The 50,692-nt window shown below is 37.2% G+C and overlaps 1 protein-coding gene across 3 annotated transcripts; it reads right to left on the bottom strand.

Annotated features, from left to right (window-relative positions):
- Positions 1-6,737: 6,737 nt before the first annotated feature.
- On the bottom strand, positions 6,738-42,259 carry LOC149835707 (stress regulated protein). Of its 3 annotated transcripts, XM_090008695.1 has the most exons (7): positions 41,753-42,259; positions 41,344-41,562; positions 41,138-41,224; positions 40,130-40,276; positions 23,074-23,100; positions 7,152-7,247; positions 6,738-7,073 (listed from the first exon to the last, which is right to left on the bottom strand). In XM_090008695.1, the coding sequence occupies exons 1-7, from the start codon at positions 41,990-41,992 to the stop codon at positions 6,873-6,875; spliced, it is 1,017 nt and encodes a 338-aa protein (XP_089864821.1). In that variant the 5' UTR covers positions 41,993-42,259; the 3' UTR covers positions 6,738-6,872. The 3 variants fall into 3 exon arrangements, with proteins under 3 accessions (XP_089864821.1, XP_089864822.1, XP_089864823.1); XM_090008696.1 differs by lacking the exon at positions 23,074-23,100; XM_090008697.1 differs by lacking the exon at positions 41,138-41,224 and having other exon boundaries at positions 41,753-42,126.
- Positions 42,260-50,692: the final 8,433 nt, after the last annotated feature.

Genomic DNA, 50,692 nt, shown 5'->3' with positions numbered 1-50,692 from the left:
CAGGCGAAAAAAAGACAAATCGTCAAAAAAAAACTCAATTAACCAGATTTGTCATCTTTTCTAATTCACGACCAATCTCGGTATTGTTTTGAAATTTATCAGCTTTGCAAAAGCTCGAAAACCAATTTCACTCCTTGGGAGTTACAATGGTTATATGGTATTTCTAACCGTAACATAATCTTTTATTTGAATCTCTCCTCTCTCCCTCCTCTAATGAGCCGCATAAGCTCCCATTTCTATCCTCTCCTTTTAACGACCGGAGGCTAAACTGCAAAAGGACTGAAAAAACAAGTTTCTGCCCCCATTTGAACTAGAAATAAAGGACATAAAATGAAGAATGGACCAAGAATGAAAGTTAAAATCAAAACCCGTGCAAGGTTGAAAGCAGGGATGGAGGGCAAATTTTGGAGATGGGGGCAGGGTTGTGTCTTTGGTGACACGAGAGGACATATGAACGTCGACATTGACTCTCACGATAAATATTTTAATATTTTCTAATGGTTTTAATTTTATTTTAATAAAAATATATGTTTAATATTAAAAATTTGATTAAAAAAATATGGGTCCTCATATCCTACTTTCCAAAAGATTTTCGAAGTTTCAAGTTGAATCCTCGTCATGCGTCTTCGTGTCTTTGTAACATAGCCCATGAGGGGTTGTTTGATGCACCATCCCCCGCCCGAAATCGGATGGTGCATTCGGTTGGGACGGTGTGTGAAACAATAATTGAACAAGGCGGACGTGTGGAACGCACATCCACTGCGTCCAAAGAACAGTATTTTACTGCTCCGCCTCCATGTTATGAAAAGGACAAGGATGGGGGAGCAAAAGGTTAAAAAAAAAATGGGTCATTCACCCCCCGACGTTTCTCCCTCGTTGCCTCTCTCCTTGACCCCGAATATCCCCTCTTGCTCTTGTTGCCTCCTGACCCCGAAACTCCACCTCCGGCAAGTGACAACCACTGTCCCTCCGACGAGCCTCGACCACCGTCCTTTCGGTGAACAAGCAAGCCCTCTTTGATGAGCCTTGACCATCGTCCTTCCAGTGAACAAGCAAGCCCTCTCTGAGCCTCGACCACTGTCCTTCTGGCGAGACGAAGGCCTCTTCGAGCTCTCGTTCTTCCGACATCCTTTCATCCAACACATATCTCTCTGTTGTTGTAGGATTAGATTTTAGGGATTTTAGGGAGGGATATTCGATTTTAGGAATTTTAACCCATGTTTTTTCAAATCTTAAGTGAATGCAAGCAAATCGATCTTTTTTGTTTCAGATATGCTTAGATTTTACGAATATTCAGGTATGAATAGACTTTAGGGATATTCAAGTATCTTTAGATTTTTGGGATTTTAACCCCTGGTTTTGCAAATCTCGAGTGATTCAATTTTTTCATTAGTTAGGCTTCTTTGCATGGTGAGGCGGTCATGACAATTTTCTGTTCATGACACGAACATGGGATTTTTGACAGAAAATCATCTTTGCATTTATACTATTGTTGGATTTTTTAGGTTCTTATATACTATAGGTTTTGGGTAGTTGTATATTACTACGTATGAACATGCTAAGTCTAACTAAACATCATAAAGTTAGCCATGAGAAAGTGACTGTAATTTGCAAAGGCAAATGAGAATTGTTTTATCATCTATGTATGTGAGTCTAAAGAGTTTTTTAGGGTGATTGTTTATATGCGAAAGCTTGTTGGTGGGTCATTGATTTATAGCCAAATGAAGCAGTTGGTACTTAGTATGATATGGGGCATGATATAGAAGTCTAGGAAGAAAAAATATGCATATTAAAAGATGATCTGATATAATGTATAATAGTTAAATGCTTATTATTCTTTGATTTAGTGTTGAACGAGTTTGAATTGAAGTTAGTGTGATATGGAGCCCAAATTTGGATGGTAATGCTCATTGCATGAACCATGATGTTGATGGTTTACAAAGGCCATTTGGAGCTTGTGATATTTTAACTATTCATTCATAAAATATGAATTCTTCTAGCTATGAAACAATGCATCTATGATGTAAATATCCATTGTAGTTTGCGTGCAATATCTCCTTTCTTTGCATGATTAATACACTCGCATGGACATATGCACTCCTAATTTTTGCTTAGAAATCTAAGTTGTTTTTCTCCTTTTGAGTGCATGTATAAACATGTAGTGATTAATGGTGCCATTATCACATTATTGTGTCATCATAATTGTGAATCCAAAATGGCAGATGGTGTACTGAGTGAAGTACAAGAACTACAACCTAGTCAGACTAAAAAAAATGCAATGTATATCTCAGGTGGACTACCTATTTGATTGCATGTTAGAGCAACCTATAATACTTAAAATGAAATGTTTAGGAAGTTTGAAAGACAAGGGCATAAAGATAAGTATATTTGATAACTTTATTACTTGTTACATAAGTTTCATAATTACAATTACATAATTTACAAAAGTATTTTTTTTGTGCTTGATTGATAACATTATATATTTAACTTAGATTGTTGTCTTGAAGAGTCGAGACGATGATGCCTTGTCATAAATATTATATTGTATTTGAGTAGAGAGCTAGAGACATCTATAACTCTTGGGAGATATGTTAACTATAGGTTCTCATATATAGTGAAGTAGTGTACAAATCATTCACCAGCTTTTAAGAAACTAACAGTTGATTGTAGAAGTACATGATAAAGACATTGCGGGTGCAACAATGAGAGATGCACCAAGAAGAGGCTACATGATGTTCGAGGAGATGCATTTTTTTGTCGTGTTACTCTTCTTGGTTTTATGCTTTTTTCTAGTATATTGATGTATTTTTGTGTGAAAGTGATGTACACTTTTTGGGGCTTGAGTAGGTTGTTGACATACTATGATACTCTGACATACTGTTGTTATATTACTTCATTACTAACATTTTGGATTTACGTATACTATGATACTTTTTTGTATACTTGATTTTGAGTATATGAATAGATCTATTTTCAGGTTTATTTTGCATTGAATTATATTCTCTTATATACTTGATTTTGAATATATGATTGTATTCAAAATGTGCAGGTTCATTTCGAATGAATGATTGTATGAGCTGGTTAATTTTTTAATAAATAAAAATTGAGATTATTTAAGCAGGTTCATTTTTTGAATGGATGAAATGAATATATAGATGTGTTGGTTTATTTTAAATGAATGAACAAAATGAATGATTGCATGAGCAAGTTTATTTTAATGGATAAAATGAATGTATGTATAAGCAGGTTCATTTTTCAATGAATAAAATGAATGATTTTATGAGAAGATTAATTTTGAATGAATGCAAACCCCGATTACCTGAGTAGGTTCATTTTTTAGTGGATGAAATGAATATATGAATGTGCAGGTTCATTTCGAATGAATGCATGAAATAAATGATTATACGAGCATGTTCATTTTTTATTGAATGAAATGAATAATTGTATAAGGAGGTTCATTTTTTAATGAACGAAATGAATGATTGTATGAACATATTTATTTTTTAATGGATGAAAACCGAGATTATCTTAGAAGATTCATTTTTTAATGATTGAAATGAATGTATGAATGCATGTGCTCATTTCGAATGAATGAACACAATGAATGATAGGTTATTTTTTAATGGATTGAATGAATGCATGTATAAGCAGATTCATTTTTTAACGAATGAAATGAATGATTGTATGAGCATATTCATTTTTCAATGGATGGAAACCAAGATTATATGAGTATGTTTCTTTTTTAATAGATGAAATGAATGTATGGATGCACATGTTCGTTTTGAATGAATGAACGAAATGAATGATTGTATGAGCACGTTTGTTTTTTAATCGATTCAATGAATGCATGTATAAGCAAGATCGTTTTTTAATGTATTCAAGGCAAAAATCCAATTCTAGACCCATATTCGGAGGCAAAAAATCATATTTTTTGACAAACATTCATAATTGGATCCAATACGATACAGATTATAACATTGGGATAGCAAAAAAATGGTTGTGTATTTTTTTTTATACAAGTTTTATATCATTTTAGTATTTGGATCCAATTCAAGATCCATATGAAAAAAAATCTATGATTTTTTTTTCAAACATTCATAATTGGATTCAATATAATACTAATTATAACATTGGGATAGCAAAAAATGGTTGTGTATTTGCTTTTACACAAGTTTTATATTATTTTAGTAGTTAGATCCAATTTGATATCCATATTTAGGGCAAAAATTCATGATTTTCAACGACCATTTATAATTGAATCTAATATGATACCAATTATAACAATGGGATATCAAAATAATGGTGTTGCACAAGTTTTATATTGTTTTAGTGTTTGGATCCAATACAAGATCCATATCTGAGGTAAAAAAACCATACTAAATATGTTAAAACATGGATATTGGTGTGTAGATCAGGGTGTACGATCCAAAATAAAGTTATCCAGCCCATTATCAATGTGTGTTCAAGTAACACAACCGCATTTGACACTTCAAATAAACGTTGAACTTGGTAGAGATGTTAAAGAATAGCGTGTTCTGTATGTTTTATTCATTCATTCTGTCCAATCTTGGATAAAGCATCAAACAAGCCCTGACATTTTTTTGGACAGAAAGGCTACCGAGCTATCGGCAAAAAAGGTAAGGGAATTATTTTGCCAAAACACACAAGTGGGATGTTTTTGTAAATAGTTAATAAAATAGAAACTATTTGGATAAAAACTTTTGTATTTTCTATCTGGTTCATTAGAGTTTAGACTGTGGAAGCAGTAGAGTTCAGATTTTAAAGTGTTTACTTTTGGTTCCATATCAAAGATGCACAGAGGGGAGTCTTCCCTCCGTGCCTATAAAAACCCGCTAACTCCTCTAGATTCTCTACAGTTGGCTTCACATTAAAAAGATCGGGCTTGGAAGGTGCACGATAAATATGGAAAATAAAGTGTTTTATCACGTTTTGTTAAAAGAAAAACTATGATATAAACATGAAGAAAAATTCTCTCATGATAAATAGGATCACTAGTATGCAAAACATTTACCAATTCCACCATGTTTTAGAGCACTGATCCCATCTTCCATCATTAACACGCCCATCAATAGCATTGATCTATGACCCACATCTATAGAATTGCCAAAAACAAAATGAGTCCCAAGTATGGGAATATGCAAATATGTTCCTTCAGCATTATTATCACACTAATAGGTTAGTTAATTGTTACTATTTACTTACTGTATTAAGATGCAAATCATTGAGAGAAAAAACATTCACAAGACACTTGGATTAGGACACTATTTTTCAGTGTTTTTTCTTTCATTTGATTTCAAAAACTCGTATTTAGTACGTTTTCCTTCAAGTAATTGGCTATGTTCAACTGTCACTGACTCATCACATCAAGCGCTTAGATTTCCTTAGTTTCAATCTAAAGCCTGGTTTATTCATTTAGTTCTTTGGATTGGAGACCAAACAAGCAAAGAAGAATTATAGTTCGTTCTGCTTTCAAAGATAGTGATTGGTTCATTCTGTCCTGAACATGTAAATCAAAATAGCCTTTAGGATCTATGTAAGTTTATTGTTTCTCTTTGACCTATTGCTTGATTTATGTTTGTTATCTCTTTGACCCTTGCTTGATGAATCCAATTGGATTAGATCAATAAGTTTCAAGAGGTCCTTTTTCATATGGATCTTCCTTTCTAATCATTCAAAAGTATGAGAAAAAAAATCAGGTTTATGTTCTTGGTGGTATTTCTCCTAGTTCTCATTAATGATAATGCTTTCAAAGATGAACCGCAAGGGATGGCACACATGCCTTGTGGACAAGGCGATACGTGGAGCAGATCCGGTGATCGGGCTCAGGCCATACAAAACACAAAAAACTGCTGTGCATGTAGTGATTTTCTGTGTTTTGTGTTTTACACAGAAAATCATGCCTCAGTGTTAGGGCAGAGCATACATCATGTCCCCATTTAGAACCACGACCTGTGTGTGCCCCTCCTGCAAGCTGGAGGCTCCCCGGGGGGCGGTGGGGTGCCCTCGGAGTTTTATGCATAAGCACAGCCAGGTCACCTGACACCAACCAGGTTTCTTAAAGAGTAATAAATAAATAAAAAATATTGCTGACAAAGTTACGTGAAAAGATCAGGTGCAATATGATTGCACAAATATCTGTGAATTAAACACCTGCTCACCCTTCATCTTGGGGAAGTGTAGGGTCCAAGACCTGATGGAGGGAGATCGGGTGCTTAATGCACAATTTTTGTGCAATCATATTGCACTCGATCAGGGCTCCAAAGTTACCAGATAGAAAAAGGTGGGTGGGCCCATTAAGTGACCCGGTTCTCCGCCAGGGTTAAAAACATAGACCATTTCAATAAGAAAAAAATCATCACTTGAAAACTTTGTTTCAACCCTTCTGAAAGGCCAAACATATAAACAAGTGTCACGGCCAGGGTTAACAAGAGCCCAGATCGGGTGCAATATGATTGCACAAAATTTTGTGCATTAAAAACTCCATCCCCCTACATCAGGTCTTGGGTCCCACACCTGACAGGCCTTGTCCCCAAGATGGAGGGTGATCAGGTGCTTGACGCACAAATATTTGTGCAATCATCTTTTCATGGGTTACCAACGGGGGGCCCCGCTTGTCTGGTAGGAGCAGCTAGTGCACATCACCTTGTGTTGGGAGGTTGCAAAACCCAATGGCATAGTTGTATAACTGGTAAGGGTCTGACTAACCCCAGCTTGCCTTTCAATAAAAAAAGTGTCATGGCATAGATTGTACTTGAATCATTGCACGTTTTTTACAGACACTGCATGTTTATATGCAACAATTGCCTATAATACATGGGTTTTTTTTCATTCTTTTTGTATGGATACTTAAATTAAATATCATCAACATTGATTACCTGCTCAATAATATCTATACAGGAGCCAATGGATTTACCCATTGACATAGCCTCACCCAATTTGGACCGTGCTCCTTCATGTCGCCGGAGGATCATGGCCGTATTCAACACAGCCCATCTTACCTGAGAATCAGCCTTCTTTTGAGTGAATCCTAGGCTCTTGAACAATCTATCCAACTGCTCTTGAAAAAAAAAAGATGAATAGTTAGTCAGAAGCACTAAACTAATTATGGATATTAAGACTTCCAACACAACCTTGTCAATGTCTGCAAGGCCACCTTCAGCAAGTCCAAACAGAAGGTACTCTGTCACAACACCTGCCAGAGCTATGCACGAAAACCTATTCAAAGTCTGTAGAATGAACGTAAGTATTCCAGGCTCCAAAAATCATGAAACAATCATCTCAATGTAATAATGCATCATTTGATAGTGACCACCATTATGCTCAATAACCAAAGGCTGCACATTGCATCAACTTGTAAGTGAAAATGAAGCAAGTGCAGAGTCCATGACTTAACCTAATAATATAATGACAAACTATGTTGCTTTGATTAAAGAGTTTTAGATGATATAGTGACATTTAGTCCCTTTGGTTGAAGGACTTTACATGACCCTACGGGATCTGTAGGCTGCACAATGCATTATCCGTCACTTAGCCTAATTATATAATGACAAACTATGTCCCACTAATTGAAGGGTTTTAGGTGATATAGAGGCCTAGTATGCCCCTTTGATTGAATGGATTTACATGACCCTAGGGGATCTGTAATCCAACATTTTATTCTTTGATCCCAAACCCAGTACCGCAAAATCTTATTTGATACAAAGCTATCAACAATACCATATGATATCTTAGTACGCAAGTGAAACCAGACATTTAGCTCTTTGTCAGTCACACAACTAGCATACTTCAGCAAATAACACTTTACCTGGTCACGTCATTACTATAAAATGCTATACTCAATGTACAATCTCCTTTATGTTCTCTAAGGAGGAATGCATTCTTGGCATGCAGTTGACGGAGGTCACAAGTATAAGTAACTCATGGCTTCATTAGAACTGAATTCACTGTCATTTCTTGGATATTAAGTATTATTTGTAAGATTTTGTTATCTTTGGATGTTCCAAGGCACAATCACACGTGAGAAAGGAGACAGGCGGAATAGGGCTGAACCTCAATTCGCAATGAAGGAGATCGTGAATAGTCCTAAAACGACAGAAAAAATCCTTGTTTTCAATAGAAGAATAATACATCAAGAGGGTAATAATGGAATGCAAAACACATAAAACAACATATCAGCAATAGAACACACTAGAGTAAATTGAATCTGGATCAATGCCTCAACATTTAAACATATCACGTGTTAATAACCTAATACCCTGCCTCAAGTTGTACATGGGTAACACCATGGACAACTTGGACATCAAAAACCAGAATTTTGCCTTGTCAATCCTTTGATAAATAAATCAGCTAATAGATTGCCAGTATCAACAAATCTCACCTCCAATTCCATATTCTCGATATTTCTTCAGATGAAGTGTTGGCTTATTTATATATGATTGGATTTCCTATGGTTAATTGGATTTAAGGATATTTTGTTTGCAATTGATTGTCATAGAACAATATGGATTTAGTAATCCTTTCATTCAAATCATTTAATACAGGTCCAATCTACATTAATTCTGAGGTTGTTGATGCCATTGATTGATATTCAGCTCTAGTACTCAATCTGGCCATTGCCTTTTGTTTTCTATTGTTCCCCGACACCAAGTTTTTTCTAAATAAAAACATGATAACCAAAAAATAAGCCTCTTCACATTTGCATCACCAGCCCAATCAGCATCTAAAAAAGTCATTACAGTCAATACATCTTTTCCTTGAGATCTCTTTTTGTACCAAACCATCTCCAATTGTACACTTTAGGTATCTCAAGATTCTCTTCATAGCCTCCATATGTCCTACTTTGTATTCATGCATGAATTGAGACACTTGATTGACATCATATAAAATATCAAGTCTGGTAAATATAAGTCATTGCAACATCCCAACTATACTACTATATCGAGTAGGATCATTACATAACTCAAGTGCTAATTTATAGGATTAGGAATAAGCAGTGGCTTGCAATCCTTCATACATGTTTTAACCAACAGATCAACTGTATACTTATATTTAATTAGCATAAGCTGGTCTCCATGTATGTCAACTTCTACCCCTAGAAAATACTTTTAACTTTCCCAAGTTTTTTTTAACCTCTTGTTCAAAAAATTCTTAACTTCAACAATGTGTTCATCCGAGCTTCCTATAATAATTATGTTTGGTCAATAATGCTCACGGAAATAAAACATTCATGCAACGTTTTCATCTCTTTATTCATTACTTCAATCCACCTCTTGTTCTTGGTTGCACTTGTTCCTTGATTGGTGGATATTTTATTTCATTTTGAAGAATTCTTAAACTTCATCTCCTCTATGTAGATTTCTTATATTAAGCATGATTTTTGTTTGCTTATTCAAGGTTAGAAAAATTGTCATGAGACATCGTTGTGCATATGATTGCATTATATTCATTCTAAGATTTCATCTCCTTTATTGGATTTAATTTGAAACTTTATTTTTTTCAAATTGGTTCCTATATATGAACTCACTTATTTGGAAATTAATTTCCGTGAGCATTATTGCCTTTTATGAAATTTGTTTTGTCTATCACAGATTCTTATATGCATCATTTGTTTTTGGCCTTGTTATTGGGACAGAGTTAGCCGTTGAAGTGAGTTATGTGTGTATCTCAAGTCATCTTATCAATTTGTAATTATCAAAGTTTATGAGTGTCATGTTGACACATGTCTTAGTTCTTATTGATAGTTGATTGGCCTCTAGATCCATGAATTGCCTTTATTGAACTAGAGATGTTTGTTGGGGTGAGTTGTGTGCACCTCAATTTGTGTTAATTTAGATTGTCAGGTTGTAGTCTGACTCTAACTAATGATTGTTTGATCTCTGGTTATTTGAGTATAGTGTATCGCTCATTTGTTTATTTGGCCATTGTTATTATGGATGCTTATAATTATAATTATCTGTGATGGTTATCTATTTTTGAAACCATGGTGTTTCAAAAGATTGTTAAAATTGATATCATTATTCTTCTTGGTGACAATAGTTATTTTCTTACAAGCCCTCTTACCTCATATGTTTTCCATGTGAAATTGTCTACGAAGAGACAATACGCATACAAGCATAAATACTTTATAAAAGAAGTGCACGAAAGCACTCTCACAACACTTGAACAAAATACGCAAAAAGCGTATAAATAATAAACATGCAACAATGCATGTATTTCATAAAATGGAAGCAAATGTTTGAGACTCTCAAGCTTGTTTTACAACAAGGGGAAACACCCCTATTTATACAAGAGCAATGGGGTGCAAAGGGGGGCTCCCCAAAGGAGTCGTTGGGGGCCCCCAACGACTCTATTGGGGGGACCCCCAATGCACCTTTTACAAAAAATAAAAATAAAAATTAAAAAGAAAGGATTACAAAAAAATAAGAAAAGAAATACAACATATTCCAAATGGAATATGCGCAAAATGTGAAATGACAGAAATACCCTTTTGGGTAAAAGAGAAAAAGGAAAAAATATATAAATATATATATACTTATATATAGAGAGATATGTATACATATAAAATATGTATATGTATCTCTATGTATATAAGTATATATATTTATACTTACAATAATGTTTTTTAGTATACATTTTAACACCCCCCTCAAACTTACGGTGTGATAACCGCAAGTTTGTCAAGAAGAAAATGAAATTTGGGCGAACAAAGAGCTTTGGTGAAGAAGTCCGCAAGTTGATACTCAGACGTCACGTATGGTAAGTCAATGACCTTCTTCAAGTATTCTTCCCTGACATAATGGCAGTCCATCTCTATATGCTTTGTTCGCTCGTGAAAGGTGTGATTTTTGGCAATATAGATTTCACTTTTATTGTCACAGCATAGCTTTGTTGGCTCTCTGATAAGCACACCCATATCTTCCAAAAGGCGTCGAATCCATACAATTTTCATGGTAGTGGATGCCATGGCTCTGTATTCGGCTTCAGTGGATGACAGAGAGACCTTCTGTTGTTTTTTACATCGCCATGAGATCAAGGACTCACCTAAGAAAACACAAAAGCCAGTGGTGGAGTGACGGTTACTAGGGTCACCTCCCCAATCTGAGTCAGTATAAGCAAGTAATTTCAATTCAGAAGAAGATGATAGAAATACTCCCTTATTCACAGTTCCCTTCAAATATCTGATGATGCGAAGCACAACACTCATATGAACGGTTGTAGGAGCATGCTCAAACTGACTGGCGATGTGTATAGCATGTGACAAATCAGGTCGAGTAATGCTAAGATACATTAAAGAACCTACCAACTGCCTGTAAGGAGTAGGATCGGTTAAAGGAACACCATCGTCAATCTTCATTTTTGCTCCCACAACTTCAGGAGTTTCGCATACTTTGTCATCAGAAATCCCTGATCTGTCAATAATCTCACAAGCAAGTTTAGACTGGGATAAAAAATAACCATGTTGCGAATAGGCAACCTCAATTCCAAGAAAATATATCAGAAAACCCAAGTTTGACATCTCAAATTTTGAAGTCAAGACGGATTTAATACCCTTGACTCCTTGGACATCATCACCTGTAATTAACATGTCATCAACATAGAGTAATAATATTACAATCCCTGCATTAGATTTTCTAGTAAATAAAGCAGTGTCAGTATAACATGATGAGAAACCATTTTCCAGCATTACACTGGTAAATCTGTCATACCAGGCTTTGGGAGCCTGTTTCAAGCCATAGAGGGCCTTTCGAAGACGAAGAACTTTATCTTTAGGAATCTTCATGCCTGGTGGAGCATCCATATACACCTCTTCGTTAAGATCACCATTTAAAAAAGCATTTTTCACATCCATTTGAAAAATGTTCCAATTTTTAATAGATGCAATAGTAATAAGACATCTAACTGTAACCATTCAGGCTACAGGAGCAAAAGTTTTTTCATAATCAATCACATACTCCTGCCCATACCCTTTTGCAACTAAGCGAGCTTTATACCTTTCCAGGGATCCGTCGCTCTTAGTTTTAACCTTGAAAACCCATCGGCAACCTATAGTTTTCTTTCTTATGGGTAGAGTTTGGAAATCCCAAGTTTCAGCCCTTTTAAGAGCATTAAGTTCATTTTGCATGGCTTCTTGCCATTCTATACATTTTTTAGCTTCTTCAAAATTCTTTGGCTCAAAGTAAGAGTGAATGGCACTAAGACAAGCCCTATACCGGGGTGAAAAGGAATCAAAAGAGACAAAATGAGTTGGAGGTCTCCTATTCGTCTCAGATCTTCGGTGATCGAGAGCAGGAACAAGCTCACTATATTGGTCAATGGCACTTCTAAAGGTGTCCTGGTTTCTACGTGAGTAGGTTATGGGGTCACTTGAAATCCGGTTTTCTTGTTCATTGAGAGGGTTATGTTCTTCAACATCACCATCATTTTCCTCATCATGGTTTGATGATACATCATCATCACTAGATATATCATCATTACTAGTCAATAAGTCAAAAAGGAATGAGTAGTCAAAATTTTCTTATTGAGAAACATTTTTCTCAAATCCACTTTCATTTTCTAAAAACGTTACATTTCTAGAAACATATAACTTATCATCTCAAAGATCATAGCAACGAAACCTTTTTTGAGTTTCGGAATACCCAAGAAAGGCGCAGGGGATAGCTTTGGGAGAGAGCTTGTCATTTTTATCTGTAAGTAAAAAGCACTTGCACCCAAAAACTCGTAACCTATTATAATCAGGTTCAAGCTTATATAAGATCTCAAAGGGGGATATTTTCCCTAATATCCTAGATGGTAAACGATTTATCAGATAAACAGAAGCAAGAGCTGCTTCAGCCCAAAAAAATTTAGGAATGTTTTGGGAAATAAGAAGGGTCCTAGTGGTCTCAATGATGAGTTTGTATTTTCTTTCGGCCAACCCATTCTGTTGAGGGGTTTTAGGACGACCTTTGGTGAATAATTCCGTGATCTTCAAGATATACTTTAAATTGGTTGGAGAGATATTCTCCTCCAGAATCACTTCTAAAAATCTTTATATTACTGTTGAATTGATTCTTGATCATTGAATGGAAGGTTTTAAAACATGTAAAAACTTTATGTTTGAACTTAAGAAAATAGATCCATGAATATCTGGAGAAATCATCCACAAAAATAACATAATAAGAAAAGCCTCCTTTTGAAACAACAGGTGCGGGTCCCCAAACATCGGAATGAACAATTTCGAAGGTTTTAAATGAGAACATAGTTCTTTGCTCAAAAGGTAAACTTTGCATTTTTCCGAGAATACAATCATTACAAGAAAAAGAACTTTTACATAGATCCTTCGCAAAATGTAAATAAGATAACTTGGTGATATTAGGATGACCAAGTCTCTTGTGCCACATATTTATATCTTTGTTCCGGGCAACATTACAAAAAGATTTTGGAACTTGGAGAGATTTCATATAGTATAGTTCTCCCTTTCTAAAGTCTTCTCCAATCAATTTCCCGGACCGGTGATCCTGTATTAAACATTTATCACATGAAAATTTAATATCGCAACCATGGTCCGAGAGTTGAGAAACAGAGAAAAGGTTTAAATTTAGTTTAGGTATAAATCTAATTTTTGGAATGAAAAAATTTTGAGTTTCAAAATTACCTATTCCTTTAATTTCAAGAGAGGTTCCATCCGCAGTGGAAACAAAGGATGGAGAAACATTTTTTGAGTAATCGGAAAGTGAAAACATGTTTGGGGACATATGAAAAGATGCACCTGAGTCCAAAATCCAAGAGACTTTACCTGGGATGGAAGAAGTAGACACGGCGGCACCGGATGTAGCTCCCTTGAGAAGAGGTTGAAGGGCTTTCACTATTTGATTTAAAGAGAGTGACCCATTTGATGATGCATCTTTCTTTTGTGGTACACTGGTGGTAGCCATGGCGAGAAGCTTCTTCCATTTGGGACATATGGGCTTGATATGCCCCGGTTCTTTACAAAAATGACAAATAATCTTGCTATAGTCCCTCTTTTCTCTTTGTCCACCATCTCCTCCTTGATTTTGTGATTTGAAATGAGGAGAACGATAGGTCTTTACATTATTTCTGGGTCTTGATACGGCATTGACCTCATTGTTTTCTTCATAATTACAAGAAACCGCAAGAACATTTGGTCCTTGTTTACATAAACTCATACGAGTCTCCTCACCACTTAATTTGGTGAGAACATCTTCAAGAGAGGGAGGAGTAAATGAGGATAGCCGCCATCGATAGGGTTTTAAGTTAACCCGACTCGAGAAGGGGATTTTGAGAAAACCCCTTCTCGAGCGCCGCAACACCTTCCCCCCCTCCACCTTCGTTTTCGGGGAGATTAGGGGAAACCCATCGGGGTTTCCCCATTCATCGCCCCCCCTGAGGCTTTTAAAAGCACTGCAGGGGGGCGGTGGAGGGCACACAACCCTTCGCCCTCAGCACGCCGCCCTCGATCTCCTCGCGACGACCCCCTCCTCCTTCTCTGCGCTCGCCACCGCCGCCGTCGCTGCGCCCCACGCCGACGCCGGCCACCGCCTCCCAGGTACGCCACTTCCCCTCCTCCCTCTTCTCTTCCTCACCCCCCCTCTCCGTCACCTCGCCGGGAGGCCGACAGGCGGCTCACAGCCCCTGCCGCGGCCTCCCACCTTCCCTGTGCCCATCGGGGGGCCCGACAGGTGGCCTATGGGGCCCCTGTCGTCCCCTCTTCCCTCTGGGGGTGCGCCGGAGTGCCGGCAGGGGACCAATGGCCCCTGCGACACCCCCTCACCCCTATGGGTGATAGGGAAACCGACGGGAGGTCGGTTGCCCTCCCTGTCACCCCCGCCCCGATCTCTCTTTTTCTGGCAGGGGTCAGTCCCCCTGCCACCCCTAGATCACCTGTAGGCAGGGGCAATGCCCCTGCCGCTTCATGTTTCCCGGCAGGCAGGAGCTCGCCCTGCTGCCTCTGGGGTTTTGGCGCGTAGGGGTAGTGCCCCTGCCGCCTTCCTATCTCGGCTGGCAGGGGCAATGCCCCTGTCGCCCTTTGTTTTGTTGGGCTGGCAGGGACTCACCCCCCTGCCGCCTCTTGGCTTCTAGGAGGGCAGGGGATAACCCCCCTGCTGCCCCTTGATTCTCTGCACGCAGGGGCTTGTCCCCCTGTCACTCCCCCCCCCCCCCCCCCGTCCCGAGCTCTCTCCCTCTCTCTGTCGGCAGGGGCTGGCCCCTGCCTCCTTGCTGCTGTCGGCAGGGGCTAGCCCTGTCGTCTCGTGGCTGTCGACAGGGGCTGCCTCCCCTGCCGCATCGATGCTGCCGGCAGGGGCTGGTCCCCTATCGTCTCGTGTTGTCGGCAGGGGCTGGCCCCCCTGCCGTTTCGTGGCTGTCGGCAGGGGCTCAGCCCCTGCTGTTTCGTTGCGGTCGGCAGGGGCTCAGCCCCTGCCGCTTCGCTGCTGTCGGCAGGGGTAGGCCCCCTGCCGCCTCGATGTTTTTGACAGTGGCTCATTCCCTGTCGCCCCGTTGTCGTCGGTGCCGCCTTCGCATAATTCTACCCTTGCCCCGTTGCACCATTAATTATATTAACATAATTGAATATTTAACACTCTTGCATATTTACGCAACAAGTCCCGATCGTGCTCCGCTGCTCAACCCTCGTATTATCCTCACGCGTAGGCGTACGCAGCTGCACGACATCCCAAGGTAGGGTAAGTCGCACAAAGGGCAATTGATGAACCTAATTAAGTTAAAATAATTAAGATGTCCATGCTGGATATACTTGGATTTATATTGCTTCTGTATTGCATATTTTCTTGTCTGCATAATTATGAGTTCGGGTACGGTTGTACTCTTCGAGTATTAATTTGCGTATTTGCTTATGTGGTTGAAGGTGGTTTCGTACTTTTTGCAATACTCATGCCCTTAATTGCTTGCATATATACTTGTATGTACGTTCCTATGGGTCGATGTACAATTTCATTCTTCGATCATTATTTTGCATAGTTGCTTATGAGTTGAGGTGTGGTTTCGTATTTCTTGAAATACATATGCCCTTGTTTGTTTGCATACATTTTTGCCTGCATGTTTCATTTGAGTAAGGTACGACTTCGTGTCTCGTATATTACTTATGACCTTATGTGTTTGCCTATCTAACTGGTCAAGGTATGGTTTTGGTACCTCGTGTGTTACTTATGTGCGTTTCGCTCGATGTGCGGCATTGCAAGTCGAGAGTTGCTTGTTGTCAGGTTATAACCTGCATATGCTCATATTTATGGTAAATATGTACTTACATAAACGTAGTCTTGTGCCTATCCTGATATCACTTGTTTTCAAAACACTAGAAGTTGTGTTTGTGCGTTGTAGTTCTTTAAAAGCGAGTTTCCTTCTGTCAACCCAGTGCTCTTCAAATTGCACAGCTTTTGCAAAGTTAAGTTTTAGGTCTTGCAGGATTGCGAAGTCACATTTGGCCCCTCCCAAGTCCACACACTTGGGAGAAATGTTTTATAACCTTGATTCAAGTTGCGGCTCATTTTGAATAACCCCGATCAGGGGCATGAGCATATGAATGAGTGGGGTTCTGTTGAAGGACCCATTTTTTATGTATTAATCTAGTGTCACATGTCGATACTAAGATAAATTTTGGATGTAAGATTGATAGTGTTGTGTCTTGTGTGAATGACTTAATGTGGCATTATGGCTTTTAAGGATGAATCGTGCCAAATGAGCACTCCTATATTTTTTTTGAATTGTTATGAGTTGTGTGTTGGGTATTCCTTTTGAGAAGCCCACAGACCTCCCTGGTTCAGTATAGCGTACTTTTAAACATGCACAACATGTTAAGTACTTTGTTGATCGGACGAGAGATCCGAGATGACCTTGCATCATGAAATATGAAAAATGTTGTTGAAGTGAATTCAAAACTTATCTTGCCAGGCTGTGTTGTATTAATTCTTTTGCAGATAATATCTGTTGGGGTTTCTTTTGTGGAACCATATCCCTTTCATCGTAGTCGTACTTATGACATGTACGATCGTACTTTTTGACAAGTACGTCTTCTTACGTTGCGATGATTGGATAAGTAGGTTGTGGCAACCTCGATGAGTGCAAATAACAAAATGTTGTGATCACCTAAATAAGTGATGTTTTCGCCTTCACCGGCAAGATACTCGAGTTGGTCGAAAGACCAGAGTATGTAGAATGGGTCTTCAGTTAACTACCCCTGATGTACTCATTCGAATCGCTGACTCCTGTCAGGAGAGAGGACAGGAAGGTACAAAACTTCGATGGACAGGCCATTAATGGCAGTTACGAGCAAAAGACTCGGTTTCCCCAGTCATCGGAGTTAGGGGAATGGGACTACCATAATTATCCTAGGTGGTAGCTCTCCATGTTTGGGATGCATCCATTGTTTATGCTGCGTTGGGGATTTCTCTCTTGGTCACCGACCGTCCCCTTAGGTGCGGACTCAGTCAGCTATCCGGGTTATCATAAAATACATATCATAATAAACCCCCGGATCAGTCTAGGATGTTTCTAGAGTCGTGCCTTGTGCGTACCCGCTTGGCCAGTTAATATCGAAACATAATTTAAATCTGATCACACAATGTGTTCAGTTATGCACGTATGAAAGTTAGAGGGTACAACAGGTTCAATACTTATGGAATTGTGTGTGTGGTTGATGAAGCATTGTATTTTGCTAGTTAACTTTCTTGTGCAGTGTTTTGCTTGTAATAGTTAGCTTACTTGTGCTAGTAAAATGCTAGTAAAAATTTTAGCATTATGCTCATGATAGTTTGCTCTATGACTCTGCTGAAATTAAATTGCTATATAATTGTCTGTCTACTTGACATATTAAATTATTCTGCTTAATTATGTTCAATTTTGTTATGTTTGTGCACCTACCAGTTTTAGTGAAACTGACCCATTTTATGAGCAGGTTTTGGATAGGTAATACAGTCTACGATGGCACGATGACGTGATGAGATCAAGATAGGGCTCTTTCCCTGACGTTTCGCTCCTGAGGACATGTTGGTAAATTTGATATAAAGTGTGTTTCAAAATTTCTCTTTTATTAAACCGTGAGTTAATAAAACTGTTTTAGTAAGCTTCTTCTTGGTTTCAACAAATGAATTGTCAATTATTGAAACTCTGTTTCTAAACCATTTGATTTCAATGGTTGTGCGGGATTTGACAAAAGGAAAGTTTACGCTGTAATGTGCTCAAGATCCATTGACTTGTGGTTTTAAAAATATCATTTTCCGCTGAATTATTATTTAAACTCTGATTATTGTATGATTTCAAAGCTTTCTAAACTTTTCTAAAAAGTTAAAAGTCCTGGATTTTTGGGGCGTTACAATAGAAGTGACAATCTTATTTGCTCAAATTCCGGTCTTAACCCATTCAAAAAATTGAAGAATCGATTTTCTTCAAGTTGCTTGTGGCGGAGTTCAATTGCCTCTCCACTCCATTTTGGTTCAATCATGGAAAGCTCATCCCAAATGGAGGAAAGGTCGGCAAAATATTCCCTAATAGACATTTCACCTTGAGTAAGGGAGAGGGCCTTCTTTTAAAGGTAATACTTATGGGATAGATCTCTTGATGTATACATTTTCTCGAGATAATGCCAAGCTTCCGATGTTTTTTTTAACTTGATAATGTTGGCATTAATCTTTGTTTTGACAAATGTGAAGAACCAAGAAATAATCTTGAAGTTCTTCATTTCTCATTCGTCGTGCTTCTTGGAGTATTCTTCAAGAGCTTTGATCATTTCCTCTCCCTCAAGAATCTTGATTTCACTTCCGTCCATCACGGTTATTTTGGGTTCCGGTTCCGGTTCCGGAATTGTGCCTTGCACATAACCCCATAATCCTTTACCTTTTATGTGAGCCTCCATGTTCCCGGCCCAAATATGATAGTTGGACTCATTCAACTTAAAGCCAAGAGCGAAGTGAGACTCTTTTCCACCCATTAAGGAGTAAAAAAAAGGAAAAGAGGGCGTACCAACACAATGCTTCAACTTCTAGCTTGCACAAGATCCTTCTAAAATATTTGAGAAGCAAGATCCACCACTTCAACTTCTAAGGATCCGAAGGCACGGTTTTTGAGGCACTCGAAAAAAAGGAAAATCCCACGATCCATAATCACCAACCGTGCTCTGATACCATGTGAAATTGTCTACGAAGAGACAATACGCATACAAGCATAAATACTTTATAAAAGAAGTGCACGAAAGCACTCTCACAACACTTGAACAAAATACGCAAAAAGCGTATAAATAATAAACACGTAATAATGCATGTATTTCATAAAATGAAAGCAAATGCTTGAGACTCTCAAGCTTGTTTTACAACAAGGGGGAACACCCCTATTTATACAAGAGCAATGGGGTGCAAAGGGGGGCTCCCCAAAGGAGTCGTTGGGGAGCCCCCAACGACTCTATTGGGGGGACCCCAATGCACCTTTTACAAAAAATAAAAATAAAAATTAAAAAGAAAGGATTACAAAAAAAATAAGAAAAGAAATACAGCATATTCCAAATGAAATATGCGCAAAATGTGAAATGACAGAAATACCTTTTTGGGTAAAAGAGAAAAAGGGAAAAATAGATAAATATATATACTTATATATAGAGATACGTATACATATAATATATGTATATGTATCTCTATGTATATAAGTATATATATTTATACTTACAATAATGTTTTTGAGTATACATTTTAACACTCTTATTATGCCTCTTATCTAAGTGTCATTATATGTAGACAAGAGTTGTTTATTCACACTTTTGTGTATTTGTTTAGCCCATTAGTGGCATTGTAATTATGCTCTTGTTCTAGTCATTGATACACTTGTTTTGAGTATTCTTATATGTAGACAAGAGATGTTTATTCACACTTTTGTGTGTTTGTTTAGCTCATTAGTGGCATTATGATTTGCTCTTGTTCTAGTCGTTGATACACTTATTTTGAATGTCATTATATATAGAGAAGAGATGTTTATTCACACTTTTGTGTATTTTTTAGCCCATTGGTGGCATTGTGATTATGCTCTTGTTCTAGTTGCTAATACACTTGTTTTGAGTGTCATTATATGCAGACAAGATATGTGGATTCACACTTTTTGTGTGTGTTTTATCCCTTTAGTGGTATTATGGTTATACTCATGTTCGAGTAGCTGATACACTTGATCTTTTAGCATTCGAGGTCTAGTGAGGTGAGTGCTTGTGGTGATCAAACTAGTGTTAAGATTTGCCAATATCATTCATTGTGATTTTTTAAATCTCTCCGTAAAATTTATAAACTTATTTGTTCTTATATGAGAAATGGTTATTGAAATATTTGCATGCATCTTGCATTAAATATGCTTTAGTTGCATGATCAAGGATATTTTAAAATGTGTTCCATGATCGATTATCTTGTGTGTTTTGAATAAGTTTAATTAATGTTTTCTAAGCATTTGTTAATAAAGGATATATTAGTTTTACCTTATGAGTTGGTGTGTATTTTCGTTATGTGTATTCCCAAGGTCCATAAGTGACCATTATCGCATTGATATCTCATTGTAGCCTTTGTGGCATTTCTTTGAGATATTGTTGGTTTCATTAGTTAGTTTTCTAAGCATGTGTCTTAAAAGATCTTCATTGTTATCTCTTAAAATTGGTTCATAGGTGACCTTTTTTTAGTTGTGTGGTTAATATTGCTTCTAAAATATAATAATTAATTGATTTATGAGTATTTGTCTTTTCTTAAATCTATGTTGAATGATTGAAATCATTTCTTGTATCTTTCGCTATGTAAAAATGTTTTCATAATTTATACTCCTTTGTGAGTTATTTCTTTATGGTATTGATGATGTTGAAAATTCATGTCTTATGCATTAATGTGCCTTTTGTGATAGATATATATGTACATGATTCTTATGAATGATTAAAGTGATTAATGACTATAGTGTTTGAAATTAATGATTTTTTCAAAATTAATTCTTACTTTAAATGATTTTGAAAAATGTTAAATTGACTTATTAAATATTTCCTATATATTTTATGTTTTTGTGCTTGGCCATCCTCTCTTCATAATATATAACTAATGTAGTTATTCTTTGAAATCTTCTTGTGATATATATGTGTATAGTTGGGATGTTTTGTTAGCTTTATTTACAATTTTTTCAAGAATTGATGATATTGAATATCCTTTATGTAATGGAGCATATGATTGAGCACCCCTTAAAGAAGCACCAAATGGAAGAACTTGATGAAGTCTATGAAAACATTTTATATAATAGGGTTCTTTTGTAATTGCAAACTTCCAGTGAGTCCCCATAAATTTGAGGAGGGGTGTTAAGATGGATGCCCTTTTCTTTGTATATATATATATATATATATATATATATATATATATATATATCTTAGTCAACCTAGGTTGACTTCTTCTAGCCATTGGAGGCTAGTGCAACAACTAAAATTCTAGTCATTGGACTAGCTTCAATGGCTAGAAGGGTACTCCCTTCTCCCCTTGTTGTCTCTCTTCTCTCCCCTCTTCTTTCTACAAAGGTGTGGGTGTGTGCAAGTGTATGGGTTGAGAGAATAATGGATAGTTTTTAGGTTTTTGTGTTTGTAATGAAGTTGTTTGTAATTTTACATTTCTTCTTTATATTATTTGAATTTCATTCTAAATAAAATTATTTATTTTATAATTCTTGTGTTCCATTGTTACTTCTATGGTGAGTGTGTATTCAAATACATTGTATTTTTTGGTTCTTGGTATCCATTCCCGAGTGCATCGGGATTCGTTCCTTTTTCATGAATGTTGCTCATGGTTGAACAACCTTTCAGTATGATAATTATCAGTTTACAAAGTTTATCACCCAATATAAAATCAAGAAAAAAATGGTAATAATGATGAATCGAGAAAATTAACAGCAGCAACATTTTCTTCTGATGATACATGCCAACTTAACTCACGGCCATTCATCAAACTAAAACATAAACACTAAAAATACCATATAAATGACCATATAAATTTTCTCCTCCATATTATTGCATGACTGTAAGTATGTGTGCATGGGTTTATGTCATGCTAATCTCTCTTTGGAGTAGCATACCAAAATCATTGTGTCATAGGAAATTCTTCTCTTGCTAGCGAGACCAGAATCGAAAGAGCATTGAACAGGTACTGGCATAAACTCAATGCCAGATTCCCCAACAAAATATTGTTTAGTTTAAAAACTTCACAAACTTACTAATCATATTCCTTTGTTATGTTTTGAGTCTCTTATCCAGGGTTTTCAGCACACAGTTTGCCCAAAACTTGGTCGATATACCATGGAATCTGCCTTATGGCATTACAAACCCAGAATGATGACCATTTGAATCATCATCTACTACTACAAAGGAGGGAGTACTATAATAATGTGCATAGACATGTGTGACCCAAAAACACATGCACACCTGCCATGTGCATGCACAAGCACAGGTGATGCGTACATACACATACCCACATGTGCATAGACACACACACAACAAACTTGTCATCAAGAATGCAATCATGAATTCCATAAATAGGAAACTGAAAAGTTTCAGTTGAAAAATAACAACTGTAATTAGTGGTATTTAATAAACCCACCATAGTTTTTGCACTGTTGAATGTATTTGTTACATCTTTGCTTATACTCAACAGGAAATTACTTCAGCTACCTTAAAAACATACCAAGCTTTATTGTTGTAGTCTGAGTGGTTGAAGCTATTTGTTCACGATGGCTTTGTTGTTCGAGATGAGAAACCCCAGATGGGATTTAAACAATAGATGCAATCGAAATGAGGCAATAGTAATCTTTGTAAGTGTATACTGGTTTTTCTGACATACAAGTTTGATAAAAAAGTTACTGCATAGGGATATCTGTTGACACCATGATAAACGCTTGAGAGGCACTTGAAAAGTGGGAAAACTTTGATGGATATATTTACAAAGACTAAAAGCTTGGAGCTTTTCTCAAAATCACCCAAATAATAACAAAAGTCTACTCCCTTCAAACTAAAGTATAATGGCATCTCAGTTAACCTACATAGAAGGAAAAGCTCACCTTAGCAGACATCTTTCCAGAATTAACCTGCACACAAAATAAAACTGTCAACTAAAGCTGGAATACAGTGTTGTTTGATGGAAACCAAAGCAGTGTCTTGCATCTTTTTAGAAGAAAAAAGAATATTTGGCATTATAAGTTTCCAATTTACCTCCCCAAATGAAAAACAAAAAGATATAATGCATAAGTAAATTATCTATTTGACCATTATCATAATAAGATCATGTGTCATGGTTGTCATGAAATGTCACAGTTACTGAGGCATGAAACCAGAAACTAAAAATAAAAATATTTTATTAATAAAGCTCAGAAATGAGTACAGAATGCATTAATATGATCCATTAAGCAAAGAGAAAAAATAATACAAAAAATGCTTAAGAATAATGGAGAAGAAAAATACAAATCTTTAGATATTCTCACAATACATGCTCACACATCTTATACTCACACACACACACACATATATCATACTCATTACATACTCACACACATACACAAATCACATCATATTCACACACCATGTTCACACACACGCACACACTCACTATCCCATTCTCACATACACATCACTGACCCTGACACCCATCATATACATAAATACTCACACAGATACATCTCTTGCACACACGCACACACACAGAGGACTAGCCTAATGGCTAGTTGGAGAGTCCAATGGCCAGTTGGATCTCCTCCAACAGTCCAACTATCCGTTAGGCATAGTCCTAATGGCTAGTTGGGCTTATTAAAAAAAACCTAACAAAAACAAAATATTTGGTAATAGTGATATGACCAAGAAAAAATATGAAATCAAAATTACCTATTCTAATCTACTCTAAAATACATTAAGATACCATATTCTAGGCCTCATAGGTATACCTTTTGTATACCTTAACTAAAAATATAAATATACAATAGACATATTTCTAAGATACCTTGAATACAAAACACATTTCTGTTCACGCTTTGTTCAAACTACAAGGGTATTATTATCATTTTATACAACAGTAGAAAGGGAAGGACTATTTTTGTTTTCCTTCTCTGACTGGGTAGTTTGATCATTTGTAACCATATTGTTACTGCAATAAAGATTAGTAAAAAAAAGGAGATGTATAGACTGTTACTAAGACCCTAATCATGCAGCCCACACCTTCTTCCCATCTCTTCCCACTCTTCTTTTCTCATTTCTATCTAACCCTAAACCTGAGTTGATTACATAGTACACAGACAGGTTAAACAAGGTGTGCCTATAAATGGTTGGAAGTTGAATCCTCTAAGGGTACCACTCCTGCCCTGGTTGTAGGTGCTTAAAATGGAGGAGTATACTGTTGTCAGTAAGGTTGATTTTTAGCTGTCTTTTGTCTGATAGTCTTGTGAGATTTGAACCAGGCACAAGATGGTTATAATTTTTTTCAAGTATTTTCCAGAAAAGTGCATAGCTACAAGCTAGCTATTGCAAAGTTATTGGAATTATTTGTTTAAGAATACGATTGTCCTTCAAGTTAAGATGCACTCTAGTGTCACATGTTTGCAATACTTTAAGTATTAATGTTGGTATAGAATCCTATCAATAAATGCACACATAATGTGATGCTCCCATCATAAAAAATCATTGCAGTCTCAGAATAGCCTCATTAGTTTTCTCCATTCCTTCAATTATCATGGCATCAGAGCAATTGAATCCTACCGTCATGACCAAGGTCTAAGTGCTTCTTTCTTTGCTGAAATAATTTGTTTAGTCCTTTCTCTTCTATTCTACATCTATATTGCTTTCCTTTCTTTTCTTTATAGCTCTGTTTTTCTTAATCCTTTTCCTTCTATTCTATATCTATATTTCCTTCTTTCCTTTTTCATAACTTTGTTCTTGTTTATCTATTTCTAATCTTCTGTTATATATTGGTCTAATTAGAGTGGATCTGCATTTTGATGATCTCTTCTTCTTGATCATACGGGATTAGTTCTAAACCCTTAATCCTCTTCTTTCTTTCTGGCTAAGTGGTCAAAAGCACTAGTCGGAACCTAGGCACCAGCCTCCTAAAAGACCTAGTTGGAGACTAGGCGGGACCAGTCGGCCTAGTCAATATCAAAAAAAGAAAAAATATAAAAATAAAAATTACAATAAGTTCTTAAAAATAATAGAAAATACATATTCAACACAGTTTATGAATTTAAACAACTTAAACTGGAAAAAAAGAATAATTCATGAACTAATCCAAACAATTAAACATAAAAATGTTTCTAACATTCAAGTCCATCAAAACAAATATTTGTTTGGATGCTTCACCTAGAGACACACAAAGGAATAAAATTACTTAAAACAAGAATATAGAAAACATGAAATAATAAAATAATGCAAAACTTAAATATTCCAAAATAGACAATCAAAACATGATTATAATGTTTTACATATTATAAGAACAAACATCAAATACCAATCTTGGTACTATAATGATATAAAAAGTGCACAAATAGATGCTTCTTATGGGCTTACAAACATACAAGAATGTGAACAAACAAGGGACCACTTATGGGTCAATACAAAACACAAACACAAACACAAAGCCACTTAAGGACAAGAGCAACACATAAGAAACTATAACTCTTATTGACGGAGATGTGCTTGAGACAAGCATAACACAATAAGGGGAGTGAGCCCCTTTATATAGGCATTAGAGGGCTCATAGAGCCATTGGGATGCTCCTAACGGCGCTAATGGTCTATGACCAAAAAGCCCCTAATGCTAAACAAAAAGACAATAAAAAATAAAAGGGAAAATATAAAAAAAGACTAAAGTTCCCCTGATGAGCAGCCTAATTATAAGAACTGAAAAAACCAAAATACTCCTAATGGGTATTACTTATTAGTTATTACAAATATATAAAAATATATATACATATTTATATGTATATACACTTATATATATATACAACTTTAGCACTCCCCCTCAAACTTACGGTAATATCATCAAAAGTTTGTCAAGTAAGAAATGAAACCGAGAAGGAAGCGCGTTCGTGAAGAAGTCGGCCAACTAATTTTGATGCCACATAAGGCAGTGTGATAATCTTCTTTAGATATTTTTCATGAACATAATGGCAATCCATCTCGATGTGCTAGGTTCTTTCATGAAAGGTGTGATTGTCGACTATGTAGATTGTGTTTTTGTTGTCACAACATAACTTTAAAGGTGATTGCACATACACCCCCATGTCTTCTAATTATCTTCTCAACTGTATGATTTCTGATGCCGTAGCATCCATAACGCAGTATTCAACTTTTGTTGATGATAGAGACACTTTTTGCTATGTCTTACACTTCTAGGATACCAACGAATCACCTACAAAAACACAAAACCCAATAGTTTAGCGTCTATCATTGAGATCTCCTCCCTAGTCAAAGTCAAAATATGCAATTAATTCAAGTAAAAAGGAGGAAGATAATAGAAGTCCTTTAAAAACATAATTTTGCAAATATCGAATAATTCTCATAACACTCATGTGCACAGAAGTAGGAAAGTGTTGGAACTAGCTTGTTGTATGCACTACATGAGAAATGTCAAGACAGGTAATTGTTAAATAAGTGAGAGCCCCAATCATTTGTTGGTAGGGAGTGGGGTCATCCAAGGGTGTTTTATCATCGATCTTCATCTTTGCATTAATTACTTCAAGAATGTTCACTCTCTTTTCATCAGTAATTCCAAACTTATTAATAATCTAACTTGTATTGAGTTAGTAAATAACCACATAAAGAATATGCTACCTCAATCCCCAAAAATAATCTAAGAAATCCTAGATCAGTCATTTCAAAATTTTGTTTAAGAACATTTTTAATGTAACTAACTCTCTGTTTGTCTCCTCCAGTATTGATCATGTCATCAATGTAGACAAGTAAAATAACAACACATGTGTCAGATCTCTTAACAAACATAGCAGTAATATTGTGAAAAAGCACGCCTCAAGGCACAAAAGGTGTGCCTCGCCTCAAGGCGAGGGCCTTCGCACCTTGAGGCACGCTAAAATAGAGCACATTTGGTGAGGCGCACGCCTTAAATAATTTGGGTTAAATGGGGATCAAAGCTCCCATTTAACCCAAATTAGGGGACTTTGACCTGTTAGGGCACTCCCCTCGTCTTTCTCTCTCTCTTCATCTCTTCTTCTTTTTCTTCATCCCTCCTTCCTTTTCTTCTTCAGTTCTTCTTCTACTTCTTCCGATCTTTTTTTTTATGATTCTTTTTTTTAAAGGATGATGATTCTTTTTTTTATAATTCTTTTTATGTTGTATTGCCCATAATACGATTCTTTTTTTTTTTGCTCAGAAAATCAATAAAATTCTTTTCAAAAGATGATAGCCATATGTGGAACAATTTGATTAAAAAACTCAGCAATAAATATAATTAGTTTAAGAAAAATATCATAATCGAGTGTGGTCTTATTTTCTTTAGAGGGTTAGTGAAATATAGAAATTAAATTGAAGCTTTCAGTGAATGCCCAATTTCTTATTGGTTATTGTTACTTAGTGAAATGTAGAAATTAAAATTGTTTAGATGTGACTTAATTTTTCATTGAATGTTCATATTTTATTTATTAGATACTTAAATCGATTATTTTTTTTCATTAATGTTACTTTTACATGTTATTCTCCTATGTTTTAGCATTTATTTGAGATTTCTTATTTATTATTGGTTGTTATTTTGATAATAAAGCATTTTTTATTTATTTTATGTTTTTAGATATTTTTTAAGTTTTTAAAAATATATTTTTGAGGCTTAAGCTTTACGCCTTGAGGTTTATGCCTGCTTTACATGTTGGTGGAACATCTAGTTATAACTCAACGCTTTTCACAACATGATCATCTCCAACGGAGGGGTCCCAACGATCGTATTGGGAGCCCCTCCATGGCCTCTCATTTTGTATAAACAGGGGTGTTCCCCCTTGAGTTCTCCTATGCTTTTGTAAAGCCCTTTTTGGGTTCCAATATATTGAAGTTGATATTTTTTATGCTTTTGTGCATGTGTATCTGTGTCGTTGTGCACTTGTGAGAGTTCTCCTTTGTGCCTTTGTGCACACTTCGCATTTCTAGCATTGTGTTTATACTCAAAGATCTTTTTTTATAGAGATTTTCACATGGTATCAGAGCAAGATTGCTTGGAGAAAGAAAATCTTGCGGTTCTTCACAATATCAAGTGCCTCAAAAAGCGTGCCTTCAACTTTCTTGTGTTTGGTGTGAAGACTTCCCTTCATCCAATATTTTAGAAGATTACTACAAGTAAAATTTAAAATCTCGTTGTGGTATGTACTCTTTTCTCTCATCTTATCTCTCTAATGGGTGAAAAAGACTCTCATTTCTCTCTTGGCTTTAAGCTCAATGGCTCCAATTATGACGTGTGGGCCAGAAATATGGAAGCCCATATTAAAGGAAAAGGGCTTCGGGGTAATGTTCAAGGCTCGATTCCGAAACCGAAGCCTAAAATTACTTTGGTTGAAAGAGGAGAAATCAAAATTCTTGAGGAAGATGAAAGAACTAAGGCTCTTGAAGAATATAGCAAAAAACATGAGTGGGAAATGAAGAACCTCAAGATTTTATCGTGGATCTTCTCCTCCGTTGAGACTAGAATCAACGCCAATATTATAAAGTTTAAAAAGACTTTTCAAGCGTGAAAGTACTTTGAGAAGATGTACACTTCTAGAGACTTGTCCCATAAGTATTACCTCCAAAAGAATGCAATAACCTTACTTCAAGGGGAAATGAATATAAGGGAATATTTTGCCAAACTCTCTTCCATTTGAGATGAGTTTGCTATGCTCGAACCCAAGTAGAGTGGAGAAGCCATAGAGCTTCGTCATAAACAACTAGAAGAAGATCAATTTTTCAATTTTTTGAATGGACTAAGGCCCGAGTTTGAGCAAATTAGATCTTCTCTCCTATCCTCCTTCACCTCTCCCTCTCTTGAAGATGTCATTACAAAATTAAGTGGAGAGGAAACTCATATTGGCATTAGCAAGCAAAATCTAAGTGTTCTTGCAATGCCCACAAATCAAGATGAATGTGATGGGGCCAATGCGGTTTTTAGGCCAGAAAACAACTTTAGGACATATAAACCTCCTCATTTTAAAAGCCAAAATCAAGGTGGTCAAGGCAGAAGAAAGGACTATAGCAAAATTGTGTGTCACTTTTGCAAAGAGTCGGGTCATATCAAACCAATTTGTCCTAAGTGGAAGAAATGACTAGCAATGGCCACCACATCTCAACCACAAAAGGAGAAATCTACAAATGGAGCTCTATCGCTAAATCAAATTGTGGAAGCTCTTTTACCTCTTCTTAAGGGAGTTAGTTTCGGCACCGCCGTGTCTGCTCCTTCTCCTCCAGGTAAACCTTCTTAGCTTTTAGATTCTGGTGCTTCATTTCATATGTCTCCAAACATTTTCTCGCTTTCCGAATATTTTAAAAATTCGTCACCATCTTTTGTTTCTATCGTGGATGGCACTTCTCTTTAAATTAAGGGAATTGAAAATTTTAAAACCCAAAACTTTTTTATTCCTAAAATTAGATTTATACCAAAATTGAATTTGAACTTACTTTCCGTCTCTCAACTCTCGAACCTTGGGTGTGACATTCAATTATCATCTAATAAATGTTTAATACAGGATCATCGGTCTGGGAGGTTGATTGGGGAAGGCTCTAAGAAGAGAGATTTATACTATGTGGACTCTCTTCAAATTCCTAAAACCTCCTTTTGTAATGTGGTCCAATATAAAGACATAAATGTTTGGCACAAAAGACTTGGTCATCCCAATATCACCAAGTTGTCCTATTTGGATTTTGCTAAAAAACTTTGTAAAAGTACTTTCTCTTGTAATGATTGCATTCTTGGAAAAATGAGAAGTATGCCTTTTGAACAAAGATTTATGTTTACCACTAAACCTTTTGAAATTATTCATTCGGATGTTTGGGGACCAGCACCTGTTATATCCAAGGGAGGCTTTATCTATTATGTGATTTTTGTGGATGATTTTCACGATATTGTTGGATATATTTTCTCAAACATAAGCATGAAGTCTTTACATGTTTTAAACCATATCATATGATAATCAAAAATTAATTTAATAGTAATTTAAAAATATTTAGAAACGACTCCGGAGGTGAATATCTATCTAATGAATTTAAGAAACATCTTGAAGACTATGGTATTGTCCATCAAAGATTGTGTCCTAAGACCCCACAAAAAAATGGTTTGGTTGAAAGAAAGCATAGGCATATCATTGAAACCACTAGAACCCTTCTTATTTCTCAAAGTATTCCAAAAAAAAATTGGGTCGAGGCGGCTCTTGCTTCCGTGTATCTTATTAATCGTCTTTCATCCAAAAATCTAGATAAAAAATCTCCTTTTGAAACTCTATATGAAAAAAAACCCGATTATAATAGATTGAGAGCTTTTTGTTGTAAGTGCTTTGTCTGTACAAATAAAAATGATAAATTCTCACCAAAAGTCATTCCTTGTGCTTTTCTTGGCTATTCTGAAACCCAAAAAGGGTTTCGATATTATGATACTAAGAATGATAAGTTATATGTTTCAAGTGTTGAAAATAGGTGGTTCTTTGCTTAAGTTATTTTATATTAGAGGGTTTCTGAAATTTTGTCCTCATAAGGACTTACATGTAATTTCTCCTTTTTGCCTCTCTCTATTTAATATAGAGAGAAGCCCTAATTAATGGAGGTTATCGAGTTCTATTCTCACAGCCGTCTCTCTCCTTCTCTCTCTCTCTTCTCTCTCCCTCTCTCTCTCTTCTTCTCCCCCTCTCTACCTAGGGTTCGGGTCATCCCTTCTCTTCTTCAACATGGTATCAAAGCTAGCGATCTCAGGAGCGTGATCGAGGAGCGTGATCGATCTAATCTCAGAAGCATGATCTACATCCTCGAACCAGGTGTCGATTAAAATTTTTTGAGATCTGATGACAGATCTGGCCTAGATCTGTTATCAGACCTAAAGAACAACATAGAGAGCATCGTGGGAGTACTCAGGTCAGGCAGTCGTAATTTTTTTTGTGTCTCACATGCCGTGACGCCTGGGTGTGGCAGCTGATAGCAGATCCTATTGTCGTATGGCTATGTCTGCTGCCATGATGTGTTTGTTGCTGTCGTGACTTACAGCATCTGCAAATATGATTTCAGTAATTGTTGTCGTGATTTTAAGCCTCTGTCGTGATTTCAGCATCCACCGTGACCCTTCATGTTGTCGTTATTATTTTGTTTGTCGTGATTGCATCTGTTGTCGTGACTTCAACATCAAACCCACATCAACCGTGATTCTTCATGATGTCGTGATTGTTTTTCCCATGCTGTCGTGATTAGTTTCAGCATCGGAAGCTCTGTAGTGGAAACAGCCATTTTTTTGCTGTGTTAAAAATCATCATGTTTATGTGAAAGTTTTTTTTCTGGTCGTTGGTTCTAGCTGATGCGTGACTGTTATGTGTGTGGACTGCTGTTCAAGATTCATGTGTGTGGGCTGCTGTCCACTATTGTCGTGGAAATTGCAGGCTTGATTCCTGTGGTGCTGGGGAATATTCTCCTCGTGTGACCTGTTGTTCCTTACTGTCGTGGTGTCTTTTTGTGAACAGCTGCTAGGTTGCTTGAAATCTGTCCAGATTTTTTTTTGCTGAAACAGAAATATTTTGTTAGTATGGCTGAAACTTCAAAGTGTGATTCCAAATTGGAACACATTGGTGAATATAAAGCATTTGCCAACCCCTTCTCGTATGGCTCTTCCGTAAGGTTGAATGAAACCAACTATGCCAGATGGTCCAGAACTTTTATGATGTCAGTATCTGGACATCGTCGAAAACATATTTTGTTGGAAGGCGAACCCAATGAGAAATTGGGAAAATATGTTACTTGGGATGAAGATAATGACATAGTTATGTCATGGATCATGAATAGTGTCGAACCCCATATTGCAGATGGATTGATCTACTATAATACAGCCAAACTGATGTGGGACAATCTTCGTGATACATATTCACAAGAAACGAATGTGAGTCGTATCCTGCAAGTCGAACAGGAAATATATAATTTGCAACAGGGAGATCAGACCTTGGCCCAGTACTATGCCTCGGTCAAAGCTGCGTTTGAAAGACTTAATGCTCACAGGCCCCTATGTTGCTCAAAGCAAAAAGATCATCAAGAACAAACCATGGTTGCTCGTTTTCTTACAGGTCTTTCTTCAGATTTTTCCGTTATAAAAGTTCAAATGTTGACTGGATCAGATGTTCTCACTCTTGCCGATGCTTACAATCGCCTGAGTAGACTTGCGATCTCTCTGCCACAATCTCAGCCTGTGACTCAGTCATCTGCTCTTGTTGTCCCATCTAGTTATGGGCGTGGAAATGTTCAGAATATCAGAGGATGAGGACGAGGACGTGGACGTTGTATGGGTGGCAGAGGAAAGCTTCAATGTACATTCTGCGGAAAATCTGGACATTTAGAAGATCGTTGCTGGGATAAGCATGGTCAGCCAACCTCTTCTTCATTAAATTCATATACTCCTAAAGCAAATGTGACTACTATCGAGGCTACAAATGTACAAAAGAATATTGCTGAAAATGAGAGTAGTATCACTCTTAGTCGTGCCGAATATGATGAGCTCATAGCTCTTCGACCTTTGAGTTCCACTCCTCCTGTAGTTGGTGTTGCATATTCAACCGGAAATCATCTTCATCCGACTGATAGTAAGTGGGTTATTGACTCTGGTGCATCCAGACATTTGTGTGGCAATTCTCGTGTTTTTTCAGATCTAAAGGATATTAAGGCTCAGATTGGAGTCTCCTTAGCCGATGGGAGCTCCTCCCCGGTTGTTGGTCAGGGAAATATTTCTATATCCTCCTCATTATAGTTGAAAAATGCTCTTCATGCTCCAAATTTTCCTCAAAGTTTACTTTCTGTTAGTTTTCTTATAAAAGAACAAAACTGTAGAGTAATATTTGATCCAATGGGTTGTCATTTTTAGGATTTGTTGACGGGGAAGAAGATTGGTGGAGGCTATGAAGAAAATGGAATTTACTACCTACATCATTAAATGGGTACTGTCCATGCTGCAGTGGAACATTTATTCAATCTTGTTCAGTGGCATCGTCGTCTTGGTCATCCTTCTTTGTCAAAGCTTCGGTCGGTCTTTCCTCAGATTCCTTCCACCACATCATTTCAGTGTGAGGCATGTCAGTTGGGCAAGCATCATCGAAGTTCGTTTCCTTCGAGTCAGAGTCAGTCTAGTAATAAAGTTTTTGAACTTCTTCATGCAGATGTATGGGGTCCTAGTAAGATTCCTACTAGGACTCAGTGTCGTTATTATCTTGTTATTGTTGATGATTTCTCTAAGTTGTCATGGATATTTTTAATAAAAGGAAGATCTGAAGTTCCAAGTATTATCAAATCCCTAATTCTTGAAATAAAAACTCAGTTTGAATCTATTGTCAAGATTGTTCGCACTGATAATGCTCTCGAGTTTAAATCAAAAGGTCTGTTACAATTTTACCAAGATCATGGCATCCAACCTCAAACTTCTTGTGCCTATTCATCTCAACAAAATGGGGTGGCTGAGCGAAAACATCGACACCTCCTTGATGTTGCCAGGACCATTATGATTCAATCCAATGTTCCTGCGTCATACTGGGGTGATGCGATTACCACTGCTTGCTATCTGATCAACCGCATGCCTTCGTCTTCTGTGGGTGATCAAATTCCATTACATATCCTAAAACCTAATGCTCCACTTTTCCCTTTATCACCAAAAATATTTGGATGTGTTTGTTTTGTACACAAACTTGGCCCTGACCGTGATAAATTAGCCTCTCAAGCTACAAAATGCATATTTATCGGTTATCCAAAAAATCAAAAGGGCTATCGATGTTATGATCCTATTTCTCGCCGAGAGTATGTCAGTGCGGATGTATCTTTCCTGGAATCCTCTCCATATTACTCTATTTCTAGTTCCTCGCTGCAGGTTGGTCCAGCTGAGTCTTTTCCATTACCTATACCTCCTTTTCCTTTGGAATTTGTGCCCCCATTACCGAATCAAACTTCATCCACTTCCAGATTTAATAATCCTCCATTGGTATATGTGCGTAGAGCTCCACTTCCGCAAGAGCCTTCATCTTCTTCTTCTCCTGAGGTAAGTTCTACTGACAATAGTGATCTCCAGGATGATGATAACAGGCCTATTGCTCTACGAAAGGGGACAAGACAATGTACCTTATATCCCATATCTCATTTTGTCTCTCATGCCAGAATTGGACATCAGTTGAAGTCATTTGTTTCAGCCCTGTCTGCTGAAACTATTCCTCTGAACTATCAACAGGCAACACTTGATAATCGCTGGAAGCTGGCTATGCAAGAAGAAATGACAGCTTTAGTATCTCAACATACCTGGGATCTCGTTGATTCCCCAGCAGATGCTAACATTGTTGGATGTAAATGGGTATATACAATAAAGTACAAATCTGATGGTTCTATTGAAAGGTACAAGGTCAGATTAGTCGCGAAAGGGTATACTCAGACATATGGAATTGACTTCTTTGAAACTTTTTCTCCTGTTGCACGAATGGGTACCATCCGTCTTGTTCTCTCAGTAGCTGTTCAGCATGGTTGGAGCTTATGCCAATTAGATGTGAAAAATGCATTTCTCTATGGGGATCTATTTGAGACCGTTTACATGCAACAACCTCCAGGCTTTGAGGTTGAGGGGGAGTGTCAGAAGGTGTGTAGATTGCGAAAGGCGATTTATGGCTTGAAACAAAGTCCTCTTGCATGGTTTCAAAAGTTATTTGAAGTAATGTCAAGCTTTGGCTTTAATAGATCAGCAGCAGATCATACTCTTTTTATAAAGAAAACTAGCTCTGGCATAGTTGTTATGGTGGTATATGTGGATGACATTATTCTTACAGGAGATGATGTGAAAGTTATTGAAGCCACAAAGGCTCATCTTCAAAAACACTTTGTTACAAAAGATCTTGGTTCACTCAGGTATTTTCTGGGTATAGAAGTTGCTAGGAGCCGAGAAGGGATGGTGTTGTCTCAACGAAAGTATGTTCTTGACTTATTAAAGGAAACGGGCATGTTGGGAGCTAAACCAGCAAATATTCCCATGGACCATAAAGTTCAGTTGTTTGAAGAAGGGTCAAAACCTGTTGATAGCAAAAGCTATCGCTCCCTAGTAGGGAAGTTATTATATGTAACTGTGACCAGGCCGGATATTGCTTTAGCAGTAAGCAAAGTTAGCCAATTTATGGACAAACCAACTAAAGTACACTGGAATGCAGCCATAATGATTCTCAGATATCTAAAATCATCCCCTGGAAAAGGGTTATGGTTCAGGAAAGGTGGAACTCTGGAGATAGTAGCCTATTCAGATGCTGACTATGCTGGATCTGTAGTAGATAGAAAATCTACTACAGGATTCTGTGTGTTTCTGGGAGAAAACTTGGTTTCATGGAGAAGTAAGAAACAAACTGTGGTTTCCAGGTCAAATGCTGAATCGGAATATCGGGCTATGGCCCAAACAGCTGCTGAATTGATGTGGGTTTGCACTGTTCTTCATGACCTCCAAGTGAAGGTTCTCTCTCCAATGACCATGATGTGCGATAACAAAGCGGCAACATATATAGCAAACAATCCTATCTTTCATGAGAGAACAAAGCACATTGAGGTTGATTGCCACTATGTACGAGATATGATTCAAGCTGGTCATATTACTACCAAATACCTAAAGTCGGAAGACCAAGTTGCAGATATGTTTACAAAGCCCCTTGCTAGGCCAAATTTTTCAAAGTGTTGTGACAAGCTGAGCATGATTGATATCTATGCTCCAGCTTGAGGGGGAGTGTTGAAAATAGGTGGTTCTTTGCTTAAGTTATTTTATATTAGAGGGTTTCTGAAATTTTGTCCTCATAAGGACTTACATGTAATTTCTCCTTTTTGCCTCTCTCTATTTAATATTGAGAGAAGCCCTAATTAATGGAGGTTATCGAGTTCTATTCTCACAGCCGTCTCTCTCCTTCTCTCTCTCTCTTCTCTCTCCCTCTCTCTCTCTCTTCTTCTCCCCCTCTCTACCTAGGGTTCGGGTCATCCCTTCTCTTCTTCAACATCAAGGAACGTAACTTTTTTGGAAAATGATAGTGGTTTCGAAAAGAATGAATCTCATTTAAAAAATGTCGGCTATTCCTTTCTTTTTTATCTATTATCTAAAGATGATGATATCTCTAGTGATGATGAATCAACATATAACAGTGACAATGAAGTAGTTGAAATCAACAATAACTCTAGCCCTACTACCTCTCAAGAAGAAAATATAACTAGAGACCCTATCACCTATACTCATAGAGATAGACGCACCTTTAGAAGTGCTATTGAGCAATATAGTGAACCTAGCGAATCTATCTCCACATATAATTTAAATCCTAGAAGAACCGAAAGAACTAGAAGAACTCCCTCTAGATTTGTATCATTTGATTCTATCTCTCCTAAATATCGAGCTTGCTTAAGTGTCATTCACTCATATTTTGAACCGAAAAATTTTGTAGATGTCAACCGATGTATTGAATGGAAAGAAGCCATGGAGAGTGAACTCAAAGGGCTTAGGAAAGCTAACACTTGGGAATTTCAAACGCTTCCCGATGGGAAGAAAACTATAGGATGTCGATGGGTGTTCAAAGTCAAAACCAAAAGTGATGGATCTCTTGAGAGGTACAAAGTTCGTCTAGTAGCTAAAGGGTATAGTCAAGAATAAGGGATTGACTATGAAGAGACATTTGCTCCAGTAGCTCGTATGGTTATTGTCAAATGTCTCGTCAACATTGCTTCCATTAGAAAATGAAATATTTACCAAATGGATGTCAAAAATACCTTTTTAAATGGTGATCTTAATGAAGAAGTCTACATGGATGCTCCACCTAGTATGGAAATTCCTAAAAATAAAGTTTTTCGTCTTCGTAAAGCTCTTTATGGCTTGAAACAAGCTCCCAAAGCTTGGCACGATAGGTTTAACAATGTAATGACTGAAAATGGTTTTACTTCATGCTATACCGACATTGCATTGTTTGTTAAGAAATTTGATGCACCTATATCACATGGGTGTGGGTGCGGGGATGCGGCACTTCCAAAAACCCCAGGTGTGGGAGTGCGGAAAAAATATAAAAAATTATATATATATATATATATATATATATAAAGTCCAAAAGTTGGACATAAATGACCCTGGGTGCGTTGACTGCACCCAGGGTTAGATTGACCGCAACAGGTGCGGGTGCGGGTGTGGCACCTAGTTGGAGAATCCCTATGACATATAGGGCAAAAAAATTTCTTGGAAATTTTTTTTTAAATCTGAAAAATTCAACCAAAATGACCATGGGTGCGTTGACCGCACCCAGGGTCGGGTTGACCGCATATGTGCCGCGTCGCATTGACGCGGGTGCGGCACCCTGCTAGCCGAATGCCTGTGACATAGTGATGCAGGGATTGTTATATTATTGTTATATGTTGATGATATATTGATAACAGGTGATGATGCCAAAAGAATCAAGAGCATTAAATTCATCTTGACTTCAAAATTTGAAATGTAAGACTTAGGATTTCTGACATAATTTGGGGAAATTGAGGTTACCTATTCTCACAGAGGTTATTTTTTGTCTCAAACTAAACTTGCTTGTGAGATTCTTAACAGATCAGAAATCACAGATGACAAGGTCTCTGAAACTCCTGAAATAGTAGGTTCGAAGATGAAGATTGATGATGGGATTCTCCTAAAAGATCTCACACCTTACCGGCAACTGGTTGGATCCTTAACATATCTCATCATTACGAGGCCTGATATTTCTCATGCACTACATATTGCTAGTCAATTTAAACATGCACCTAGTACAGTTCATATGAGTGTCATTCTCCACATCATCAGATACATAAAGGGTACAGTAAACAAGGGGGTATTTCTATCTTCTTTTTCTCAATTGAATTTAATTGCTTATATTGACTCTGATTGAGGAGGTGACCCGAATAACCGTCACTCCACCACTGGATTTTGCATTTTTTTAGGGGAATCTTTAATTTCTTGGAGGTGCAAGAAACAACAGAAGGTCACACTCTCATCCACAGAAGCAGAATATAGAACCATGGCATCTACTACCATGGAGATTGTTTGGATTCGCAGCTTGCTGGAAGATATGAATATTCAAGTCCAAGGGCCCACAAAACTATGTTGTAAAAATAAAAGTGCAATTTACATTGCCAAAAATCATACATTTAATGACCGCACAAAGCATATTGAGATAGACTGTCACTATGTTCGTGAAGAATACTTAAGAAGAACCATAGACCTTCCATATGTAACATCAGAATACCAACCGACAGACTTCTTCACCAAAGTGTTGTGCTTTCCAAGATTTAACTTTCTTCTTGACAAACTTTCGGTTATATCACCCTAAGTTTGAGAGGGGGTGTTAAATTATATTGTATCTTTTATATATATTCGTATAGAGAAAAAGAGATACATATACATATATATACAATATATATATATATTGTATATATATATATATGTATATGTATATGTATCTATCTAATTATATATATAAATATATATTCCTACCTGATAAGGGTATATTCATCATTTCACCTAATTTTACACATTCTTTTTTTGAAAATATGTATGTAATTTTTTCTTTTCTATTTTCTTTTTTTATTCTTTTGTTTTTTAGCACAGGGAGGGGCCCACCCAACATGATCGTTGGGCCCTCCAACGGTTATAATTATAACCGTTGGAGGGGTCCCAACAATCATATTGGGAGCCCCTCCTTGGCCTCTCATTTTGAATAAATAGGGGTGTTCCCCCTTGAGTTCTCCTATGCTTTTGTAAAGCCCTTTTTGGGTTCCAATATATTGAAGTTGATATTTTTTATGCTTTTGTGCATGTGTATCCGTGCCTTTGTGCACTTGTGAGAGTTTTCCTTTGTGCCTTTGTGCACACTTCACATTTCTAGCATTGTGTTTATACTCAAAGATCTCTTTTTATAGAGATTTCCACAAGTATATCGTGAATTAACTTTAATACCAAAAATATCCTTACAATAACAAATACATTCCTATGTCAACTGTGAGGCTATTCTTAACATTCACTCCGTTAAAACATCTGATCTAGATCTAGATGATTGAACTAGGTTGAGAATCTTTCTCCTTGTCTGAGTAGCAAACAACGTTAACCAATCTGTCTTTGCTTAATTGAGATAGAACCTAGGAGTGTTCTTTTAATTCCATAAAAAGTAATGTGTTGTTTTATAGGTCCCTTTTAAAAATTTCCCCCAAGATGAAGATGGATTTTCCTCCAAGTATCACCATCACATATTTGAGAAATGAGAGGTATGATTTCCTTTTTCCAGTAGCAATTCTATAATATTTTAGACTTCTAATATATTGCACTTAATCAAATAAAGCAGAAACATTAGTTTAATTTTAGCATCAAGAAACTTGATATTTTATATAATGGGGCATACATAAAAAGAAGCATCGAACCACCTCTCCTTCCTTGGCTGCATATTTCTCCCTCTCTTCTTTTTCCTTGCTGAAAATCAGAATTTCTCAGAACAAATACTCACTAATAGCCCCATTCTAGTACTAAATCCAAGTTCCTTCCCATAGTTTAAGTCAATTAGAAGTAGAAATCCCTTTACACCCCAGCCAAGACACAAAATGGCATCAAGTAGGCACTGAATAAAACCAAATCCGAATTCAGATTCACAAGTAACAATAGCTTAACCATAAGGCACATCTAGCCAATTGATAACAATATGGATTAACATGGCCCAAGATTTAGGTTTTTGAGAAAGCGGGAGTGACGAGTTGGTCGGGCCATCGGAGTTCAGAAAAATGGCTTGTTAAAGTCATACACTTTGAACCACAGGATCTCCAAAGACAATAATCTTCTGATTTCTACAAATATAATTTACCATAAAACTAATGTATCTCAAGGTTTGTCTTAATTTAAAGCTAATATCAAATTAAAGAGATCAAAAAGAAAAAAGCGTACCTCATCCAAGAACTCAAAATCTAGAAAAGTTGTCCCTGCTTGTACATTAAGAGATCCCTCATTCTTTAAAGCTTGTAAACTTGATAATGTGTATCCTTTGGGAAGAACTCCAAGTAAGTATGCAACCAAGAAGTGGCCAGCCTCGTGCTGCAAAAGGAAGAATGTACAATTGACTTAAATGAGTAATAAAACAGGTATGAAAATACAATATGCTCACAAGAACAATATTCTCCAAATAAGATCATGCCCAAAGCCACCAAGCGCACAAGCTCAATCCACTAACGGCACAAGAGCACACACTCACTAATTAAAAAAAAGAGATTTTATTAATCTTAAAATGCACAAAATATGCACTACATACAAACGGAGTTTCACCCCATATATATACAGTATACAAAAGATAGCCGTTAAACTAGCCTAAGGGCTAGCTGCCCTAACAGCTGCAAATGCAAAAACAGAAGTATGAAAATTATTTATTTATATTTATATACACATACATATATATAAATATTAACAAAATGTAAGTCGGATAAAGAACATACTGAAATTAAGTGATATCTGATATCCTCACATCTGAATTTCAACATCCTTTGACATGGATTATTGATACAAATACTCCAACAAAGATTGTTCAGTCCCCGCTTTTCTTCCTGGACTGAGGACTAAAATACCCACCTATTTTCTTCACCAAGTAGAAAACTTACTTCAGTTGGAATTAGGAAATGATTTTTTTTCTATTTTCCCAACATGAATATAAGTCCTGAATGAGGCCAGAAAAATCTCCAGGCATGGAACAAGAACTTCTTTGCCAGCAAATGATTGAGTCTCACCCAAGACAATGATGTTATATCTCTGTTAATATGTCAGCATAATGTGAAAAATTATAAAACCAAGGTTGCTACATGCAAGCCCCTCCTAGTGAAACCCACTGATGCATGTCAAGTGAGAATGACATTTGCAGGTGGGTCCAAGCATGATATATCTTTAAGCAGGGAACATAAATCTTACTTGAATAACCCTGCTATGATACTTTGGACTGAGTGTATGACCTATTGTGTCAATCATCAAAGACCTTACTCCACCATCAAATAAAACCTAAACAGATAGATAAGATGTGTTTAATCAAATTGATCAGAGCAATAGTAGCATAGACTAAGCAGCAGGTCACAAGATAAAGCGTAAAAGTCCCAGAAAGAGAGAGTAATTCAACTAACCAAGTCCACTGAAAAGAGCGCGAAGAAACCCAAGGAAAGCAATAAGAACTGTAGCATGTCGAAACCAAGTGTGGTCCATGCGGCAAGAACTGCAAGAATTGCGACAATCTGAATGTTTCTTTCTATGGCACCCACTGTTGCATCCACTGGCGAGAGGAGAAAGGGTGCATCAATTCCATTTAGCTTTAGCTCATCAAGGGTGTACAGTCGTTGAGGAACCTGCACCAGAACTTTCACATCATTGAAAAACATCTCCGCTCATGGTACCATGTTACCATCTACTGGAAAATCTTGCCAAAAAAATGAAAACAAAGAATCAAATGGTGCTCGCTAGTTCAGGGGCAAGAATTTGAAAAGGTTATATCATAAATTTGCTCAAAGGGCAATAAACAGCAGCAGCAAAGGTCACCTGCCTTGCGGCACCAAAACAACGTAGGCCACCAAGATGTCCCTGCAACTCCCTCACGAGTGCAAGAGCAGCCCTCTCATCACCTTTTGACAGCTCCTCATCAACCCGTTCCAGCACCTCCCGACGCCACGAAACATCAGATGCCACCGATCTCACCACTACCACCGGCCTGAAACAATGTCGTGGTGGCACCGCACATGCACCACAACCCCATCTAACCAACAATGTATGACAGTTCATTTCCCCAAGCCCCCCACTACCACTAGGAGAGTTGCCTAAAGCCTTTCTCTCTATCCGCTTTAAAGCGGGAAACGAAATGAAATTAGCTTCTTGGCTTTTTCAGTTCTCTCTCTCTCTCTCTTTCTCCCTCCCTTTTTCCTCTTATTGTTTTTTGGATATCAGGAAGGACCCCTTTACTCCTTTTGTTCTGTTTTTCTTTGCTTTGGTTTTCCCTCGTTGGCTGAGAGGGAATGGGGGCTCTCTACGCCTCTACCGCTCAGATAGCCCCAAACTTCTAAAGTCTAACGAATGGCCACCTAAACGTGAAGGGAACCACACGTTGAGTGGATCATCAGGAAGAAACCGCTGATAGTTTAGATACACAATTATCATGGATTTATAGGGCTGGTAAACGAACCGATCCGCTCGTAGCTCGATTCGATTGGGCTTGTTGAAGACTCGTTCTTGATCGAGTCATATAGATGGCGAGCCAAGCCACGAACTGCTCGTTAAGTATAGGTCAGCCAAGCAACGAACTGCTCCGTTGGGGTTCGGCTCGTTTACCGCCCTACATGGATTTGACATAATCAACCATTTCAGTCAAAGAGAGACCTTGACGAATCTGGGCCGCTGTTTTGAACCGATAAATGATAACGCGCACGGTTAAAGAACCCAGGTGGGGGTGATCTGCAAATTACGCCACCTCTTCCATCAGAAGTCAAAAGAAGATAAAAAAAGAAAATGAAATCATGAAAGCCATCAACTCTTCATTATAATTGCAACTCATTAATAAGAGAGACGATAGTATAAAATTGTGACTAGCAATGTCACCACCAACCAGCGACACTAATGCCCGCCACTCTATGTTCAAGTGGGACTCAGGGGCAGAAGTTAGTGGCTGTGGTTGGGTGAGTGACATTGTGAATGTCTGGATGGCAATGGATAGAGGGAAGCGGGGAGACCTGTTTGGAGCAGGGATGAAAAACATCAAATAAAAAATGAACCCAGGATAAAGGTGAAAATAAAAACCCGTGTGGGGATGGAGGCAGGGAGGAGCTTACACTTTTCTCAGCCTACCTTACCAAGGATCTCTGCTAGTAAACTAACTAAAATAACCTTAGTTATTTAGTAACCTAAATCCTAAAACAACTTTTTTCTGTAACGACCTCAACTCATACCCCATGAAAATGCATATTTTTTTTTTAAACAGTACGAAAAACTTCTCAGAGATCCTCACAGTTCTAATTCCAACTGAATAGCCAAACACCACAACGAGACTTACAATCATCATCTACATGAACCAAATCAAATCTCTTTATTTATGAATCAAGAATCAACTCTAGGAACAATGTTATACTCAACAAAAATTAAAGTAGCTTTAAATTGAAACAAAAGAACTGTAGAACTAAAAGACAAAAAGAAAGAGTTACTTTGTCCACAAGTGAAGCTGTCAAGAACCATGTGTGACTCTCGTGCCCTCTCAATAGCTAGTCAAACATCATTGATTACTTGTTTCTGCGATAAACTAACAAAGTAGGGTGTCGAAACCGAAATTTTGAGCACAGGTACTTCTAGTAAAACCAGGTGAGGCAAAAAATATATATAAGATTTCATGTAATAGTTTGAGTGAGTGTAGATATAACAATTTGCAGCATTTAAGTAATCATACACGCGACAGGTTACATATGTCAAGCAAGAAGGAACAGTAAAGCAGTAGCACATAGCAGGAACTAAGTAGTCAAGACTTTCAACATGCATTAGAAAGTAAATAACATACACTCATCATCATGTAATGATTGAGATAATAAGTAAAATGTGCATATTCTAATGTATCGCAGGAAAATGCATGATCTATGTGCAATGCATGAATCATTTATTATCTTTCATTTAAATTTTTTTTTTCTATATGCATGCCCTATTAAATGCATACAACTTTAAGTTTCATTTTTTTTTAATTATCATTCCCCGCGGATACATCAAACGGGTATAATCCCCGAGGTCAAGTTAGGCTCTTATGATAGCTTAGCACATAATTTGTATTTTATTACTGGGTTTCAAACTCAGCATCAACTGAATCACCTTCGAAACATTAAACCTCCATATCTAATATCGAAGACACAAGAGACACCTCACGCCCACAAATGTCACTTTCTTGATACAAAAACAACAGTTGTGTCAAATATACCACCCCAGGTAAAGTGGTGGACTCTCCCTAAAACCTTGACCAGGAGAAGGAACCTCAATATCGAGTTTAGGGGACAAAAATAAAGCACACGGAGTTTTTTTGTATCCTCACATTCTCTCCAAGACCGGATCTCTAAGATCTCTATTATCCAGATGGGAGATCCCAGAACATACATTACATTATTCTTAATTATTATTTTTTTTATTAAAAGTCAATTCTTAAAGTTTTGCAACACTATATGCAAAAGTAAAAGCAAAAACTCGCATCCACCCCTGCAAAGACCCATTTTGAGACTCCAGTCCGCGAGAATAACAAGAATAGTGTAGTAGAGTGCAGTATCGATAAGTGTGGTTTAAGTGATATAATTAAATATATATGAAAAACAACCAAGTCCACGACTCTCTGGGCCGATGATGATCCATTAGACCATCGATGCATCACGTATCAAAACCAAAGTAGTGTGTTATTCATAACACCAGACCAATGAGACAAATGCACGTTACCCCATGCAAAATAAATCCCACCCTATGCATGTCATTTCTCAATCATATGCATCTTTATCATGTGTATTTTTTACATCACATACGTGTATTCGTAACAATGCATACCTCCTTTGAGTGTGTGAGTGTGCACATAATTACACATTCTCATCAAGTGTACATGCTTACGTTATTCACAAAACATCAATGACCTGGCAGTTATGTGACAACACATGATCACATTCATGATTGTGTAACCAGGATAGTGCAATACTAAACTTTTGCATCTCCACATGTCAAAAGTGTAAATTTTTGCATATGCTAGAATAGTTGGTCAGGCTTATCAATCCCGGACCGGGCAACCTACCAGTTGACTAGTCAAATTCAGTACAGCCGAATGGGCTTGTCACCCAGTCCATCTAATTAACATATCAACCAATCATGTTGAAATTACATGGGCTTTCATGAAAGAAAAACACAGTTGGCATAGCACCATGAGTCAATGCCCAAAAAGAAATCATATTTGAAACAAAGGTGGCTTCCTGAGAAAAGAGGAGGTTGTTACCCTCACTCCGGTAGCTGCGCTCCCGCCCACCCTCTCCCATGTGATTTCAGTTGGGGTTCTCTCTTAACCCTAACTTTTGTTCTCTGATTTATCGGGCAACCCATATCGGGTTGCCTTTTTACCCTTTTTTTTTTTTTAGTGTGAGGGCCAATTTCGGGTTTGAGACTCGAGATCCAAGTCCGGCCACGGTTTTGGACCCGCACCACCCATATGGTATGGATCCACATATTGGATCCAAATCATGGATCCCCTGATGTACTTGTGTAAAGTATATATATATATTTTTTTCATCATTATATATATATATATATATAAGGTATTATACCTATATACATAAAGATCTTATCTGGGTCTTGGATGCGGAATGTAGATCCCAGGCCCATTTACGTATTATAAAAAAAAATCTTAATTAACTAAGGTAAAAAAATAAGGTTATTATATTTTCAGCCTTCTTTTAAGGCTATCAAGGATCTCTGTTACTGTTAGTAAAATAACTAAAATAACCTTAGTTATTTAATAACCTAAATCCTAAAATGACTTTTCCCACCTTTTTTTAAGGCTCTTCGTGTCACTTGCGTGACAACTCAACCATCTCAACAGCTCGGTCTTTCCTTTTTATCCTTCTAACGAACGTAGTGATAGGAGTCGGGAATGATAAATTTGGTGAGATGCGAAAACGAGAGCGACAATGGAGACGAGGATGAGATGGAGATGGAGACAGAGACAATAAATTTGAGATGGGGCAAGGGTAAAGGTTCAAAGTCTCCCCATCACGAGGATGAATCGAGGATGGAAGTCACTATTTTGAGATGAGGGTGAAGATAGAGACCTTGTACTCTGCACCTACCCCTATCCACTCCCGTCCCTAGCCACCATTTGAAACAATATACTCTTCATTAATAGTTGGGCTTCACATGGTTGGTAGGAGCTGTCAGTGCACTTTTCCCTGTGGTAGGACATTGCAGGTTCAAAACCCCAGTGGTATGATTGAATAATAACTGGTGGGGGTCTGCTAGCTTGCCTTTCAAACAAAAAAAAACTTACTTTTACCAAACAGAACTTTAAGTACATTCATAAAGTTGGATTTAAAAAAAACTTAAAAATAAAAAAAATGATTTATACCCAATAATTTAGTGCCACCAAATACTAATCTCTCTTGGTGTAAACTAGGGGTGTTAATGAGCCGATTTTACACAGACCCGACCTAAACCAAACCCTATAGGGTTCGGGTATGGTGACAAATAAGAAGACCCAAATCCAGACCTGAAGGTCTGATTAATACATGAACCCGGGTATAGTTTGTGAAATTTTATACCAGACCCGAGTTCTAATTAAGACCCACAATTTTTCAATGTAAAAATGGTAAAAAATATTATTTTATCATGTATAGTTGAGGTTTGGTTCATGTAGTTCTTATATGGTCGGGGTATGGTTTCTCTTATAGTAGACCCGACTAAAACCAATTCTGAACCCGATACCATACCTAAAATCTGGTTCAAGTCTGGTTCTACCTAGATCCGAACCAAATCCAACCCGTTGACACCCCTAGTATTGAGGGAAACTCTCCTTAAAACACATTACTTTTCATGTCATGTAGGATGCTGAGATCCACATAGATAATGTTATGACACCATACTTAAATCCAAAAATATAGGATGGCCATCTGTACCATTTGACAAGGTTTTGATTGTCAATGAAAAATTTTTAAATTTCAAACGATTGGTATAGTATTTTGAACTTTTAGACTAGTAAGATGGACTAAAATCAAAAGGCAATCACGAATACATTTAGAAAGCAGCCTATAAAATCCATCTCTATCTAATGGGGGGCTCCGCTTGTCTGGCAGCTAGTGCAGGTCACCTTGTGTTGGGGTGTTGCATGGTAAAACCCAATGGTATAGGCTTGCCTTAAAAAAAAAAATAAGGAGAGAGAGAGAGATGAGACTCTCGATAAAGACAAAAAGAGAGAGGAGGGAGAGACGGAAAAGAGAGCGACACGAAGGATGAGAGAGATACATACAAAGAGAGAGATGAGAGAGAGATACAAACAAAGAAAGAGAGAGATGAGAGAGAGATACAAACAAAGAAAGAGAGAGATGAGGAACTTTACCTGTCGGCTTCTCTTCTTATCTGCCAAAGATGCAAAAAGAGCAGGGAGACCATGAGACGAGACTGAGAGAGTAGGGGGACTGAGAGGGCTATTTAGTCTTCAAATTAGGTTAAATGGGGGCTTTGACCCCATTTGAGCAGATAAATATGAGGTGCATGCCTCATGCTTGAGGTATGCCTTGCCCTTAGGCGCACGCCTCATAGTGTATGAGACGTACACCTCAGAGCAAATATGCCTTAGGCTAGCGCCTCAAGGCGAGGCGCGCTTTTAACAACACTGTTTTAAACAGAAGACAAATTGATGGGGGCAAGTCATCATGCTGCCACAATTCTGTCAATGACTAAAAGGTCTCGAGAGTGATAATTACTTGTACCTAGGTGCATAAGTTTGAACTTGACTGTGAATGTTACACTCCTAAGTCCAAAAGGGACACTTGCTTGAATCATAGTAGGTAATTGGGTATTCAATTTGGTTCCGCATATCAATTGTGCATTTTTAACTTTTAGATTTTACTGATAATTGATGTTGGTGGTGTTTCAAGGCTTGGAAACTTGGTTGTGAACTGAGGGACTTGACCAATCCCAAATGGAGAGTCCGGTCAAGTGAATAAGTTCATAAATCTTTAAAATTTTGACTTTGTCAAATATACATATTGGGTCATCCAAATGCATTGACCACTTGATCCAACTTTCATTCCTACGAATCTTACACTGAATCCCTTATTTTTATTCAAATACAAAGTCTGTTTGATGCCATCTATGAAACTAATGGTGTTAAATTTGTATGGGCGTGAGTATTTTGATTTGTTATGCACATTTTGTGTATTGTTGGCTTTGTTCCTTCTAATGGGTCGATGGATAAAAAGTTGACAAAATTTAGGAACTATTACCCCTAGCTTGCATATGCACTCTAGTACCTCAAGTGTGTAGGAGAACAAGGGTAATGGAGTTGCAATGGGCCCACTTCTATTTAGAAAAATTTTGAGCATTTGATGTTATTTTTCACAAACTTTTTAATGATCTTTGTGAGAGCATCCAGTTATATATATGAATTATTTATATTATATTGTCAATTATTTTTAACTGAAATGATGATTGTTGAATGCTCTAAGGTGCTTAATTTCCATAGCTGATAGAAGTTAGATCATAAGAAGAGGTAATAGTTGATTGTGAATAAATGTCAAAGAATATATATTGTTTACTAATGTTCATTGCATCGAATAGGACAAGCACTAAGTGTTAGGTGCAAGAAGGGAGGGGAGAGAAAATTTCAAGAAGAAACGTGGGGTGTTTTTCCTTTTTGGAAAAAAGTTTGGTTTTGATGGTGTGGAATAGTCCCATATTGATGGTGTTTGAGTTTGTTGTGGGCTTTATAACCCATACGTAAACTCTTACACTTGTTTCTAAGAACAAGGGGTTGGGATGACTACCACACACGTGCGCGCCCGCCCGCCGTGCTGAGCCGGGTTCGGGTAATTGTCCCTTTAGGGCCATATCCAATCAAGACCAATGTATCCTTTTTCTCCGATTTCCTGTTTTTCCTTGGATTATATAAAGGAAAAGAGTCATGCCTTTGGAACTGGTGACCCTTGGCAGAGTCACACTTGTTCAAATCTGGTAACTCTTTGCAAGGGTCATGTCTATTAAAAATGGGCAACTCTTTAAGAGTCATGTTCTTTCAAACGGATTTCTTCCACGTCTATATAAACGTGGTTAGAGAGGTTCCAATGGGACGGATGTACACTCGATCATTTCTCTCTCTCTTGCTTTGCTAAAACTGTGAGGTCTGCAGTTGTAGTTCCTGAGGTTATTTTCAAATTGTGATCTACCATCGGCGTGCACCGATCCAGATCGCCGAGGCTATTGTATCCTAAGGGAAGGACATCGGACCCTATTTGCACTGTATGTGGGGGCGAATATTCTCTAAGGGGAGTAATTTCGTACGCCTTAGCCTTTTACACAATATTAACATGCTTTTGTTGTTTTTATTGTGTTTTATGCATCTGTTTGTTCATATGTTGTTGTTTGGATTTTGGTTTTATGCGGAAACCGTCATGCTTGCTCCCTGTTCTTATTTCGATCGACTGTCAATCATGATTTTCATACTGTTATATTTCCTGCTTTATGTCATGATGTTGATTGTGAAACTACGTGATACGAGATATGATCTAACACTAAGTATGTAAATGGACTGCAAGAATTCATCATTTCTGCCATTGCCAAATTATGCAGTTGTCAATGGAACGATCAAATGTCTATGTCTCTAGCATGTAACGATTGCTTGTACTGCACTTTGAAAGAAGTTGATAAAGTGATATGTATGGAGCATCTGCATCATCACGAACTAGAACTAAATATGCATGATTAGCAGCTGATTCTTCAAAAAGAGTTGTTGTTTCAGAAGAGAAGTACATTTATTTCCTATAATAGTAGAAATATGACAAGAATTAGAATTACTAAAGAATATGGTGCTTACTTCTTGCTGAATCCAAGCACCAAGGTAAAATGACTACTAGATTATATACTCAATATCAATTAATCTTACATTGGGTGAGTTTGATTTATTATTTGAATCATCCTTGTAGGCTATGGATTGATGACTTTGACAGTCACATATATAGGCAATATTGTGAAAATATAGCGATAATATAGCTGTAAATTGTTGGGAAGATTTTGTGATTCTTAATTTCTTTCATAATAACATTGTCAAAACATTTCTTATCTCAGCTGTTCAAAAGATTTTATGAAGGATGCAAATTAAAATTTTCTGACTGTTATGCTAAGTTATCTATATCTACATCTCCTATTTAGTTGGGTTTGATCAATATCCCACCACAACTTTTCTGACAGGTACCACAAGCTTTTGACTTGAGTCTTTCTGGACACATTTATGCGGGTGAGTTTTGAATATTTATCAATATATATAGGACATTTTTACAACAACAACTGCGCCTTCATCCCAAAACAATTGGGGTCGGCGATATGAACCAAAAAAGAAAATCATTCTGGGTCTTCCACATAAATCCTTCTCCTCCAATCATTTTTATTCAATGCCATGTCCTCGGTGAGATTCAAAGCATTCATATCCTTTCCCATCACCTCCATCCATGTCTTCCTAGGCCTACCCTGACTTTAAAATTAATAATTGCCTTAAATATTGCTTCCAAAAGTTTTGAAGTAAGAGGTCCAGTCTCCTAAACATTTTTTTTTAGAATGGAACATTTGTTCAGGACCACAGAACGGCACAAGGTCCTATTGAATTGTACCTTGGTAAATCCCCCCATGTAGGTTGTTTTCTACCTCTGGAACACATACATGCCAAGCTTCTTTTCAATAAGAAAAGCAGATCCCTAATTTCAACTTCTATCTTGGAGCAAGGTGAAT

Source organism: Nuphar pumila, chromosome 6 (assembly GCF_984573655.1).
Source record: "Nuphar pumila chromosome 6, dmNupPumi1.hap1.1, whole genome shotgun sequence".
Lineage (NCBI taxonomy): Eukaryota > Viridiplantae > Streptophyta > Magnoliopsida > Nymphaeales > Nymphaeaceae > Nuphar > Nuphar pumila.
Note: the sequence above shows the minus strand (reverse complement) of the source record. Positions and strands in the feature narration are given on the sequence as shown.

Coding starts and splice junctions, on each gene's coding strand:
- LOC149835707 (XM_090008695.1), bottom strand. CDS start 41,992: ATGAACTGTCATACATTGTTGGTTAGATGGGGTTGTGGTGCATGTGCG. Junction 41,563..41,752: donor GTTTTGGTGCCGCAAGGCAG/GTGACCTTTGCT, acceptor GTTCTGGTGCAG/GTTCCTCAACGACTGTACAC. Junction 7,248..23,073: donor CTGGAAAGATGTCTGCTAAG/GTGAGCTTTTCC, acceptor TTCATTCTACAG/ACTTTGAATAGGTTTTCGTG.